The sequence below is a fragment of the Zingiber officinale genome, chromosome 3A (assembly GCF_018446385.1).
Source record: "Zingiber officinale cultivar Zhangliang chromosome 3A, Zo_v1.1, whole genome shotgun sequence".
In the NCBI taxonomy this organism is placed as follows: Eukaryota; Viridiplantae; Streptophyta; class Magnoliopsida; order Zingiberales; family Zingiberaceae; genus Zingiber; species Zingiber officinale.
Window position 1 is genome coordinate 119,624,978 of NC_055990.1, and position 72,089 is coordinate 119,697,066.

The following is a 72,089-nucleotide window of genomic DNA, read 5'->3' on the forward strand; positions in this document are numbered from 1 at the left end:
CTCCTTGTCCCTTTTCTTTAATTTTGGGTAGTCATCCTTGATGTGCCCTTCATCGTTACAGTTGTAGCAACGGACCATCCTTCTGTTGCGTTGATGCTTTCTCGACTGCGATCTAAATTTATTAGTCCTAATGAACCTATTTAACTTTCTTACCAATAGAGCCACTTCAGTTTCGTCGATTGATGCTTCAGAGTCAGGATCGTCCATCTCGACTTGTAGGGAAACATTGAGATTTAACTTCTCTATTTGTTTAGGTTCTGCAATTCGAGATTCATGAAGTTCGAAGATAGAAAAGAAATTTTCTAACGTACTTACCTCAAAGTCCTTAGAGATATAGTATGCATTTATTAAGGATGTCCATTCTAGAGTTCTTGGGAAGGCATTGAGCGCATACCAGATCGAGTCTTGATTTATTACTGATTCTCCGAGGTTGTTCAGTTGAGTTATTAGCTCCTTAATTTTTGCTTGGAGTTGCGCTACCTTCTCACCATTGTTCATCCAAATATTTGTAAGCTGAGTCCGAAGGATGTCACGCCTTGCTAACTTCACTTCTGAGGTGCCTGCGTGGAGTTCTAGGAATTTTTCCCAAAGGTCTTTGGCGGAGTCGTAGCTTCCAATTCGACTTACCTCCTGGGGCGGCAGAACACTGAGCATATAGAACTCTGCCTTTCCGTTGGCCACGAAATCAACTTGTTCCTTTTTCATCAAGTTGTATTCTTCCTTGTCTTTAGCGACTGCAAAACCATATTTCATAATTAAAAGAATATCAAATTCTATTTTAAAGAATACCTCCATTCGACGTTTCCATGTTACGAAGTCTCCATCGAATTTCAAGGGATGAATACTTGCACCGGTCATCGTCTTGATCTTGATGTTTCAGTCGGCGGTCAATCCTTTTGAGGTGGTCTGGCTCTGATACCACTTGTTGGTGATGCGGGGCAGGCAATAGGGGAGGGGTGAATTACCTGTAATACGAAAATACTCTCCTCATTCTTTCAACTCTAAAATAGCAACATTAAAATAGAAAGAAAATAACATAAAGGAAAGAAAGAAGACTCAGGGATTTGACTTGGTTGCAACCTAGGTGGTTGTTAATCCAAGGCAGGTGAACAGCTCCACTAGAAACGTCTCCTTCACTGTAGGTGGAGAAGCCTTTTTACACACTAAGAAAGTTCAGATGTTGCTAGAAATTGAATACAGAGTTAAATAAATAACTCCTAGCTCCAGAGGCTTTTATATAGCTCCTGGAAACTCTATCTCAAGTGTTGAGGACACATTCAAAGGGGTTGAGGGCGCCTCCAAGAGGATAAAGCTTTATCCGCTCGTCAACAACCACTTTGGCCAAGTCGAGGGCACCCTCAATATTGTTGAGGCATTCTCAATGCTGCTGACGGCACCCTCAGCCTGATGAGGGTGGAGGCGCCTCAACAGTTGTTGAGGGTGACTTCATATGCTTTTCCAGCTCTTCTTCGTTTTCTCTTTAGCTTCCGAAGTCCCGATAGCTTGGGTGATTATGGTCAACCGAAATAGGGCTCACCCGAACCCAATTTTCAGCTTTCTCCTTGAGCATGCTTCTGCCCTGGCTTCTCATCCCTCGAACGTCATGCACGTTCTTCTCGTTCACTGGTGTACTCTTCCGCAGCTCTTTCATCCTTCGGACGCACCAAGCCCGTTGACTCCCTTCCAGTGCCATCCTCCTCGCTAGCTGCATCTTCCGCTCGACTTCCTGTGCTCCTAAGCTCCTTCACACTTAGACATAGGGATCAACACCAAATATGACTTAACCTAACTTGGTTGATCACATCAAAACAACCATGGGGACCAACACTACCTTTTGTGTTTACTACTTGGTACAGTTTATTATTAGACAAGTTGAATATCGTAAGAATTAAGATATGGTTGGTTAAACTCCCTCCAATTTTATTGGATGGTGTAGTCATTTCTATACCTGTCTATTAGTTACTCAATTATTCATTTATAGCATAATGACACTTAGTGAGTAAGTCTTATTTATAATCGGGGTCGACCTTGGATGTGACTAGTTGACACTTAGGACCCAAACCTGATATAATGGATGTAGATTCTTCTATAGCACCAACTAAGACCAAGTTGGAAAGTAGGGGTTGGACCCATCAATAACCTTTGGAGATCAAGAAGTACAGACTTAGGAAACACTAATATTGATACCCACCTCTTCCACTACCAATTGGGTATTGGACAAGGCGTGTATACCAATACTAGCCTAATTAATAGAGGATCGATGTTCTCTATTCCATGAGAGCTTCTGACCCATGGATGACTCATACCTAGTTAGATAACCTCGAAGGTACATTTAGATATATGACCTACATTGATGTAGAAAAGATGGAGTATATAGAATTTTTATCATATTTTCATGCTACATTCGACCTACTTTTACATGCATGATTCATGATATTTTGATTTTATATTTCATTTTCATATTTTATTATTCCTAGATACTACTCTCATGCATTTTGGTTGACAGGAACAAATGACAGAGAGAAACGAGGAGTGAAGGTGATCAAGTGGAGAAGCTATGCCAAGCCATAAGCACCCGTGCCTGCATCTGGAACTCTGCCATGAGGGTCCGTGCCTCAGGGCACGGGTCGTTCCCTTCTCAAGAACATCCCCATGACTTGCCCATGCCTAGTGGCATGGGTCGTGCCCAATTTTACCGCCTCACCACTGGTGCCCGTTCCCAGCAGTACAGGTTGTGGCCCTCTAGATACACGCCTCAACGCCCGACATGGGTGCTCATGCCCAGCGACACTGCCCATGTCAGGCGACCGTTTATAGCACCTATATAAGAGGATTCTATCGATTGGATTAGGAATTTTGGACCAGAGGACTTTGTCATCCTCTTTGGGAGAGGGTTTTGTTGGTGCGGTTAACACTAACGGTCTAACTCGAGTTTTGATGAATGACAAAATAGGTTAAGTTAGTTTTGTTGTTATCTAACACTCTGACCGAGTGTGCAGGAGAAGCCCAGACAGGTCGGTGGGCTGACCTGATGTCTGGCACGAAGCCCAGCTAGGTCAACGGGCCGACCAGATAGCTGGCATGAAGTCCAAATGGGTCGACGGGCTGACCGAACGTTTTGCACGAAGTTCAGCTAGGTCGACGGGCTGACCAAATAACTGGCACGAAGTCCAAATGGGTCGAAGGGCTGACCGGACGTATGACAAGTAAGTGAAGGTAAGCCACTGGAGGGGAGTGACTGTGAGCATGCGTTCCCGAGAAGGGAACTTAGGCGCCGATCCGACTTAGAATCATTTCGGAACTCTAAGTCGAGATCTTGACTAGATTCCAATCTCGAGGAGACGGAATCTAATTAATATTTTATTTAATGATAAACTGTGCTAACACTCTATTTTACAGGATATATATTTGCCTCGGACTAACATTTTCTTGCAGGTAGGAAACCGCTGGAAAACAGAATTCGGGCGCCCGGGAGATACCCGGGTGCCCGGAGGAAAAATCTTATCCTCAGCGTCACCTCACCACGTGGAGCACCCTGGTTGGCTCGACTACGTCATGTTCAGGGTGCCCTGAAAGTTCCAGGCACCCCGAACCTCCTTTATAAGGAGGGTCAAGGCTGAAACTCCAACATTAACTCTCAATTCAATCTCTGATGCTCCTGCGACGCTGCTGACAACGCTCTCCTTTTTCATTCTTCATTTTTGTCAGTACTATTTTCTTTATTAGCATTCGTGTACTTTAAGTTGTAAACATTTTTGAATTGCTAGTGAATTGCCTATCGAAAACAACCTCGTGTGCGGGCCTTGGAGTAGGAATCGACACAGGCTCTGAACCAAGTAAAAAAACCTACTTGTGTTATTCCCTTTTGCATTTACTTTTCCGCTATGTACTTTCGACAAGTTTTAAATCGATATTCACCCCCTCTATTGAACGTTACGATCCAACAGGTTTGTCCCTCTAGGGGAAACCCTAGAGCACTCAGCTTCATCCACTCCGGTGATTCATCCACCTTTGACGTAAGGGAACCATTCCAAAGACATCAAGAATCTTCTCCCTAAGCATTTTTATATCTCTATTCTCTATTTTAATCTGTATGAATACTTTTATTAGTGTCTTTTATATGTAATTCCTTTGTCATAGAGTAGTTCTCTTAATTCTAGGATGTAGGGAGTGTTAGTCCTTTGGCTGCCGGCTAGAGGGGGGTGAATAGCCTGAAATAGAAATTGAAACCTTTCTCATCCTTTCAAGCCAAATTAAAAAACACTTGCATAAAAAGAAACTAATTAACAAAAAAGAAGGAAGAGGCAAATCAGTACTTGGTTTGCAATCAGAGAATTGTTAATCTAAGGCATGTAAAGCTTACTATCAAATTTCCTTTAGACGGAGAAGCCTCTTATAGCAGTTAAAGTACTCGAATATAAGGCTAAACAAAAGGTAGAATGTTTACAAGTGCTGTATCTAGCTTTTGGGATCAGGATTATATTTATAGCCCTAATTAGGGCGCCTAGGATAGTTTCAGGTGACTAGACGTGGATAAAATTTTATCAATGTCGCACTAGATCATGATAGTGCACGTTTCGATAAGTTTTCTAGTCTGGGTGCCTAGATCAGGCTGAACCGGTCCTCAATAGCTGGCTCACACCCAGGGCGCCTTGGCTTCCCCGAGTGATCCGAGCACTCAGAGTCTGGGCGCCTGGAATAGCTCCGGGTGCCCGAACTAGGGTCAACTCCAAGTTGACTTCCTATCTAGGTCTTCTTCTCCAGCTCCGTTCTGGGTGATTTTGGCCATCTAGAATAGGGCTCACCCGAACCCATTTTTCGGCCTTCTCGAGCAATAGTCCAGTCTGGCTTCTTGTCCCTCAGAATCACCACACACTTTCTTCTCGTCCACCAGCGTACTCTTCCACAGTGCCTCGTCCTTCAGACATACCGAGCCCGTCGACTCTCTCTCTCTCATGCCATCCTTCTCGTTAGCTACGTCTTTTGCTCGACTTCCTGTGCTCCTAAGCTTTTGCACACTTAGACACAAGGATCAAACCACAACAGAACCTAACTTGACTTGGTTGATCACATCAAAACTACTATGGGGTACTTACAAGCTCCCCTTTTTTGATGTGAGCAACCCAAGTTAAGTTAGGGTTAACAAAAAATAAATAATAGAAAACTAGCAAGTACATATTTTGCATTTAAGAAAAAAATGTGCAAAAATTAATGTACCCTCCCCCTTGACTTAACCTCTAGTTCTTTCCCTTTGATCATATTAAAAATGGGATATCTCATAAAAATAACTTTAAAACAAATTTAAATCAGAGTCTAAGGGAAAAGAAAAAACATTGACTATCATCCAGAAAAGATAAGGAAGATTAAGTTTTGGAAATCTAGATTTTTCTAATTTATATATTTTTTTAAAAAAATAAATGTTAGACTTAGAAAAATTCTAAAAATTTTATAATAGTTGAACAGTCAAATATTAAGCAGATATATTTTTTTTAAAAAAAAAATTGTATTATTTTAAGCATAAATAAATTTATTTCTACATAAAGACATATTTTCCAAAAAAAATATTTAAAAATAGTTATTAATCTCGAAAAATCTTAAAATATTTTATCAGAATGTATAATAGAAATTAACTTTGTAAAAATAAATAAAATTTCAAAAATTGAATTTTCAAGAGTTATTAATATTAAAAAAATTTATTTGGATAAATAATTTATAGAAAATTCACCAACAGTAAAAAAAAATTCTCTTAAATAGAGAAAATGACAAAGTTCCATAGAAAAATAAATTTTACAAAAAAAACTCTGTGAGATATTTTAAATGGACAAATATAATTTTTCTTAAATAATTCATACAAAATAATTTAATGGTCAGAAAAATTTAAAAATTTTCCTATAGATAAGTGATAAAATATTATTTCTCAAAGAAATTAAATTCTAATTAATTTCTAACAAAAATCATGCAAAGTAATTTATTTGTAAGCAAAAAAATTTAAAAAATGAAGCATGCATAAAAATTTAACCTAAGCATGATCTTTGAACCCAAAATAGATTCTTTCCTACTGGATTAATAAAAAATTTTCTTAAAATATATTTTCTTGATAATTTTCTGATTTGACCCTTATGATATCTAAAGTGCCAATTTAGTCTTTGATCATTTTTAAAATTTGAATTCAAACATGTAATATTTAACTTCTCTATTTGTTCTTGTAATTTTTCATTTTCTAATTTTATTTTGTCAAAATCTTCTAATCAACAAGATGTAGTTAGAATTCCTTTTAATTCATTATTTTATTTTAATAATTTATTATTATTATTTTCTAATTGACAAGAATTTTTTGATAAAATTTTAATAAATTTAAATAATTGATCAAAAGGTAATTAAAGATCGTACCTGACTTACCTTGTTGATCTCTGATACTCCCCGTGAAGTGCGGATTCCTTCTAATGTTACTTCCCCTTCATCTATGCTCTCGATACTCATTTCGGATGATTTTGCTTCGTCTTCTTCTTCTTGGTGACTTGCCACTAGCACAAGTCCGGCGAGGGCTTCGATCTCCGACTCGGACAACATTTCGTCCCACATTGCCTTTAGATTTCTATGCTTTGTCTTGATCAACTTCTTGCTCTTCTTCTTGTTCTTCAATTTTAGGCAGTTGTCATTGACGTACCCTTCTTCATCATAGTAGTAGCATCTTACCTTTCTTTTCAAAAAACTTTTTAAATTTCCTTACCATGAACACCATTTTGTTAATGTCAAGGGAAGCTTCGGATTCTGGTTCATCCATTTTTGCCTTTAAGGTAATATTGTGTTGGACTCCTTCAGATTTGCACATCTTGTTTCATCAACTTCAAATGTCGAAAATAACTCTTATAAAGTACTTACCTCTAGATCCTTAGAGATATAATAAGCATATACTAAGTATACTCATTCAGGGGTCCTAGGAAAGGTATTAAGTGCATACCTTAGTGAATTTCAGTTGGTTACCTTTTCTCCAAGATTCATGAGTCCGGTGATAAGTTCTTTGATCTTTGAGTGAAGGTGTGCTACGGTTTCTCCTTATTATAATCGAAGGTTGTTGATCTGGTTCCGGAGTAGATCCCGTCTCGCGAGTTTTGCTTCCGAGGTCCCTTCGTGTAGTTCCAGGAATTTCTCCTAGAGCTCCTTCGCTGACTTGTAGGCTTCGATCCAGTTGACTTCTTGCGGTGGTAAAATGCTAAGCATATGAAACTCTGTTTTGCCCAAAGTCGGTTTGCTCATTTTTCATCCATTGATATTCTTCTTGGCCCTCTAGTGCTACAAAACTAAACTTCATAATTAATAACAAATCAAAATCTATTTTAAAATATACTTCCATCTTTTTCTTCCAGTTCGTGAATTCCTCCTTGAACTTAGGTGGATAGATGCTCGGTCCGACCATTTCTTGTGCTTCGATCAATGATTAGATGCTCGGTCCAACCATTTCTTGTGCTTCGATCAATGATTAGTCCTCTTAAAGCGATGGGGCTATGATACCACTTGTTGGTCCCTTGGCTACCAGCTAAAGGGGGGGTGAATAGCCTGAAATAGAAATTGAACCTTTCTCATCTTTTCAAGCCAAATTAAGAAACACTTGCATAAAAAAAATTAATTAACAAACAAGAAGGAAGAGGTAGATCATTTACTTGGTTTGCAATCAGAGGATTGCAAATCTAAGGCAAATAAAGCTCACTATCAAATTTTCTTCAGGCGGAGAAGCCTCTTACAACAGTTAAAGTACTCGAATATGAAGTTAAACAAAAGGTAGAATGTTTACAAGTGTTGTATCTAGCTTCTAGGATCAGGGCGCTTGGAAGGATTCCAAGTGCCTAGACGTGGATATAATTTTATCTGTACCGCACCGAATCGTGATAGTGCACTTTCCATAAGTTTTCTGGTCTAGGTGCTCGGACCAGGTTCGAGCGTTCAAACCAAGCTGAACCGGCCTGTGACCACAGGCTCACACTCGAGGCGCCTTGGCTACCCTGGGTGATTTGGGTGCCAGACCAAGTCCGAGCGCTTGGACTAGGGTTAACTCCAAGTTGAATTCCTGTCCGGTCTTCTGCTCAAGCTCCGCTCTGGGTGATTTCAGCCATCCAGAATAGGGCTCATCCGAACTCATTTTTCGGCGTTCTCGAGCAACCTTCCGCTCCAGATTCTCGTCTCTTGGAATCGCTGTGCGCTTCCTTCTCGTCTGCCAACATACTCTTCCTCATGTCTCATCCCTCGAACGTACCAAGCCCGTTGACTCTTTCCCATGTCGTCCTTCTCTCTAGCTGCATCTTTTGCTTGACTTTCTGTGCTCCTATGCACTTAAACACAAGGATTAAACCACAACAAGACCTAACTTGACTTGGTAGATCACATCAAAACTACCATGGGGTATTTACAGGGAGTAACCCTTTTGATATGTGAAAATCTTTTCATTTAATCTATATGTTTGCATATTTCTTGTTTAATGAAATGTGTGGTTTTGGTTCGGATCTACCATATTAGCATGATCTCGATGTCAAAAGCATGAGATTCGCATCCTATAAGAGTTTGGGGATGAATTGAAAGGATAAGCCAACCCTCTAATCCATAGACACGGAGAGTCGAATATGAAAGTGCAACCCGATATGCTGCGAGGAACCCTAGGACGTCATAGAGCTTAATGGATCAAACCTAATTCTTTGTCACGTAGTAGGAAATGTGGTTAATTAGAGGTTGAGAGATCTACTGATAGGGTCCCCCTAGGTTTCAATCGCTAGTTACGATCCTTCCGAAAGTATACAATGATTAGGGCTGATATGTCATTGTAGATGCAAAATCTCATATCAGATACCATTGGATGGTCTTCCTACATAAATACCATTAAGGATAGGAAACCAAATTAGATTAGGTGTTTACAATCATTTGGGTGATACCGAAGTCCTAGAATTGTCCTTCACCACTAAACCTTATGTGGTCTCTTTGCCTCTCTACTTTCATCACACTTTGCTTTCCTTCCTTGATCACACTTTGCCTTCCTTCTGTGATCACACTTTGTCTTTTTTACTTTGATCACTCTTCCTTCTTTCTATGATCTTTCTGCATTCTTCTCTACTTCTCTCTCAAACCTCTCTTTCTTGCTCTCTCAACTCCAACTTTCTTTCTTGTTCTAGTGACACAGATAGACCCTTGATTGTCTAGATAACTTATTTTTCCATTCTAACTAGTACTTGATTCACAATCCTCATGGGATCGATATCTTTTATTACTTGACGACATCTCCATGCACTTGCGGATTTACCACACGCATCACCTTACTCCCTAAACATTAAAAACTTTTGAAGATGAGATATATTTTCATATAAAACTATTTTTTCCTGATAGTATATGATATAATTTTAAACCACTTGTATTTTCCATCAAGTAGAAGTTTATCCCCATATTTAAAAATTAACACTTAATCCCCTTTGACCTAAAGATAATAAATGACCAAAATAACTCATTACTTTGCTGGCTTGAATCCTAATTCTGAATGTTGAAATTATTGTGATTGAATCACCCTTACAGTAAAGTAACCTTAAAGTAACCTTAGACTTCTAGATAAAAAATGAAAAGAAAAAAAAAACTCCCACACGACCTTTGAAAGCTTAACCTTAACCTGAACTTTTTAGAAGGTGAAGTTGTTGAAGTCTTGTGCTTCTTCTTATATTTCATCCATCTACCAGAAGAACCCATATCCACCATTTTCTGCATGTAAATAGTAGTTGATATTCATTAAATATTAGTGATTTTAGATTTATGTGGTATATTAAGATACTTGAGTACTAATCTTGTAGTCATAACAGCCTATAAACTTCCTTCCTATATTTTGTAATATCTTTAATGTGCGTATTTGATGCAATTTTATCACATCAATATTTCACTCCTACTTCATTGTATGTCATATTTGATGATAAAGAGGAGATTTTTAATGATTGAACTTTATTCCATCTTTATTTGGTTTAGATTCATCAATAAAAATTTTAGCTCTTTTTTAGTTTAGTGAGGATGTAGAATAAGTTTTTGGATGTTTATACTTTTTAGAGTTGCTATTTTTCTGTTGTTTATGCTAATGCATATATGAATTTTGTGAATATTTTTTGTTTCGGGAACAAGTGAGATTTTAGACTTATATATAGAATAAGCTTTAAGTTTAAATTTTTAATTGTCATGTGAGATTTTTTATTTTTACTTTTCATTTTTTTATCTATAAGTCTCATATTACTTAGTTATAATAATTTCAATGTTTAGAATTAGGATTTAGGTCAGTAAAATAATGGATTATTGTGGCTATTTATTTTTTTTTTCCCTTTTGGACTTTAGGTCAAAAAGGATTAAGAGTTAGCATTAAAAGTGATCTAATGGCAAAAGTAAAAGTAAATGACAAATGAAAGTGAATTAATTAGGAATTTCAACTATTAAATGGAATAAGAAAGTTTGGACAACAAAGAAATTTTCAAAAAGATTTATCCAATGTAATATATAAAAAGGGAGAAATCAAGAATTGACAAGATAAGACTTCTTCCTAAAGGGAAATAAGATGAATAACGAGATTAGCAAACTATTAATAGATTTCAAAATTTTAAAGATATTAACTCATATAACATTAATACCCCACTTATACTTTACTTTTGCCTATGACTATAATACAGCGGGAGGGCACTACACATTAAAAAAAAAAAAATCCAAAAGGGATGGGTAGCCATGGGATACTGGACTTCTGAGCTACTCACCGCTAGCACTTCCTGATTTATCCTAGTAGTCGGTGGAAAATTTTCATGGAATCAAATCTATCATCCTAAGTTTGATGTTACATAGTTCAACATTTTTGACCCCAAGATAGGATGTCATGATTAGACTCTCCAATAATAGATTAGACATCTGAAATTTAAAACTTAGTTATGACATATTATGAAAGATTTTCTCTTTAATGGATAACGGATCTGAGAATGCTAGCTATCACGATGAATTTCTATATATATTTTTCTTATTTATTCATATGATTGGTAGGGAATTTTTATAGAACCGGACTGTAATTCCGAGAATTAGTTAAGTCTAACGCTTAGATACCGGATGCCTTCAAATTTTTTTATTAATAACTTTAAAAATCTTTCCATTTATTTATTATTGAAGCAACAATCAAAAGAGCTGATTAATTAGGCATAAACTGAAGGGAGATGAAGCGGTAATACATCAGTGCAACAACATCATCATCCTACAGGAAACAAAAATTAATGGCTCAGTTTTTTTTTCTTAATGCAATTGCTCGTCCAAGCACAAATTCATCACTTTTGATTTCCATGTGAAGAACTGCCTGAAAATACACACCTTAAAAGATAGAAGGTAATAAGTTTGTAATATTAGTGATGTAATATTACCAACATATTATAGATAGATCTCAATAAAAGGAATTAGTACAAAAACAAAAAATGCTTAAATCCTCAAACCCCCTAACAACCACTACACTTAGACCAGCAAACAGCTCCACTTAACACAGCCATCTAGAATAACAAATTTTGAAGCCGTTAAGAGTTTAACATCTAGCTGACTAGCAATTGTAATATTTAGTCTGAGGGGTTTGCATTTACTGAGTTGTATGCCCGAGGAAGGAAGTGGTAACATATTTCAGTTCATCCGCAATGCTTTTGCTGAACTTCTTGGGAACTAACATTTCAACTGGGTCAGAATGTTTTCTCGGACGCACCAAATCATAACCGGAGCATTTGAAATTTGATGTCCAGATTATTGCATACTAAAATTCAAGCACGAAATTTGGCAGGAGATCATTTGAGTTGGACAATAAATGAGAACAAACAAAACACTGACGTTCTTTCCAATTTTTACATCTAAAAACAAAGTGCCTTCATGATCAAATTGCAAATGCATACACCATCATGAATTGAAATGGTATATGAAAGGCAAAACAAAGTGACTGTGGAAGATGACATGGGAATGGTGAAGCAGTGGTGGAGAAATGATGTCATAGGAATGACTCCACAAGAACAGGTAGAAAAATAGACAAACATAAGACAAGATCTAAAGATTACCAAAAATAGTTTAATTTATATTTGTTTTAATAGAAAACGATAGAGATGAATGGTTGGTGCATCGAATGAATTATACACTATTTTCATAAAATTCTCAACTAATGTTCATACCTGTCAACTGCTTTAGATCTGAAGCTCTGAATACCCTAGTTCTCCTCGGGCCTACTGTTTTTAGAAGTTACATCCGAAATGAGTTTATAAATATGACTGATGGAGAATGAGAGTCAAAGATATCTTGTTTCAGAAAACATCATAAATCTAGTCAATAAATTTTTTCCCCCAAATAATTGTTTATATGATCAGCTTTAGGATAGGCAGAGCTATCATCATCCTAAATTAACTTCCTTGCATCAGATTGTGCCAAGATTTTATTAAATGTGTCTATTGATGTTATTGCAAGTACCAAAACTGGAAGCAAATAAATTGATACTAGAATATCCGATAAAAGTATAATACATACACAATAGAACAATATCAACACTCAAAAGATGCACCTCAAATTTCAGAAAAGAAAATCCTTTTAATATTAAAGTATAGATAACTTAGAACTAAGAAGGTTATCTAGAAGGATCCATCTTGGAACCTGATAACCATCATTTTATTGGGATAATTAAACTGTTTTTTATCACTCGTGTGTTTAAATATGTGATTATACCATATTGCACTAGTTAGATATATCTTTGGGCTTTAATACAAATTATTTTATATTTTATCTAAATATTTGAATTTTAAGATAATCATTGTGGCAAAAGGTAAATACGTTCGTCCCAGCACCTCCGTCAACCAGTCCTAAGACTAATACGGAGGAGGTAAATCATGGGCGGTTACTAGCTTTTGGAATAGTGACTAACACATAAGGAAAGTATTTACTTTGACTTTATCAAAATTCGAACCCCATATCTCATTATGATAACAACTTATGCGTTTATCACTGAACCCATCCGAGAGGACGATTTTTAAGACAATCATGGATCAATGGAGTCGAGTTCAAATTGAACTTAATTAAAAAGATTTAATTTAATTTAATCCGAACTGTTCATTCAAAGTTAAGATGGATCTCAACGATCGATGAAGATCCGAGCTGTCCAAGTTAGTAGGAGAGTAGATAGATTCTCACCATGATCAAATCTGGAATAACCTCAGCCGGCCGTTCAAATCCCATAGATTTAAAAATGAGAGGCTACGGTAAAAGGCACGGATTGCGATTTTTGACGGGGGCGTAAACCAGAGCTTCTTCCGATTCACTTCCTCCATCACCGCCGGCCACCGGAGCTCTTCCACCTTCATCCATCATCGAGTTCAAGGGGAACCCCTTCCTCATCCATCCACATTCATCCATCGACCACTACAGAAGCAAGGGGATTCCCTACTTCATCCGTGCGCCACAATCGAGCTCCGACCACCTACCTTCATCTACATCTCGCGACGCCAAGAGCTTCCTTCCACACCAGCAATCTAAATTCATTCATCAATGACACCGCATCTCCCAGCCGAATTCTCCACGTCGCGACGCACCGCAGCTGAGATCCGCCGAGCTTAAACCGAACGCCACCGAACCTTGTGAAGAAGCAAGGGGATCCCCTTCCTCTTTGGAAGATTCGGTACTATCTTCCTTTATTCCATCCACCAACATTTGCTGTCAATTACCTTTGCCGCCGCTGGTTCTTCTCCAATTTCTGATCAAACCCAGCTTGGGGTTGCCCTAGCTTATCTGTAAGAACCATTTGATGGAATACCTATGTTTTCTTGATGAATTGCGATCTTATTAGTGTAGGCTTCAATTTCCTCTGTTCCAGTCGTCAATTTCAGTTAGACTTGCTGTTTACATTCTTGATTGATTTAATTGAGAAATTAGAGTTGATCATAAATTTTGTTTCTGATTGTTTTCCTTAAATGCAGTAGTTTGGTTAGTTTAACTTTCTTGCTTTTCAATTTGCATTCCTAGCTTAGTTTCTTTAATTTTTTAATCATGCAAGTAGTATAGATTAGGTTAAGTTCCATTAGATGCTTTAGTTTCAATAACTGCTTGTGCTTTTTCAATTCATTACAATCGTAGTTTAGGTTAGATTAGGTTGTCTTTCATTAATCGTCTTTAGCATTAATAGCTTAACAACCAACCCCAACCCCCCATTCCAAATAAATTGAATCCTAAGACTATCTTCGCTACATTCCTTGTGAGAGATGATCCGAGCCATTCCCTATTGTTAGGGTCGATTTGTAGCTAGAGCGGAGGTGAATAGCTCGTTGCGTTCGTTGTCTTGATGCTTCGTGATGATGTGCAGCGGAAAAGAACTCGAAGCAAACACTTACAACACTAACAAGAGGATTTACTTGGTATCTATCTCAAGAAAAGACGACTAATCCAAGGATCCACACATGACGCTCACTCCACTAATAAAACTCTCCTTCTCGATAACTACCGGATGTGGAGAAACCTCATACAACACTCACACATACAACAACTCAACGCAAGAAGAAAAATACAATGAATACAAATAAAAAACTTTCTTCTTGCTCACTTGTTGCTTGTAGTTGCCTCTTGAACCTTGGAAGTGCACCAACATTTGTCCCCAAGAGCTTCCAAGAACTGACGAGAAGTGTCAAAGAAGATCGCGTGAAGATCGGGAAGAAGGTTTTTGCGTTTGAACGCTTTGTCGCCTTTATATCAGTGCTTTTAGAGCTTCCAATCGATTGGGGCTCCTCCCAATCGATTGTCACGTCAGATCCCAGCAATCTCAACCGTCCAAAACCTGCATCCTGTGCAACATTCGTATCCCAATCGATTGACCAATCGATTGGGGAGGCTTGAATCGATCGACTGATTGATTCAGAGCATCTCTGTGCTCTTTGTTGGAAAAGTCTGAATCGATCCACTGATCAATTTAGCTTTCTCACGTCACACGCGATTTCCAGCCCCCAATCAATCGGCTGATCGATTGGGGAGCTTCTGTTTGCGCGATAAACACCTCCAATCGATCGACCGATCGATTGGGCTACTGTTTATCGCAGCATTCTCCTAATTGATCTGCTAATCGATTGGGCTTTGGTCCAATCGATTGGCTGATCGATTGACCACCCTTGACTTGCTTAACTCAAGCTCAAGGGTCCCCAAATCCAACATCCAGTCAACCGTGACTTGTTGGAACTCCTCGTGCTTAGCATCCAGTCAACCTTGACCTGCTGGGACTTTTGACCTGCTGGGACTTTTTCACCAAGTGCCCGATCAATCCTTTGACTTACTTGAACTTTTCTCCTCGTGCCAAGTGTCCTGTCAACCTTGACCCACTTGGACTTACCGTCTCGTGTCGGGTGTCCAGTCCTTCATGACCCACTTGGACTTTCACCAGATGTCCGATCACCCTTGACCCATTTGGATTTTCTCTTGCCTGGCTTCACTCACCAGGGTTTTCACCTAACTTCACTCACTAGGATTTTCCCAATGCCCAGCTTCACTCTCCGGGACTTTCACCTGCCTTGCTTCACTCACTAGGTCTTTTACCTGACTTCACTCACTAGGATTTTCAACTACCTAGCTTCACTCACTAGGTCTTTCACCTGACTTCACTCACTAGGATTTTCAACTACTTAACCTCTAGTAAGGATTTTCTCAGTCAAGTATCCGGTCAACCCTTTGACCTACTTGACTCTTCTTCACATCAGACTGGTCAAACCTTGACCAGAGGGGAATTGCTCCAATAATCTCCCCAATTGGACGATTATGTTAGGACCTTCGGATGGCTAGAGAGGGGGGGGGTGTGAATAGCCTCCTCTAAAACTCAATCAATTTTCTCACAAAACTTTGTTAGCACAGCGGAAATAAACAAAAAGAAAACTGATGCAAAGAAGGAAAACAATCACCACTAACAAAACGATGTACGAGGTTCGGGGATAACTTGCCCCTACTCCTCGGCGTGTCCGTAAGGTGGACGATCCCTTGATCTTTCGGTAGATCACACCCCGGACAAATTCCGACTAAGTATTCCTCCTTCTCGGTGGAGTAACCTCTCCACAAAAGTCACAGAATAGATTTGACAATAAAGCACAATGACTTACAGAGTTCAGTGGCTAAAGGATTGAACAAATGAAACTTACAGCCACGAAGCAAAACGCACGCAAAGACAGAAGGAAGTCTTCAGCCAAGAGCTCAACAACACACAGCCTCTTGCTTGATCGACAGAGAGAGTTTTTCCAGAACCTTAGCAAACCTCTCTTCTTCCTTCTTCTTATTCTGCTTTCTCACTGTCCTGAATCACTGTCACCTGTGTCGAATCGCTGCAACCAACTCAGGCGTCGCCAATCACTCTTCCTTCTCATCTGGTTCTCTGAACTCACACCAATACCATCCATGGTCTTCATTGGTGTCTCTGAGCTCGAACCAATGAGCAAGAGTCCAACTGATCGCGGCCAGTGAACGTTGAAGCCCAAATTGCATCACTTACAGTGAAATACAACATAAAGGGCACTTGTTCTTATTCTTCTGATGGAGCTTCATTTGAAATTAACCAATGGCACGATACCTGCAACCTGTAACTCAAAAATCTCACAGCAGATGATTTGATCAGGTGAATCAGAAATATCAGAGAAGCAGCAGAAACAAACGACAAGTTGTGGATCGGTCAACAGACCGATCCATAGCTCTCTGGACCGATTAGGACTCATCCTGATCGGTCCGGGAAGAGTCTGATCGGTCTGTGGACCAATCAGCCTATGGGTGGATCGGTCCACAGACCGATCCCCCCTCTCGCTTTGAGTCCCAGCGTTTCTGATCGGTCTTTTGACCGATCAGATAGCCCACAGAATGCTTCTGTGTGGTTACTGATCGGTCCCCAGACCAATCAGATAACCCACAGAGAATTTCTGTGTGGTCACTGATCGGTCACGAGACCGATCAGGTGACTCATGTATCACTGGATCGGTCTGTCGACCGATCCAGACAACCAGAGTATCACTGGATCGGTCAACAGACCGATCCAATGTCTTGTGTTAGTTTTAGAGCCTCCCAGCCCTAAACCCTAACGTTTTCCTGGTCCAGAGAACGAGCTACCAAGCCCTCTCTGACCTAGTCCGGAGAACGAGCTGCCGAGCCCTCTCCGACTTCGTCCGGTCCAGAGAACGAGCTGCCGAGCCCTCTCCGACTTCGTCTGGTTCAGAGAACGAGCTGCCGAGCCCTCTCCGACTTCGTCCGGTCCAGAGAACGAACTACAGAGCCCTCTCTGACCTAGTCCGGAGAACGAGCTGCCGAGCCCTCTCCGACTTCGTCCGGTCCAGAGAACGAGCTACCGAGCCCTCTCTGACCTAGTCCGGAGAACGAGCTACCGAGCCCTCTCCGACTTCGTCCGGTCCAGAGAACGAGCTACCGAGCCCTCTCTGACTTTGCGTGCCAAGTATCCGTACTTGGACTTTTCCTCTCCTCATGATCATCCTTGATCATTAATCAGTCTGAGTTTAATTAATATCTGATACAAACTTAAATCAGTGTCAACATCAAAACAACAGCCAGGTCAGATTGTATCAACAATCTCCCCCTTTTTGTTGTTTGACAACACGATTTAAGTTTAGATCAGAAATGTTCATATTTCCATATTTCCCTAATTTTTTAGGGGAATCAAGATCCTCCCCCTAAGACAGATACAACACCATGTAAGGATAGGGGAATCAAGGTCCTCCCCCTAAAGCCAAACTTTCATTTATCTCTAAACTTAGTTATTCTCTCCCCCTTTGTCAAACACCGAAAAGGTGCGAATTAGGTAAGAAAACTTTAAAAAAAACTCCCCCTTAACCCATACTGTCTTTTTCTTAATTCACTTAGACAGTGATAAAGAAATAAGAGACATACAAGACATGACATATGAACAGCATATTAAAAACCAATAAGGAGTAAAACATAAAGAAAGAAAATAAACAGCATAAATAGAAGAAATCAGTAAGTATCCAGGACAGACATACATATCCAACAACCAACATCCAAAACATAGACAGTTAAAATGACATCATAGAATAATGTATATCAATCAGCCTCCTCATCATGAGGAGCATCAGCATCATCAACGGGAGGAATGAGTCCCTGAGGTGGCATGCCGCTGCTCGAGGATGGATAGCCCGGGAAATCCTGCGGAAGTGGGTATCTGGCCATCCAATCCATAATCGCCTGATGTGTCACCAGCTGTTGACTGCGTAAATCATCGTAGCGCTGGTCAATCCGAACGCGCAGCCCGTGAAGCTCAGCAACCAGCAGCTCATCGTGCCGATCAAAGCGACTCTCCAGCTCGGCGATCTTCCAGCGCAGATCAGGATCGACCTCTCCATCGTCAGCAGCAGGATGAGCAGCAACAGGAGCAGCTGCAACCTGTCGTGGAGGTCCCCGTGGTAACTCACCTAGAGCTCTCCCATCCTTCCACCAAACATCCCCATTTTGTCCTATGATACCAGACTTGAAAAATGCCCGCTTCCCAAGTCTGCAATCCTGTCTGACCATCTTAACTATTCTACCCTTAGAGACATCAATCTGAAGGGTCTCGAGCCAATCTGTAATTATATGCCCATAAGACATATAAACAGTGTAGCCGCTCGGCTCACTATAGGAGATGATCGAAGAGTAGATGCTAGATATGATGTCAAAGTCGAGATGCCGACGCAATCCATAAAGCATCAGGCAATGATATGGTCGGATCTCAGACAATGGTTTAGATGTGATAGGCAGAAGACAGTTTGTGACAATTTTAAAAAGAATGTAGTCTTGAGGACATAATCTCAAGGCTGCAAAAGTAGGAAAGTCAACATCTAGCTCATCAAGGCCACCCGGTCTCGGATGTCTGAAGAAGTACTCATAAATATCGTCAGATGAGATATCAAAGGGTGGAGGTAAAGGATTTGGTAAATCAGGAAATATCGAAAAGACATTACCGGAACACCTCCGACAATCGAGATAGTCAAAGAAGGATGAGAAACTGAAATCAAGAGTTCGCTTAGCAACTCTTGTTTTATAACCTACATCATTAGTCTGATGAAGGTTGTTATAAAACTCAGAGACCAAGTCATAGTTGATATCCCGTTCTAAGTAGACAAGTGAGTCAAGTTTGTAGTAGGCAATGATTTCAGACACAGTTGGACAAAATTTGTCCATGAATTTACGATCTACTGACCTACAAGGGAGTAATTTAAAGGTTCTTTGTCTAAAGGCTTCCTCAAAATTGTGGTTCGGGAATCTCCCGGAAACAGATGGTTGAGGTCGGGAAGGAGCCTTAGACTTCGACTTCTCAGGTGACTTAGAGGTCCCCTCACCCACTGGTTTCTTTCTAAGAGTTAACAAAGTGATATAATGGGGCAAACAAAAACCACAGATATGGTAAGAAATGAGACCGAAATGCCAAGTTCTAGAGAGGTAAGGAGTTACCTTGGTGCCATTGAAGCTTTGGCTAGAGCTTTGGCTAGGGTTTCGTCGTGCAAAGAGAAGAGAAGAGGTGAGGTGTAGGGAAGAGTCGGCTAGGGCTTCTGCGTGAAGAGGGAAAAGAAAGGATCGGGAAGTTTTAAGGGTTTTCTGATGGGTGTACAGTTGATGAAATGATCGGACGGCTGTCCGATCAGAGGTATCAGGAGCCTCCTGATCGGTCCATGGACCGATCCAGGAACATCCTGATCGGTCTGTAGATCGATCAGGAGACGATCAGTACTCGCTGATCGGTCCCTGGACCGATCAGGGAACTTCCTGATCGGTCGGTAGACCGATCAGAGAATGATCAGTGGCCTTGCGTGCCGGATTGATCTGATCGGTCTCCGGACCGATCAGGGAACTCCCTGATCGGTCTGTAGACCGATCAGAAAGTGATCAGTAGCGGGCTCTGCGTGCCAGGTTGACCTGATCGGTCCGTAGACCGATCAGTGTCTGATACTTAGATCTCTCCAGTAATTTCAGTAACTGAAATTAGTAATTTCATTAACTTAAATTCATAGAGATGTTCGATAGTTCATGGAAGTTTCTCTAGGAAAACTTCCAAGTTCAGAACCTAGAACCTGGAGGATCTACAAGCATAACGATTACCTAAAAATTATGGTCTGAACTTGTTTATAGCCCTAAAGTTGCAGACATTTAGAAAACACACAACTTAAGGTCTGAAAACTGAAATTTTTTACCTTTGTTATGTTCAGTTTCAAGTTTGTCAAAATATAACCAACTTGCTATCATTCTTTCAAGGACTTGTCCTAGTATCAATCAAAATCATGAAAAGCATCGTTCAAGTGTATCAAACAGTCCATCAACCAAAGTTTCATAATTTCTAGGTAAAGGTCCAACCAAGTTTCCTTGGTTGGAATATATGAGTAAGATCTAGGAACCAAATACACATGAATTATGTAATGGTCTTCCCCATATTCAATTTATGTCTCTTCAACCTAATTATTCAAGGGATGCATGATACATTTTGAATAATTCGGCTGATCCTAGCATCTCACCCCATTTCTAGCAAACAAAAATCATTTGTTAAACCTTATAGTTTGTGTGAGATGTTCCCAAGTTGCCCAAATTAATTTCCCTATTTCTCTTGTTGTTTTAATTGTCCTTATTGATCATGATGAAGTCCTAATGGCCTATTGAGCCAAACACATTCCCAATTCTCTCCTCAAATGACTAAATTCATTTTCCGGAAGAGGTTTAGTGAAAATATCGGCTAGGTTTGACTTTGACTCAACATAGGTGAGTGCAATGTCTCCCCTAGCTACGTGATCTCTAATGAAGTGGTGACGCACTTCAATATGTTTGGTCCTTGAATGATGGACTGGGTTTTTTGTTAGGTTTATTGTGTTGATGTTGTCACACAACACTTGCACTCCCTTATACGAAAGTCCATAATCTTCTAGAGTGTGGATCATCCACAACAATTGTGATACACTCTCTCCCATGGCAATGTATTCAGCCTCGGTCGTGGAGAGAGCAACACAATGTTGCTTCTGACTTGACCAACTAACTAATGATGAACCTAAAAATTGGCAACCCCCACTAGTGCTTTTCCGATCCAATTTGCACCCAGCGTAATCGGAGTCGGTATAACCTATCAAGTCAAAAGACTCCGTGCGAGGGTACCATAGACCTACTCGAATTGTGCCCTTAAGGTATCTCAGAATTCTCTTAACTGCAATTAAATGAGATTCCTTGGCACAGACTTGATATCTAGCGCACATGCCCACAGCAAAAAGTATGTCACGCCTACTAGCCGTGAGATATAGAAGACTACCAATCATGCTTCTATATTGCGTTAGATCAACCGGTTTTCCATTCTCATCATTGTCAAGGCGAGTGTTTGTCGCCATTGGAGTGGATACTTCCTTAGAGTCACTCATTTTGAATTTCTTGAGCATCTCTTGAGTATATTTTGTTTGATGGACATAAATGCCATCTCGAGTTTGTTTGATTTCAAGTCCAAGGAAGAATGTCAATTCTCCCACCAGACTCATCTCAAACTCACTTTCCATGTGAGTGATAAATTCATTCAAATAGCCCTTGTTGTTTGAGCCACAAATTATGTCATCGACATATACCTGGGCTACAAATATGTTTTCACCATCTCTACGCAGAAATAGTGTTGGGTCTATTTGACCTCTCACAAAACCCTTTTCTAATAGGTAAGTTGACAACCTTTCGTACCAAGCTCGAGATGCTTGTTTAAGCCCATAGAGAGCTTTCTTGAGCTTGTACACGTGGTTTGGAACTTCGGTATTCACAAACTCCGGTGGTTGTTCAACATAGACCTCTTCTTTAATGAAACCATTTAAGAAGGCTGATTTGACGTCCATTTGATAGAGCTTGAAGCCTCTATGTTCAACAAAAGCTAGCATTAAACGAATGGACTCTAATCGAGCCACAGGAGCATAAGTCTCATCATAATCGAGGCCTTCGACTTGACTATAGCCCTTGGCTACAAGTCTTGCCTTGTTTCTTACTATTTCTCCCTTTTGGTTTAACTTATTTTTGAAGACCCATTTGGTTCCAATAATGGTGGTCTTCTTAGGTCTAGGAACTAAGTCCCACACTTGGCTCCTTTCAAATTGATCTAACTCATCTTGCATAGCTATGATCCAATCAGGATCGTGCAATGCCTCATCAACTAATTTTGGTTCAATTTCTGAGATCAAAGCGACCTCATTAGACTCATTTATGAAGAATGATCTAGTCCTAACCCCTTGTTGAATGTCTCCCACAATCAGGTTTTGGGGATGACTAGAGGCTATCCTAGATTGCCTTGGTGTTGACGGTGCCTCATGAGTGATCTCACTAGACACAGGCAAGGGCTCAGTATCAGGTAAAGGATTAGACTGAGCTCTCTCTTGCCTTTGCTCATCGTCATCAGAGTCAACTTCGACTCTCTCTATGTTTTGATCATTTAAACTTAGATTTCTATGTTCAAATTGAATTTCTCCTACATCCCTTGATTGATCATTTGATTTAGGGATTTCTTCAAATGCTACATCCGAGGACTCTTCAATCAACTTAGTCCTATTGTTGTAGACTCGATAGGCTTTGCTGGTGAGAGAATACCCAACTAGTATCCCTTCGTCAGCCTTAGCCGTGAACTTTCCAAGATGATCCTTGGTGTTCAAGATAAACACCTTACAACCAAACACCCTAAGATGTTTAATTGTAGGGGGTTTCCCAAACCAAAGTTCATGGGGAGTCTTTACTAAAAACCTATGTATCAAGACTCGGTTTTGCACATAGCAAGCGGTATTTACCGCTTCAGCCCATAAGTAGCTCGGTAATGAGTACTCATTGAGCATGCTTCGTGCAGCCTCTTGCAAGACTCGGTTCTTTCTCTCCACAACCCCATTTTGTTGTGGGGTCCTTGGAGTAGAGAACTCGTGCCTATATCCTTTTTCTTGACAAAATTCTAAAAATCTATGATTTTGAAATTCTCCACCATGATCACTTCTAATTGTTTTAATTGTTGTCGATTTTTCATTTTCAGTTCTTCTACAAAAAGAAACAAAAACATCTATGGTTTGATCCTTATTTTTCAAAAAGAAGGTCCATGTATATCTAGTAAAATCATCAATGATCACTAAACAATATCTACTCCCATTCAATGAAATAACATTACTGCAATCAAACAAATCCATATGCAATAAATCTAAAGCAGTAGATGTACTTACAGCGCTTTTACCTTTATGAGCCGCTTTTGTTTGCTTACCCTTTTGACATGCATCACATAATTTTGTCTTTTGATACTTGATGCTTGGTAAGTCTCGCACTAATCCTTTGTTGGCCAGCTTTCAAATATTCTTCATGTTTACGTGGGCCAATCTTCTATGCCACAACCATGATTCTTCTTCTTTTGACATGAAACACTTAGCAGAGGCATTAGTAGCACTTTTAAAGGATACTTCGTAAATGTTATCTACCCTTGTGCCTACTAGTACCGTGTCAAGTGTGTCAATGTGTTTGACCAGACATTGACTTGAATGAAACTTAATTGTGTAACCCGTATCACACAATTGGCTGACACTTAGGAGATTAAAAGTCATCCCCTTGACTAGAAGTACATTTTTGATTTGGAGACATTCGGATATTTGAATATCTCCAACTCCTATAACCTTAAGGCTACCATTATTACCAAAAGACACATTACCTCTATTTTTGTTTTGAAGGGTGGTAAAGAGTGACTTGTCCCCGGTCATGTGCTTGGAGCATCCACTATCAACAAACCAAGTTGATAGATGCTCCCCCTTGACAAATGCCTCTTCATCATCCGAAGATGATGAAGCCGTGGTTGATGTATCACTTCCGGAGTCCGATTCCTCCCTTGCCATGAGCGTTAATTGACGAGTGCTTTTCTCCTTCTCTTCCTCCGATGAGCTTGAGGAGGATTCATCCCAAGAAGCTTTGAGAGCTTTCTTCTTCTTGGCCCTTTCTTCCTTCTTCTTGAGTTTCGGACACTCGCTCCGATAGTGTCCTTTCTTGCTACACTCATAACAAGTAACGTTAGTCTTATCAATATTTTGATCAATAGACTTACCTTTCCCTTTGTATCTTCGGCTCCTTCTCATGATTCTTCTCACGAAGTTGGCCATCTCGCTTGATGATGATTCACCTTCATCATCGGACTCGGAGGAGGATGAGGATGTAGGAATTTCTTTCTCCTTTTTCTTTTCTTTCTTCCTCCTTCCATCCTTGCTCTTTTCTCCTGCAACTAAAGCAATACCTTTCTCTTTTTGACCCTTGTTAGCAAATTCATGAAGTTCCATTTCACAAAAGAATTCATCTAACTTAATAATTGAAAGATCCTTGGAGACCTTGTAGGCATACCATAGATGACCACAAGGCATTCCTCGGAAAAGCTTTGAGAGCGTACCTTACAAGATCGCGATTTTCTACGCGTTCATCCACGGAATGAAGACCATTGATGATATCCTTGAACCTTCCGTGTAGTTCACTTACCGTTTCGTTCTCCTTCATGATGAGATTTTGTAGTTGGTTTAGGAACAAGTCTCTCTTGGCGATCCGAGAGTCTCGAGTTCCTTCTTGGAGCTCGATGAGCTTGTTCCACAAATCCTTTGCACTCACGAATGGACCTACCTTGACAAGCTGATCTTTGGCTATTCCACATTGTAGTGTGACCACCGCCTTGGCATCGGCTTGTCCTTTGCGAGTTTGCTCGGCGGACCACCTCGACGACTCTAGTTCCTTACCTTCTTCATCCTTCGGAGGTGTGAAACCTTCCTTGACCGAGAACCACATGGAGATGTCAGTCTTGAGATAATACTCCATACGACTCTTCCAATATTGGAAATCCACTCCATCGAAGTAGGGTGGGCGATTGGTACTAAAACCTTCCTTCATAGCCATCTTCTTGCTCTTTAGGGTGTTAATCCGGATAAAGAGCGCCTTGCTCTGATACCACTTGTTAGGACCTTCGGATGGCTAAAGAGGGGGTGTGTGAATAGCCTCCTCTAAAACTCAATCAATTTTCTCACAAAACTTTGTTAGCACAGCGGAAATAAACAAAAAGAAAACTGATGCAAAGAAGGAAAACAATCACCACTAACAAAACGATGTACGAGGTTCGGGGATAACTTGCCCCTACTCTTCGGCGTGTCCGTAAGGTGGACGATCCCTTGATCTTTCGGTAGATCACACCCCGGACAAATTTCGGCTAAGTATTCCTCCTTCTCGGTGGAGTAACCTCTCCACAAAAGTCACAGAATAGATTTGAGAATAAAGCACAATGATTACAGAGTTCAGTGGCTAAAGGATTGAACAAATGAAACTTACAGCCACGAAGCAAAACGCACGCAAAGACAGAAGGAAGTCTTCATCCAAGAGCTCAACAACACACAGCCTCTTGCTTGATCGACAGAGAGAGTTTTTCCAGAACCTTAGCAAACCTCTCTTCTTCCTTCTTCTTATTCTGCTTTCTCACTGTCCCGAATCACTGTCACCTGTGTCGAATCGCTGCAACCAACTCAGGCGTCGCCAATCACTCTTCCTTCTCATCTGGTTCTCTGAACTCACACCAATACCATCCATGATCTTCACTGGTGTCTCTGAGCTCGAACCAATGAGCAAGAGTCCAACTGATCGCGGCCAGTGAACGTTGAAGCCCGAATTGCATCACTTGCAGTGAAATACAGTATAAAGGGCACTTGTTCTTATTCTTCTGATGGAGCTTCATTTGAAATTAACCAATGGCAGGATACCGCAACTCAGTAACCCAAAATCTCACGAGATAATTTGATCGGGTGAATCGAGTGAATCGAAATATCGGAGAAGCGGCGAAACAAGCGACAAGTTGTGGATCGGTCGCAGACCGATCCATAACTCTGATCGATCGGGACTCATCACGATCGGTCAGGAAGAAATCGATCGATGCGTGGACCGATCGGCCTATCGTGGATCGGTCCACGGACCGATCCCCTCTCGCTTTGAGTCGGCGTTGATCGCTTCAGAATGTACGTATTGCTTCCGGTCTCGGACCGATCGGATAACTCGAGACTTTACGTGTCACCGATCGGTCACGAGACCGATCGGTGACTCATGTATCCTATTCGATGAACGCGCATGCACAATGAACTTAACTTGGATCGGTCAGCAGACCGATCCATATGTGTTGTTTAGAGCTCCCAGCCCTAAACCCTAACGCCTTCCTGGTCCAGAGAACGAGCTACCAAGCCCTCTCGACCTGGTCAGGAGAAACGAGCCGAGCCCTCTCGACTTCGTCGGTCACGAGAACAGTGCCGAGCCCTCTCGACTTCGTCCGGTCGAGAACTGAGCCATCTCGACCTAGGTCAGGAACGAGCAGTGCGAGCCCTCTCCGACTTCGGTCGAACGAGCTACGAGCCCTCTCGACCTAGTCCGGAGAACGAGTTGCCGAGCCCTCTCCGAACGAGCTACCGAGCCCTCTCTGACCTAGTCTGGAGAACGAGCTACCGAGCCCTCTCCGACTTCGTCCGGTCCAGAGAACGAGCTACCGAGCCCTCTCTGACATTGTGTGCCAAGTATCCGTACTTGGACTTTTCCTCTCCTCATGATCATCCTTGATCATTAATCAGTCTGAGTTTAATTAATATCTGATACAAACTTAAATCAGTGTCAACATCAAAACAACAAGCAGGTCAGACTGTATCAACAGATTACTCCTGCAATATCTATATATTGTTAAACATTGAAATCCAAACTTCAAGACTTAAGCTTGAGCCAACTCAAGCTCAGTCAACCTGGTCAACCTTGACCCAGGAATATTGCACCATCTCTCCCATTTTGATTTTTGACAATACCTTTAAGTTAGGCTAATCCCATAGTCTCAACTTTTTCTTTATGTCAATGCATGAATGAGGATTTCCTTAATTCTCTCCCTTTCCAAGAGATTATTCTCCCCCAAACTTTCCTAGAGGAGCAATGAAGGCTTAACTTAAATCCTACATTCTCCTCCTATTGGCACACATAAAAAACTCTCCCCTTGAAAAGTTACTCAACGTTGTTCACAACCTCACATATTGTTCACAACACTACAATGAATGTCTCATACCTTTCACTGTATCCAATGCTCACCCTTGAGAATTAAACCACGTCACATTGCTCATCCACGAGCATTCATCATTCCAACAATGAAGGTCCTATACCCTTCATTGTAGCCAATGCTCACCCTTGACCATTTCTCCTTGTTTTCATCATGAAAACTACCCTTAAATGTATATAAATATATTCCAAGGATTTAGGAGTGGTTAAAGGGACTAAAATTGGCTTAAAGTGTTGAATTCAGGCATTCCCAGCCAAAATCAGCCTTTTCAATCGATTGGGTTGAGACTCAATCTAATGGCACCATTTCAATTGATCCACTGATCGATTCCATGAGCTTTTATTCACGGAGAAAACACTTGAATCAATCCACTGATCGATCAAGGCAGAAATTAATCGATTGGTTGATCGATTCAGTGAGCTTATGCTCACAAGAAACTCATCTCAATCAATCGGATGATCAATTGAGCTTGCCCAATCGATCAATTGATCTATTGGGTTTCTGAATTTTTGAAATCCAATTTCAGTCGAAATTCAGAAAATGCCCTAAAAATTCTACAAAATTCTAAAAATCATGAAAATTCTTATAGACATTATTTAGGATATATACTATCATGGAAAAATAGTTTTATAAGAAAATACACCTTATTTTCAAATATTGACACAAGATTAGAAACTTATAAAAACTTCAATGTGTCTTCCAAGTTTGTGTCTAACTTTTCAATGATGATTACTATCAAAAGATAGCTTTCACCAAGGTTTTCCAAAGTATATTTAAAATATTTTTCGAAACCAATTTCTAACCATGTTTGATTCTGTCTGAAAGTCGATGAGATTGATGCTGGGGATGTGGTGCTCCTGTTGACCTCTGATGGACTTCGCTCTGACCTGCAACACAAGCAGCATTAGTTCCGAGCTAGAGAAGGGGTCCTCGGCGATGGCCTTCCGACGCTCAAGTCAATCTTCGGCGAAGCAAGAAGAAGAAGAAGCAACGAGAATTGTAGCGCAACAGTAAATATCGCATGTAACGCATACCTCTGCCGATGCTTGGACCCCCTTATATAGAGCTCCGGAAGTGCGCGTGCATGCTTCCAAAGGTGAGTATACATCTCAAAACTTTCCCTGAAAATATGTGTCAATAAAGTGTCCCTAACACAGTACCTTAACGGGCCGAGCATATCTCTGAAGTGATAGTGGAAACTTCCGTTGTACGATCTTCTGTCTGACCATGTCGCCTGTCAGCGGCACTAGCTCCCAAAAGGATGTGAAAAGATATCCTGCTATGTGTGTTGCTTGGTCGAGCGGAATAGCCGCTTGACCACAATTTTGCTATCCACGTGTTGTCTACTGTCGTGTCGAGCGGGATAGCCACTCGACTGGAAGTCCACTAACCAAGTGTTGTCCATCGTCGGGCCGAGTAGGATAGCCGCTCGGTCATAAATCCATTGTCCCCGTGATCTATTGCTGGGCTAAATCGGATGGCCGCTCAGATGGAAGTCTACTGCCAGTATGCTCGGCTGATGTTGAATCTGCTACTCGATCGAACGGAGGAGTTGCTCGGCTCGACATCTGTGCGTTGTCCCTTGAGCGTCGATTTGATTACTCCTCATGTCGAAGACGGTGGGTCGGTGCTTAATCCCCAGTCGGAGTATGATTTTCCCGACTGGCCAACACCGTCCACACATTGACCGTCTTGACTTTGACCTCCCTTGACCTCCACCGTGGCAGCGGGGTCCTTATCATCATTGCATCATAAGCCTCCCCCTCAAGTCTAGTCGAAGGAGGTTGTAGTCCGACTGACTGGACAATTGCGTGAGTAGATTCCCTCCCAATCGACCTTCGTCATTGTGTGTCCTCCGATCAGGATAAGACCGATCCTCACCGATTGGCTTGTTGAAGCTTGTCGCTCGGGTATAAGTATGCTCCCTCGATCCGATCGGCATGACGAAGGTTTACACTTATAAAAATTCTCCTTGAGATGTCTCGGGCAAGCATAAGCCAGGCTGATGTCACCTAATTTCTTGGAAATTATGCATATCCCCGCTCATTAAGGCTGAGTGCGCTACTACGCCTTCATTAATTGTCGACCCATGGTGGTGCACCACGTGTCACGCTCGCTGCCGTCGCACGCCTGACGTGACAAGCGTGATGTGACATTTGATGGTTTGAATTCAATGGTGAGATCTTAGCTTGGGTTTCCGCGACCTAGATCGGACAACTCCGGTCGGCCAAGCCCGGGCCTTATAAGCCCGTTGCGCCGCTTCCTTCGCACATTTCGCGTTCGAGTTCCCTGGCGTTCGACTTCCTGTTTCCTTCATTCTCCGGCGATCCTCCATGCTTCTTCTCCAATGATACCAGCTTTCCTGGTGACCTTTCTCCCGTAAGCCTTCTCCCCATCGCACTTGCCTTCAATCTTTTTTCGGCATTTCTTTTATGCTCCGGCGGCATTCCAGTGACCTTTTTCTTCCTTTTCGATCGCATTTCTTCCCCTTTTCATTTGTTTTTGCGATGGCAAGCTCTTCTAAGACGCTTGCTCCTATCCCTAGACTCTGGTACACATCCATGGAGTCTAGGTTTGATGGGGGCGACGTTGAGAGCTTACGCGATGCTTTTGAAATTCCCTTTGATCATATCATTCTGCCTTCTTCGTCTGATCGGCCCAATTCCCCGCTGACCGATTGCCTTTGTTTCTTCCTAGACCAATTTATCGCCGATCTGCGATTTTCCCTTCATCCTTTTATTCTAGCAGTTTGTAAATATTTTTGCATTTCCCTTCCTAAACTTGTGCCGAACTCCTTTCGACTGCTGTGTGGAGTCATCATGCTATTCCGTCTGCACGACATTCCTCTTATCCCCGGATCTTTCATTATTTTTATTACCCTAAACTGTCCGATCCGGGGACCTTCCTCTTCCAGTCACAAGTCGGTTTGGTATTCTTCGATAAGATGTCGATCTCTAACATGTACTGGAAAGAGTATTTTTTCTTTATGCGTCTTCCCGAGTGGCCGGACTTCCCGACTAGCTAGCAGCTCGAAGTGGCGCCTCAGCCTCCTCTGAAAAGCTATAAGAGCCGATCGCACTGCCTGAGCGTAGCCTTCATGCTAGTCAGTCAGAAATACAACATCCATAAGTTGCTGTTGGAGGGTGTCTTATATATCTTCGGCCTGAGTTCAATCCTCACCCGACTGCTGACTAGCCTAGGTATAAAGCTTCTTTAATTCCTCCTTTGATGCTAACTGATTTTTCCTTCTCTTTTGCAGCCGAAGTCATGATGCAGGCACGTATGGCTGGCAAGGCGAAGCTCAAGGACGTTGCGATCAATGCAGTAGCTGTTGAAGAACTAGCGAGTCGCAGCCTGCAGCCGGTCGGCCCACATGAAGAGCCCCAGGATGAGAGCGACGCGACTCCCATCTTGGTGAACGGAGGTGAGGCCAGCCGTGCGCTGAGCAGAGAAACGACCTCGGGATCTCAGCCTCCATCCGAGCAAGTCAGCAGATTGGAAGAGCGACGCGACTCCCATCTTGGTGAGCGGCTTCCTGATGAGTGATTGGAAGAAATATCCCTCGGCGAGCCCCTGGGTGAAGGCGTCCATCATGGTGTTGGACGAGACCGAGGGAATGTTCATGGTCACTTGATTGAAGCGTTGAATGTAGGCTCGGAGCACTTCCTTGGGTCCTTGCTTCAAGGCGAAGAGGCCGACGCTTGTCTTTTGGTAGCATCGGCTGCTGGTGAAGTGGTACTGGAACGCGGCTCGAAAATCCTTGAAGCTTCGTATCGAGCCGTCCGGCAGCCTTCTAAACTAGCGCTGCGCCGATCCAGAGAGAGTTTGCACTTCACTCCGCCCGTGTACTGGTGCAGCGTAACTTCATTGTCGAATTGATCCAGGTGATCATCTGGGTCGGTTGACCCAGAGTACATCCTGATCGCCAATAGGGTGTAGTGTCGGGCCAGAGGGTCTTGTAAGATCTCCTCTGAGAACTGCATGTTGATCCCTTCGGGAGACATGACACTTCAGGCACTTTGCCTTTCCGTGCGTCCCAAATAGGAGCATCGTCCGAAGACGATCCCCACTCCTGATGAGCTTGGGCTGTCTCCGATGGGGTTTGGAACAAGGCTCGATGGAAGGGGATAGGCGCGGGCGGCGCTTCCCCCTGGGAGCCGGTCGGTCTTCGGTTTTGCCCCCATACAGAGGGTTGCTCCGTTCGGTCTTCTTGCCTCGCTCGCCTATTAGCCGCCGATGTTGCAGGCTGCAGAGCTATCTGATCGGCTAGCACCTATTGTTGTTGTTGCTCGATCATTTTCGCTGCTCGTGCTTGCATGAGCATCTTCACCTCCTCCTGAGTGAGCATCACGGTGGTTAGTTGTCCAGCGTCTTCCATCTTCTCGACTCAGATTCAGGTGACGTTCCCACATATGGTGCTAAATATGATCCTATCCGAAAGTCGATGAGATGGATGCTTGGGATATGATGCTCCTGTTGACCTCCAATGGACTTCGCTCCGACCTACAACACAAGCAGCATTAGTGCTAAGCCAGGGAAGGGGTTCTCGGCGATGACCCTCCGACACTCAAGTCAATCTTTGGCGAAGTAAGAAGAAGAAGAAGAAGCAACGAGAACTGTAGCACAACAATAAATATCGCTTGTAACCCTTTATATAGAGCTTCGGAAGTGCGCGTTCACGCTTCCAAAGGCGAGCATGCATCTCAAAGCTTTTCCTGAAAAGATGTGTCAGTAAAGTGTCCCTGACACAGTACCTTAACGGGTCGAGCATATCTCTGAAGTGATAGTGGAAACTTCCGTTGTACGATCTTCTGTCTGACCATGTCGCCTGTCAACGGCACTAGCTCCCTAAAGGATGTGAAAAGATATCATGCTGTGTCTGTTGCTTGGTCGAGCGGAATAGCCGCTCGGCCACAATTCTGCTATCCTCGTGTTGTCTACTATCATGTCGAGCGGGATAGCCACTCGACTGGAAGTCCACTAACCAAGTGTTGTCCATCGCCGGGCCGAGTAGGATAGCCGCTCAGCCGGAAATCCACTGTCCCCGTGATCTATTGTTGGGCCGAACGGGATGGTCGCTCACCAGAAGTCTACTATCCGCATGCTCGGCTGATGTTGAGTCTACTGCTCGACCGAGCGGAGGAGCCGCTCGACTCAATATCTGTGTGTCGTCTCTTGGGCGTCGGTTTGATTACTCCTCGTGTCGAAGACGGTGGGTCGGTGCTTAATCCCCGGTCGGTGTATGATTCACCCGACCAGCCAACACCATCCACTCGTTGACCGTCTTGACTTTAACCTCCCTTGACCTCCACCGTGGCAGCGAGGTGGGTCCCTCATCATCACCGCATCAATGTTCTTTGAGCTCACTGCACATGACTTGTACATTAGTTTTCCCAATGATTGGAGTACACATAACTATATGTTTTGATGAAATCAAAACTCAAATAGATATACTAAATCAACATCTTGAGTCTTGATCATCATCCTAGCATCTCACTTGTATTTAATGTATACTAAAACACATAGAAGTCACCTTATAGTTTTTGTGAGATGTAGATTTTGGTTTTGCCTTAAACTAGGGATCATGCATATCTATCTAGGTATTTTAGGAATTATGAACATCTACCTAGGATGTCACTTGTTAGTAAATATCATTCTCCTTAATTACAAGGAAAATAAAACAATGCATGATGACTTATGACATACATTAAAAAGAAATGATTTTCAAAAGAAAATATACTAATGCTATATGATGTATGTATGACATGACATGGTATTTTTGTTTGTTTTTCATTATAAACATGAATGCAAATATGATGTCATGACATATGATGGGCAAACAATCATGGTAAATTAGCATAAATAAAATATACCTAGATAACCTACCTAAGTATCCTTAATCTTTGATAAATCTAAAATTGATCCTAGATTTGCTCTCATTTTCTCAAGAAAATTCCAAAACCCAACTTGTTATTTCTTTTACTCTTGATTTGTTGTGCCAAATAAAATTAAGTCCAATTCTTCAAATTTTGGCACATTTTACTTTTCCAAAGACTAATCAATATATCCTTTTCATTTTTAAAGGTTAACAAAAACCTCGGAAATGCCTCCAAGTGTCAACTTTATCAAGGTTGGATTACCCACCCTTCCCAATTTAGAGTTGACACTCTCTAAACCCATCGAGGGTGTAGAGAATATACTCCTCGAAACCCAAAAACTATTGGTGCTCCTTGGATGTTCTAGGTATTCACTTGGGATAACTTCCTAATGACCTTTATAGGCTTCTTAGGAGCCTTGGTCATTTTCTCTAGGTCAACTCTAGGGATAGCTTCCCTTGTGACCTTCTTGGTGACTTTCTTTGACTTTTTAGAAGTCTTAGCCACATTTGTTGTTGCAAAGATACTCCTAGGGATAACTTCCCTTGTATCCTTGACTTGACTCCTAGACCTTGGATTGGTTCCATAAGTATATGAAACCCTATGATATGAAGCTACATCCTTCTTAGCCTTAGGTTTGTATCCCAAACCTCTATGGCCATTGGATGACTTTTGGTTTTCTAAACCTAGGTTATGCTCTTTTTGCCCCTTAAGGATACTTTCCATCCTTTTTAGGGTCTTTTCAATTTTGTCAAGCCTTGACCTCAAGATTTGATTTTCTTTCCCTAAACCCCTAGATTTTGATTTATCATTAAATCCTTGAGCATTTCTATTTCTAGGCTTATAACTAAGGTCCTTAGTGTTCTTGCCTAGTTTATCTACCTTCTTAATCTTAGATGAGGTAGTCTTGGCATGAAGAGCTACATATTTTTCTTTAATCCTATCATGCCTTATATTTTTATGATAAATAACATTAAAATGATATAAAGTTGAACTAGCATGCTTTTTACCATGACTTAAAGAAATTGGCTCAACAAATGATACCTTGGGTTTGCTCTTACAAGCTCCCCCTTGACTCTTGCTTCCTTCTTTGAGCTTGGTTGGTTTCTTCCCCTTTGAACATTTGCTTCAATAATGTCTATTTTGCTTGCACAAGAAATACACAATGTGTTCCTTGCTCTTCTTTATCACGGGGCCAACCTTCTTAGGCTTTTCCTTAGCCTTGGGTGCCACTTGACCCTTCTTTTTGGTCAATGTGGAGCATTTACTCTTGTAGTGCCCATGTTCCCTACACTCAAAGTAAATAATATGATTTTTATTATTAATTGAACTACTTATACCTTCACGTGTAGGGATGACACTTGATCCTCCATTTGATGTCTCTTGATTTTTGGAGGATGCCTCATCTTTTTCTTCTTCACTTAATCTGGAAGTAGAAGCTTCTCCTTCTTCTTGGTCTGGAGTCACCGAATGTCGCTCCCCCTCAATCCTAGAGGTGGAGACTTCTCATCTTCATCTTCATCTTCATCTTGTACATGGAACAAAGAGTATGCTCCCTCTTTGCCATTTTCATTGCATTCCGTTGAGGATGAAGCCTCTTCTTCTTCCTCCGATGTTGAGAATCTCACAACTTCGGGCTTCTCTCATTCTTGATCCAATGAGTTGCCCTCTTTGGATTTTTCTTGAATTGGTACAGTGGAGGATTCCTCATGAACTTTAGCCAATTTGCTCCATAGCTCCTTGGCATCCTTGTGTTCTCCAATTTGAGTCAAAATATTGCTTGGCAATAAATTAACCAATAGCTTGGTCACTTTATCATTAGCCTCACATCTTTGAATTTGCTCTTGGCTCCACTTGCTCTTCTTGAGAATTTTTCCTTTGCTATTTGTTGGAGCTTGGAAACCTTCCATTAGAGCAAACCATTGCTCTATGTCTATCATAAGAAAATTTTTGATCCTTGAATTTCAAGAATCGAAGCTCATTGATGTGAATGGTGGAGGCACCCTTGTGTTGAAACCGAGTCCATCTCAGAATTTCATCTTGAAGTTGAGCCTTTTGAAGTCTTTGACTTTGATGAACTTGCTTCAACTTCTTCTCCCTCTAGTTTGTTGCCCTTTCCGGCGATGATTTCGGTGAAGAGCGACCTTGCTCTGATACCACTTGGTAGGGTCGATTTGTAGCTAAAGGGGGGGGGGGGTGAATAGCTCGTCGTGTTCGTTGTCTTGATGCTTCGTGATGATGTGCAGTGTAAAAGAACTCGAAGCAAACACTCACAACGCTAACAAGAGGATTTACTTGGTATCCACCTGAAGAAGAGGTGACTAATCCAAGGATCCACACACGACTCTCGCTCCACTAATAAAACTCTCCTTCTTGGTAACTATCGGAGGTGGAGAAACCTCATACAACACTCACACATATAACAACTCAACGCAAGAATAAAAATACAATGAATACTAATAAAAAAACTCTCTTCTTGCTCACTTGTTTCTTGTAGTTGCCTCTTGAACCTTGGAAGTGCATGAGCATTTGTCCCCAAGAGCTTCCAAAAACTAGCGAGAAGTGTCGGAGAAGATCGCGTGAAGATCGGGAAGAAGGATTTTTGCGTTTGAATGCTTCGTCACTTTATATCTGTGCTTCTAGGGCTTCCAATCGATTGGGGATCCTCCCAATCGATTGCCACATCAGATCCTAGCGATCTCGGTTGTCCAAAACCTGCATCCTACGTAACGGTCATATCCCAATTGATTGACCAATCGATTGGGAGGAATCGATCGGTTGATCAATTCAGAATGCCTCTGTGTTCTTTGCTGGAAAAGCCTGAATCGATCGACCGATTGATTCATCTTTCTCGTATTACACGCGATTTCTAGCCCCCAATCGATCAGCTAGTCGATTGGGGAGGCTTCTGTTTGCGCAATAAACACCCCCAATCGATCGATTGATTGGGCTGCTGTTTATCGCAGCATTCTCCTAATCAATCGGTATCGGTTGATCGATTGACCACCCTTGACTTGCTTAACTCGAGCTCAAGGATCCCCAAATCCAACATCTAGTCAACCGTGATTTGTTGGAACTCCTCGTGCCTAGCATTCTGTCAACCTTGACCTGCTGGGACTTCTTCACCAAGTGTCCAGTCAATCCATTGACTCACTTAGACTTTTCTCCTCGTGGCAAGTGTCTGGTCAACCTTTACCCACTTGGACTTAATGTCTCATGCCGAGTGTCTGGTCCTCCACGACCCACTTGGACTTCCACCAGATGTTCGATCACCCTTGACCCATTTGGATTTCCTCGTGCCTGACTTCATTCACCAGGTTTTTCCATCCGCCTAGCTTCACTCACTAGGACTTTCCATTTGCCTAGTTTCACTCACCAGGACTTTCCATCTACCTGCCTTCACTTACAAGAACTTTCACCTAGTTTTACTCACTAGGATTTTCCCACTGCCCGACTTCACTCATCAAGACTTTCACCTGCCTAGCTTCACTCACTAGGTCTTTCACCTAGCTTCACTCACCAGGATTTCCAACTGCCTAACCTCTAATTAGGACTTTCCCAGTCAAGTATTCGGCCAACCCTTTCTCCTACTCGACTCTTCTTCACATCAGACTAGTCAAACCTTGACCAGAGGCGAATTGCTCCAATAATCTCCCCAATTGGATGATTGCTCCTGCAATCTCCCTATATTGTCAAACATCGAAACCCAAACATCAAGACTCAAACTTGAGCCAACTCAAGCTCAGTCAACCTGGTCAATCTTGACCTAGGGATATTGCACCAACACCTATGCTGTATTGGTGTAGAGAGGGTTTTAGTAATATTATATGTAAATGTTTCATGACAACACGCTGGCACTATTGTTGGGGAATTGTTAGCGGTGTGTGATAATTTTAGGATTGGTTTATTTTCTTTTTGTCCATAAAAAAATTGGAAAAAAAATTGTGTCATGTGCTTAAACGTTCATATATCCATGTATTTGATCTTACATGTTTCTTTTAATCTTTTTTGTTAGTGTTTTAGTGTAAGAATAGGAAATTTCCTATACATGCAACCATGGATTCTAATTTTCAGCAATTTGGACGTGTCAATGAGACTTATGGTTATGGTTGGGGAGAACAATCAAGTTATCGGGGACACACAACATGAATTCCTGAGCAGTCTTAGTATTACCCACCTGAACCTAGTACTATCAGCCTAAACCTCAAGACTCCCAACCTTAGCAACAACATAGGTTGATACTCTTATCCAACATATCAGAGCCAATATGGATTTTAGGATGATTCAATGCCTACTTGGCCACAGTCATTTCAATAGAGTGAGACAACTCTCTAGGGGACATTCCAAGATTACAGTGTAGATACTCCTGTTCATAGTCAAACAAAAACATCAAGATAGAAACTGAAGGAGGTTATGCAACAATTTTTATTACAACAGTAGAGAACTGAAGCAACATTATAGAATTTACAAATCTACATAGATCAAATTACAACATCCATCAGACAGCTACAAGCACAAAGTTCCATTGAGGAGATGAATTATAAGAACTTGTGACAATCCTGACCTTGATTTCACTCTTTTATGAGACTCCTCTAGCTTTTGTGTTGTGATGTTGTAATGGTAAATGATCTTGACTCTGATGATATTGTTGTTATAGATATCGTTGATGATGTAGGTGATGTTGATGATAATGGGGAATTAACTGAGTCTGTCTATGCATTTGTTGATGACGGAAGTGTAGAGACTTCTAGTGTAAGACCAAGTCCTAAGAATCATTTCCTTTGGTTGCAAAACCACCTGAGCCAGAGCCCAAGTTCTAGAATCTTCAGATACCTCTCAACATTGCAAGGTTAGTATTTCTTCTGAATTTTTGAAAAATTTCATGCAGATGCCTATAATTGATTTTATTGGATATGATTCATTTTTCAATACATGCTCGGTAAAGATTTATTCTATTTCATCTGTTTCTTATCACATATGTGTGCGGGAGGTGCTTTCTTTCCTTGGCTTGCAGGTCTTGTAAAAATCAAGCTTTCGGAGTACATACTCTAATTGAACTACCTCCAACAGCCAAGAAGAGCTTTCAAGGAGATAACAAAGGAGGGAGTGGTACTTCATAACACTTATTATACGAGGACAGCTCTCTCTTCCATTTGAACCATCCCATTACGGGTGTGACTTCTACTTCTGAATTGCCTACAACTGCTAGGAATAAAGAGGAGTCCGTTCTTTTTTTTTTTTACTTTATACTTTTCTTCACCTTTATATTTTGCTTCCATACTTTGTTTCCATACTTTGCACTTTGTTTAATCTATATTGCATATTTGGTTTCAAATAAACATTTCCTAGCAGTAATACTTTGAGAATCATGAAAGCTCTTTTAATTTGACCGTCAAGTTCTAGGTCATTTGATATGATTGAATGCTTCACTTGCATGATATTGGTTAGTGTGGTAATGAAATCTATTTAATTAATTGAGTTTGATTGCTAAAATTATCTAGAGAGGAATACCTCAAGCCTATACTTTATCCTCTTCTTGTGTGATATGCACTCATGACAATTGAACTCTAGAACTTGCTGCTCTTTTTTTTTTGAAATTACGATATCATATGTATGCATGAATATGATCAAGAATATTCCTTTTCCCATTCTTCCTTTCAAATTCTAGTTGAATAATCGACATGGTTCATTTTGTCTTCTATCATAATTGATTTTCCCTACTCCTTTGAGCGTTTGGTTGATAATTTGACGAGTTAGATTTTTCGAGATGAGAAAATAAAATCTAAGTATGGGGGAGGTGTTATGTGTTTGAATTTCATGGAAGCTCCCTTCACCATATTGATTAAGAATTTTGAGTTTGGTAAATGGTGGTTTGAATGCACTAAGTGCAAGTCAGGAATAAAAAAGGAACAAGTTGGTTGAGTTGTTTGATGCAAACATCCGTAGTTGGTTGGTTTGGATGAGAGTTTTCAAGTGTGGATGACCGAGTGTGGAGTTTAGATCAAATTATGTAATGGAAACTTGATGTATCAGCTATTCAAAGTTTGAATCAGTATCTGAATAAATGTATGAGCCGTAAGTTGAGCTTGTGCGGTTGACTTACTGAATTCTGTTGCTGAATCTGTAAGCTGAAATTAGTTCCCTACTCTTCCTGTTGATGAAGGAGCTAGTCTGATATTCTGAGGGAGCCTAATATCTGTCATGTGATCATAATCTCTCTTCCAATTAAGTATACTTGACTGATACAGGAATCATTCATTATCCAGAACTGAAATGCAGGAAAATGCATTAATGAAAATAGCTTGAAGGAACTATGGTGTATCAATTATTTGCAGGTTTCTAATCAGAAATCAAGTCCAAGTGAATCTTTTGGGTTCTAATTGTTATTTGGTGTGCTACCCCTATCAAGTTGCTGGTGTTTCAAAACTAATTAGACTCAAGAATCTGAATTTTGAGACTAAACCTACAGAAGCTGATTTCTGAAATGTAGAAATCAGGTATTGTTTGAAAAAGAATGCAAGGAATAGTTGTTTCTTTATCTAAACAACTTATTGCAAGTGCATGGAGTTTGATTTGGTACTTCACCAATACAACACTGGCCCTTGCAGTCCTAAAAGATCTTCATTGACTCACAATTCCTGTAACTGATCTGTAGCAGCAGATTACAGAAACCAGCATCCATTTTGAACTTCTGAAAGTGGATTCCAAATGTCCGGAATTCAGAAGATTGTTGAGATTGAATCTGATATCTGATCAGTAATCCCAAGAGCTGTGTGAACAGCTTAGATCAAATTGTTATTTTCAAAGGAAGGAGTTGTTGGATGTTAACAAACTTTTGTTTGTTGGAATTATGTAGAATTTGCATAAATAAAACAGCACATGATGTACAAACATAAATCTATTGTATGCCAAGTTTCTTATGCAGCTTCTTGATAAGTGAAAAACTTAAGTAAAGATTTTGTTTCATTAGTACAAGTGATGCCTTTCTTTCTCAAGTCTTTAATGATACGAGATCTGGTTTCATGGAGCTGAATTTTAAAGAATTGTGCCTTTGTATCAAATTTTTAGGAATTGTAGATGTAGAGACTTATATCATAGGAATTGAAGTAGAATTTCTGGGCTTGAAATTGAATTGTTTAGCATCAGTCGTAGTAGAAGCATGTAATTGAAGTGGTGATATACTGATCATCCAAAACATCTGAAAAACAAAACTGTTTCAACAAAACTTGATAAGACAGAATTTTGTGCCAATTTTCTCACTGTAATTGTCTAGAATACAAACTGAATTTCAGCCATATCAATTCAATGTGAAATGTGTTTCCTTGTTAAGCTTAGCTATTCATGACTCAAGCTGGAACTACCTTGAATTCCAAATTTTGAAAGTTTGGAAAGTTATCAATAAATCTGTTTATGTCAAAGAGTTTAAATTGTGACATAAATTTAAATTGTTTTGTGCGAAGCTATCTTACAAACTTCTTGGACAGTGACTAATCCTAGTTAAGCACCTAACTTGCAATGTTATTTGATGTTATCAACTCAGAAGCTTAGATGAAAGGGGTGCTAGAAATGCAGAGACAGATTGAAATTTTGGATTTTTGAACTGTGTTGTTGTTGGGACATCAAGTTATGGTTACCTTTTCAACCATACAAAGATGACTGTATCTTTCCAACTAATCAAGGGAAAAGTGTCGACTATAACTCAGAAAATACATTTGAAGAAAATGCTCAGAAATGTGGAATTCAGAGAATTTGAAATTCCTAATTTTGTAAAAGCTGAATTGAGGAGTTCACTAACTTCCACTCCAATCCAACTGTGGAACCAATTGAGATACGATCTGATTCTGAAGCTATGGATCCCTTGGAATCTGCAAATCTTTGAGCTCGGAACCTAAGTTCGATTTCCTGAATGGAATTCTGATACTTTGGATCTGAATTTTGGATAAATTCTGGTACAACTAATTGAACAGCAATGTTTGCTCAATTCTTTGAAACAAATCAAAATCTGTATCCATCTGAATCATAACTCCTGCTTACAATTAGTATCAATCTGTGCAGAATCCAGATGTTAGTGATACTGGGCTCCTGTTTCATCATATGCTACAACTGAATCTGATCTGATTTCTGAAACTTCCTTGAATCTGAATTTTTGAACCCAATTTCTTGAATTCCTTAAATCTGATTGTCTTATCTGAATTTCTGAAAATGATACAATGTAACTTGTATATGAGAACTGTCAACAAGGAGCTTCCTGAGTTTGGCAACCTTAGAAATGAAATTGCAACAGAAATAATAATTTCAATATATGCATTGCATGACAGAATAATTCAATTATCCTTGTTGGGTTCCATATTGTCAAACATGCATTTAATTCTTGGATGTTCATGCAACAAAGTTCAGATCTTTTATACGATTCTGCTGCAATGAACTTAAGATTGCTACTCATGGCACTAATGGGCCCGATGTTTCTGACAGTGCTTCATTTTATACATTTGGTATTACATGGGTCAGAGCATTGCCTACAATTCAATTGATGGAAATGCAGTTGATATTAGTGCAACAATATTTTCCATGAAAGACAAGCTTGACATCACAATGGGTGTAGCTGTTGGATAATCTACACAGATATTAATGTTCAATATTCCTCTGCCACAACTCTTTGAAACAAATTCTTTTGAGTAATCCGTTTCCAAATTTTTGGAGAAGCAAATGTCAGAAATTGTTAGACAAAGGGTGAAGTTGATACAATGTAGCAATTAGGAGAGAAAATTGGCACACTACAGTTATAATTTTGATGTGGGAAGATTTTAAGAATTTAGAAATACTCAACACATCAACAAGAGGTATTCTTTTATATACATTAATTGGCCAACTCATCAGGTTATCATTCTAATACTCTCCTCTTTTCATTTGTTTCTTTCCTTCTACCTATTTTGCTTGTTCTCTTATTTCCTTTACAATTCCTAATAAATTCTTTTGATTCATGCATATTATATTTTTATGTTAGCAAACTTATAGTAGTGTAATGTTGTGAGTAACGTTAAGTGAACCTCCATTTTCATATATGGCCATGACACTAGAGTGAATACCTATCTTGTGAGATCACATCTTTCTTATTTTTTCAAATGGATTGAAATGTGTGCTTACTAACTTTTGTAAGGATTGAATTTATAAATATTTTATTCTTTTAGATGTTCTTAGTTAACTACCTTTTACTATTTCAAGGTACTATTAAGAAATTAATTTAGAGATGTGTTTTGTTTTGTTTCTTAGTTTTGTTTGCTTGCCCAGGAAAGACTATTGATTAAGTACTAGCCAAATTTGCAAAGCAAGTTCTCTAGAGGGGATGTTCTAGATCGTATGATTAGAGACCCTTAGTGATAGAGGGTGTCCCTTTAACTTGACCTTCTAGATCATTTTGCCTTGAAATAGAGATCAATTCTCTACAAGGGATTGTCTAATTAGAACTTAATGGGTTTGCCCCTATTCTATGTTAAAAAGTGATCTGTGTAATTTAGACTGTATGACTAGGGGGTGCTCATATGACATGGGGTATCCTTTTAACCGGACTTTCTACGTTACCTCCTCTACTTAATAACATTGAAATCCAACGGGATAAACATTATGATGTAATCATCATGTGGTTATATTGGTATTTAGTTAGGGTTCCTACAAGAATATAAATGTAGAGGATAGAAGATAACAATTCATAGTATATCAACTAACATTATAATGAAATTGAAATATTAAAATCATTTTCCCAACCAACTTTCCAATCTCAAATCCTCCATACCTCTCTTTCTGCACTCTCTCTCTCTCTCTTAATCTTTTATTCTTAAGCTTTCAAACAACATTTCGATAGTCTAGATTATTTGCTTCTTAGACTCATCTCTAACTAATATGAACGAGGATCCTCTTTGTGTTATGACTTTAGTGATATTGGGAGAGACCAAGAGAGATCATGAGAATAAGTGACAAAAAAAACTTGGCTTTGATGAGGTCATCTTGAGCTTCGTTTCTCCTCAACTTCTTCTCTTGGCTTTGGTTTGAGTGCCGAGGAACAATCACTTTGATTAAATGTAAATTTATTTGATTAAGTTGAGAAAATAATTCACATATTTTTTCGTTAGTTTTTAATTCATATATTTTTAAAGACACATGATTGCAATAAGACAGTTATTGAGTAAGGATAATATAATCAAGTTTATAATATAATAAAATTTTAATGTAACGTAATGAAATTATTATATTTGGTGAAAAATTTATATACTATGTATGTAATATTTGATTACAAAGGTGATTATATTATTTTATTTAATGTATATTATTTTTTATAAGGAATGTAATTCATATTATTATAAAATGATAAAAATATCATGTGACCTCTACTGACTGCGGTGGTTGGCAGCATTGACGCCTGTGGCGGCAGGCGGGATGTGGGCGGCCGGCGTTGGCCATCGGTAGGCGATAGCGGTCGATGGGAAAAGAGAAATTAAATCAGGGATAGAAGTAGCGCAGTCTAAAGATGGGATCATCATATCCCAAAGAAAGTATGCAATGGATATTCTGGAAGAAACATGAATGTTAAACTCAAAGACAGTCAACAACCCCATGGATCCTAATGTCAAATTCCTATCAAATCAGGGGGAGCCTCTTTCAGATCTTGAACGGTACAGACGATTAGTAGGGAAACTAAACTACCTTACTGTTATTCGTCCGAATATCTCATTTGCAGTAAGTGTAGTAAGTGTAGTAAGTCAATTCTCAACTCTCCATGCAAGGAACATTGGGATGCTGTGACTCGCATTATTTGATATATTAGAGGCGCATCAGGAAAGGGTCTTTTGTATGAAGACAAAGGACATACTCGAGTCATATGATATTTTGATGCAGATTGGGCAGGATAATATCTATGACTTGAGTATATCCTTTGTCTTCATACAAAAGATTTTTTCCTGGTGCACCTATGATATATCGAATAATGCGAGCCACAACATCCCAATATTCCTTGCATGGAGAGTTGAGAAATTGACTTACTACACCTACTGCAAATGAGATATCCGGACGAGTAACAGTAAGGTAGCTTAGTTTCCTTACTAATCGTCTGTACCATTTAGGATTTGGAAGAGACTTCCCCTGATTTGGCAGGAGCTTGACATTAGGATCCATGGGGTTGTTAACTATCTTTGAGTTTAACATTCCTATTTCTTCCAGAATATCCATTGCATACTTCCTTTGGGATATGATGATCTCATCTTTAGACCGTGCTACTTCTATCCCCAAAAAATATTTGAGTTTACCGAGATGCTTTGTCAAGAAATGTTTCAAAAGATGTTGTTTTACTTGGTAAATCTTGAGATGATTACTACCTGTGATGATGATATCATCAAGATAAACCACTAAGTAGATGCAACTAGTAGATGAGTGGCGATAAAAGACAGAATGGTCAGCCTCGCTCCGAGTCATGCCTATAGGATCAATGTGTGCTAGAAGGGGGGGGGGGGTGAATAGCACTCGTGGCTTTTTCAGAAAAGGTTCGCGTAAGAGTTCATGTAGTTCATGTAGTGGAAATAAAAAGAAGCGAACAACAAGCAAACAAAAACCAAGCTAACACCTTTGTTTTTACTTAGTTCAAAGCTTGTGATGACTCCTACTCCAAGGCCCGTGATCGTTGATCACTTTCATTGGACAATCACTATAAGTTTGAGAAATATTTAAAGAAATGGCAAGTACAAGTATTGAAATTAAAAATATAGTTTATCGATAACAAAAGATTAGAAGTTCGTAAATTGTCGGAGCAATGTTTGGACGTCGTCGAATTATCTCGGAGCAACACACAAGGAAGCAAAAGATGTTCAATTTCAGTGCCTTTTTTAAGTGCTGGTCGAGGCTCTTTTTTATAGCCAACTAGACCTAATCCAGATCCACTGATCTCTGGATCAGGTTTGACTCGACGCTGATTGGTCGATCAATCTAGTGTTCGGTCGACCGAACCTGCTGAACCTGCCTGGCTTTCCATCCAGATATTTCTGCTCAAATAAGAGTCTTCGTTCAGTTGACCGATCCCGCTATTCGATCGACCGATCCATCGATGCTCCTTAGCTTATCTGGTTCGATCAACTCAGCCCAACCACGCTGACACCTATCCATGGTTCGGTTGACTAAACCCACTGTTCGATCGACCGAACCCTTGGTCGAACCCGATCAACTCATCAAAAATATAATCTGTTTGCTTGGAGGTTCGGTCGACCGATAAAGACCAACTCTTCAACATGCAAAAGTGTTAGTTTCCTACAAAACAAAGTTTAGAAAATAGGCAGATAAAATATGAAGTAAAAAATTAGTTTTGACAGTCTTCGGACTTCCCGATTCTGACTTTTGGATTTCTTGAAAATCTTAGGTCAAACCGATATCTACTGTTCCCTCTTTTAGGGAACACGTCCTTACCTACTACTCTCAGGAGAGTTTACCTTTAGCCATACCGGTCTTCCAGACCGTCCGGACTTTTGCTCAGTATCGGAGACTTCAGGTCTTTATGCTGAATGTCCGCTCCATGACCCGTCCAGAATTTAACCTAGTTCGTGACCACCAGGATTTTCACCTAGAGTCTCCGACTCTAGGATTTCGCCCAAAGTGCTTGACCTGGTAAGACTTCACTCAGTCCCCCGGACTAGGTCTTCGTTGCCACCGCAACCAGGACTATCCATCTGCCTAGAATCCACTAGGACTTTTGCCTAAGAACACTTAGGATTTTCCTAGAAACTCATTCACACTTGTTAGATAACAAGACATCTTAACTTTTGAGCCTTTTGATCGTCTGATGCTCCTTGCACCAACAATCTTCCCCTTTTTGATTTTGGTATCCTAATTCAAAAGTTAAGTAAAATACATAGAAAAAAAATGTAACATATGCAACACATAACAAAGGTTAAGAGATAAAAAAATTAATTTGTTAGCTCCCCTTAACTTTTTGTTAGTTCCCCTATAATCCCTTAACTTTTTCTTCTCCTTAACTTTAGAATATTATTTCCCTCTTCGACATATATCAAAATAATTGAGGAAGTATTAAAAAAAACAGATAATTTCAAAATTTAATATTTTAACTTTAGATTTTTTTTTTATTTTGATAAACTTCGAAAAGGAGAGTAAAAAAATATAGTTTTTAAAATTTAGCTTTTCAAAACTTTACAGCTTTTCATTGACAAAAATATTTAGCCTTTTTTAAAGCCTTGAAACAAACAATTAAGGGATACTTAAAGGTTAGCTTTGAAAAAGTTTTTTTAAAAATTTAGTTTTGAAAATATTTTCTAAAAATTTAGTTTTGAAAAGATTTTCTTAAAAACTTAGCTAAATACTTAGTGTAATCTTGATTTTTCAAAAATATTTAAACTTGTCTTTTAAAAATTATTTAAACTTTTTTTCAAAAATAGTTAAACCTTAAAAACTTAGCTTCCAAAAAAATTTAAAAGAATATTTGAGATTTTGGAAAAAGGAATACTTTAACTTTGAGAATGTTGGATCGAGAAGCGGTAGAGGGGGGGGGGTGAATAACGCTTGTGGATTTCATGTGTCGTAATCGGAAAACTATCGAGTAATAAACGCAGCGGAAATGAAAGCAATCACACAGAAGACACCAATGGTTTATTTGGTTTGGAGCCTAGGGCGACTCCTACTCCAAGGCTCACGCTCTTTGAGCGTTTACTTTGGGCAACAACTATATCGCACCAAAGTTTACACAAGTATTTCAACTTAATAGTAATTAAAAACTATACCGACAACAAAAGTAGTAGATTCTGAAGTTCCGGGTCTTCGGGGACTTATAACAACACTTCTGGGCGTCTCTTGGGCAACAAACAATGGCTAGATCACTTGAGAATTGTTGTTCTAAGGCTGCTGTTCGAGACCCCTTATAAACCCTGCTAGAGGAGCCTCAAACCCCTTCTAAGGTGCCTCCATGCTGCCGAGTCAGCCGCGTGGATCAGCGCTGGAAACTTCTTCTCTGATCCACTTGAAGGCGCCTCTATACCAGTCCATGGCGCCTCCAATCTGCGGTCCAAGGTGCCTCTAGCTCAGTCTGAGGTGCCTCCAGCTCTGCCGTGTGCAACCTCTACTCCTTTGCACCCGAGGCACCTCTAAGCTCCGTGGAGGCGCCTCGGACACTGTTTATCTGAGGCTTATGGTTGCTCCTTTGTACCTGCAAGATACGTTAGTCCAAAAAAATATTCTGCAACACAAAGTTAGCACATAATATCATAAATATAAAGTCTGACAGTTATCGGACTGTCCGATTCTGACTTTGGATTTCCTACTAGAAACCCTAGGTCGAACCGACGCCTATTATTCCCTCTTCCGGGGAATGCGCCCTCACCTACTCCACTCAAGAGAGCATACCTGATGCCAGTCCGGTCCTCCAGACCTACTGGACTTTCCGCCTAGGGTTACCACCCCTTAGGACCTAGGGTTACCACCCCCTAGGACCTAGAGTTACCACCCCCTAAGGTTTTTCTCCACCTAGGGTTACCACCCCCTAGGACCTTAGGTTACCCCCCCTTAGGATTTCTCTTCCACCTAAGGTTACCACCCCCTAGGACCTACGGTTACCACCCCCTAGAGTTTTTCTCCACCTAGGGTTACCACCCTCTAGGGTTTTTCTCTTGTCTAACTGCAGTTAGGACTTTCTTGCAAACTTGTTTAGGCTCATTAGATAACAATTAAACTTAACTTTGAATCTCTTTCGCCATTATCAAAACTAAGGTTTGATCGTCGGATGCTTCCCGCACCAACAATCTCCCCCTTTTTGATTATGGCAACTGAAATTCAAAGTTAGGCGAAGGATAATAATGAGAAGATACAAAGTATCTCCAATCATAAGCATAAGCATAAAGATAACACATACAACGATAAGCTCCCCCTTAATTTAATCTTACAAACACTCCCCCTTAATAAAAGCTCCCCTTAAATCTTAAAAATTTGAATTTCTCTATACATTTGAATTTCTCTATACTCTCCCCCTTTGCCATATATCAAAACAATTTAAGGGAGCATAAGAAAAATGATAAATTGCCTTAGTTAGTTTGGAGAGTGATTTTTGTCTTAGTTTTCAAAAATAGGTTGTTTAACTAAACACTTAGCTTTTAAGGAGAGAATTAAAGTTTAAGAAACATAAAAGGTTTTAAGTAGAGGATTAAACATACTTCGCACACTTAATTTTCTTGTAAAACTTTTAGCTAAGTGAAGTTTTTGACTTTGAAAAGTAACTTAGTTAGTTTTTGAAGTACTTTGCCAAATTTAATAAGCATTTGAAAGACACTTAGCACAAAAATTTTGGAGTTGTTTTAAACGCTAAGTTTGAAATATAGAGACTTAGTCAAAATTTTGGAAAAAATTTTGTTTTCCCTTTTTAGAAAAAATCTTAACTTGAAAAACTTGTAAAATTTTAACCAAGGCCATTTTCACTTTAGAGAATCAAACAAAACAAAACCCAAAAAAATATATTCCTAAAGTCCAAGCATGAGTAATTGAAAGGTAAACACTTAAATTCCTTGGACACATGTCTCACCGCAGTTACTAGCTGATTACCTAGAGGGCAACAACTTTCACTTGGTTAGTCAAGTTAAGCTATTGATCCAGTTATATTTGACTAAGTCTGGATAACTTAACTTGATTACTGTAATTTGGTATTTATTGTTCAGACTTACTGTGATGCACAGAAATAAGTATATTGAAGTCTAGATTGTACCCTATGCATCTCACTCCATTCTAAGTTTATCAAACACAAACAAGTTAAGCCTAGTGTGCTTGTGAGATGCTCTGGCTGAAATCTAGGGGAACATGATTTCTGTTGGGACCGAAAAGTAGCTAGAGGGGGGGTGAATAGCTCTTCGCGTGCAAGGTGCTCGTCGTTGCTTGTTTCTTCGAAGATGTGCAGCGGAAATACAAGAAACAAAAACATACAACGCTAACACTTGGGATTTTACTTGGTATCCACCTCACAAGAGGTGACGAGTCCAAGGATCCACGGACGCACACACACCTCCACTAATATACACTCCTTTTCGGTAACTACTGAAGGCGGAGAAGCTCTACAAGTTCACACTACAAGAAGAAAGGGAAAGGATACACAAATACAAGCAAAAGCTTACAATGAGTATAAAAACCCTAACCCTAGCTTTCTTCTTCAGCTGTAGATCCGCCTCTTGACTTGGAAAACCTCCAAAAACCTTCAAGAACTAGCGATCTGATATTTGTGGAGGAGCTGTGGAAGCACTGGTGTGATCTGAGTTGAATCGGTGAAGTTCTGAGCTCTGTCGTGGAAGCAATGCCGAAGGAAATGAACGCCTGCGGCTTAAATCGACGCTAACGGTCGAATCTCGATCGATTGGAATGCTCCCAATCGATCGGGGAGGCTTTGGATCGATCCACGGATCGATCCAGAGTGCCTCTGTGTTCTGGAAAAATGCCTGGATCGATCCACGGATCAATCCAGCGCTTATCGCACGAAGCAGCAGCGTCCCAATCGATCCACTGATCGATTGGGACCTCTGGATCGATCCACCGATTGATCCAGAGGGTTTTTGTTCACGGGGACTCACCGAATCGATCGGCCGATCGATCCAGATCTTCTGGATCGATCCACTGATCGATCCAGATCTGCTGGATCGATCCACGGATCAATCCAAATCTGCTGGATCAATCCAGATCTTGGTTTTTGCCCAAAACCAAGTCCAAAGCCCCCTAAACCAACATCTAGTCAACCATGACTTGTTGGTACATAAGACCTAGCATCCGGTCACCCTTGACCAGCTAGGACTCTCTCACCAAGTGTCTGGTCAATCCCTTTGACCCACTTGGACTTTTCTCTTCTTGCCAAGTATCCGGTCACTCCCTAAGACCTACTTGGACTTTTCTTCCTCGTGCCAAGTATCCGGTCAATCCCTTTGACCTACTTGGACTCTCACTAGATATCTGGTCAACCTTGACCCCTCTGGATTTCTCTTGCCTGGCTTCACTCACCAGGACTTTCCCAATTGCCTAGCTTCACTCACTAGGTCTTTCACCTGGCTTCACTCACCAGGATTTTCCTCCTGCCTAGCTTCACTCACTAGGTCTTTCACCTGGCTTCAGGATTTTCCCTCCTGCCTAGCTTCACTCACCAGGACTTCCTTCTGCCTGGCTTCACTCACCAGGACTTCCTTCTGCCTGGCTTCACTCACCAGGACTGCCTTCTGCCTGGCTTCACTCACCAGGACTTTCAGTCAAGTATCCAGTCAACCTTGACCTACTTGACTTTCCTTCACAATCTTAACTGGTCAACTTTGACCAAACGGAAATTGTATCAACAATCTCCCTAAATGAACAACTGCACCTGCATTGTCCATATCATCTAAACCCAATATATTGTCAAACATCGAAACCCAAACCAAGACTCAGGCTTGGTTAACTAGGTCAACCTTGACCTAGGGAATATTGCACCAACAATCTCCCCCTTTTTGATGTTTGACAATACCTCTTGTTAAGTTAGGAAATTAGGCTACTCCCATAGCCTCAACTCCCTTCATGCCAATATATGAATCCATAAGTTAAGCCCTCCATTCTCCCCCTAAGAGGGCAAACTCCCTCTAGGTAATGAAATCCTAACTTACTCCCTTTCATTCTCCCCCTATTGGCACACATCAAACCATGCCCCATTTTTGGGCACACATCAACAAATTCACTTGTTGAAAACTCTCCCCCTGAAGAGTTGCTCATCGTTGTTCACAACTTCACTCGTTGTGATCAACACGATAATGAAGATCCCATACCCTTCATTTGTTGGTTGCTACTCGGAAAACCTAGAGGTTCCACTGTACAAAAATTTTGTACAAAGGTCTGAACCTTTTCCTAGCTACCATGTGTTCTTTTAAATTAAATTTTGGATCGCCTGTGGAACTTAACACGTTTGATCCAAAACTTAATCTATTTGTTCTTTTAGGTTTTGACTTGGATCTCCTGCGGAACTTAACACGTTCGACCCAAGTCACCTTAAGTTATTAATTCCATTAAATATTAATTTCCATAATCGGTTCCCAGTACTGACGTGGCGAGGCACATGGCCTTCTTGGATATGGGAGCAACCACCACCGACTAGACAAAACCTTTTATAGAAAGCAAATATTTAATTTCCTAAAATAACTTTAGGTTAACCGAAAAGAACAATCAAATCACAAGGAAAAGAAAAACAAAAGAACACTATATCGAAAACGAATTCGAAACTCTAGAATCGTATGTCTCTTGTATTTAGTATTATTTCCATAAATAACTAGCATGATGCGGAAAGGAAAAATTACTAGTTATACCTTCTAAAAGACCTCTTGATCTTCTACCGTATTCCTCTTCTAACCTCGGACGTTGTGTGGGCAACGATCTTCCAAGATGATAACCACCAAGCACCTTCTTCTTCCTTACAAGTTTCGGCCACCACAATTCTCCAAGAGAAGTAGAGGTCCGGCCACCACCACCAAGCTCCAAGGGGTGCAAGAAACAAAACCACCTTTCTCTCCTTCTTCTCCTAGCTAGAACCGGCCACCATCAAGAGCTCCAAGAGAGGTTGCCGCCGGCCATAAGAAGAAGAGAAGAGGAAAAATCTAGGGTCGGCCACCAAGGAGGAAAAGAGAGGAGAAGAATAATAGAGTTGATCACCCATGAAGGCACCTCTACCCCCTCTTTTATAATCCTTGGTCTTGGCAAATAAGGAAATTTAATTAAAAACTTCCTTAATTCTTTTGCCATGAAAAAGAAAAATTTATTTAATTAAAAATAATTTTCCTATTCTCAATTTACATGGCCGGCCACCATCAAGCTATAAACAAGGAGAGTTTTAATTAATTAAAACTTCCTAATTTGTCTCCAGAAATTTATAAAAAATTTCTTCAATAATTTTCCCTTCATGGTGGTTAATAAAAAGGAAATTTTATAAATTAAAATTCTTCTTTTAAACATGTGGATAATTTCCAAAAGGAAAGTTATCTCTTAAAAATTAAAATCTCTTTTCAATCTACAAATAAGGAAAGATATCAAATCTTTTCTTAATCTTTTGTAGAAACTAATAAAAGAGAATATTTAATTTTTAAACTTCTCTTTTAAATTATTATCATGGTTAAAAAGGAAAGTTTTTCTTAAAAATAAAATCTCCTTTCAATCTACAAATAAGGAAAGATTTAAAATCTTTTCTTAATCTTTTGTAGAAAGCTTTTAAAAGGAAAGATTTAATTTTTAAACTCTCTTTTAAAACTATGATATCCACATAAGAAATAATTTTAATAAAAAATCCTTTTTAATATGATGTGGCCGGCCACCTAAGCTTGGGCTCCAAGCTATTGGCCGGCCACCTTAAGGCCAACCTTTAGGCTTGGCCGGCCCTAAGCTTGAGCTTCAAGCTCATGATTATGTTATGACATACATCAAAAGGAAATAATTTTCAAAAGAAAATATCCTATAACTACATGATGTATGAATGTCATGACATGGTATTTTTGAATTTTTCATAATAAAACATGAATGCAAAAATAGACATGATGTCATGGCATATGATGGGCAAACAATCATGGCAAGGTTTAGCATAAATAAAATATACCTAGATTTCCTTTTTAAGTATCCTTAACCACTTAGCTAACTCAAAATATACCACTTGTTTTAACTTAAAACGTTAAACCTAGATTGCCCTAAATGCTTCAAAGAAATGCCAAAACCTAAATTGACATTTCTATTTCTCTTGATTTGTAAAATACCGGAAAAAAAAATGTTGGATAATGCTAAGGGAATTTTCTGGAATTTTTGGAAATTTTTCGGGAATTTTTCGAAACTCGTACGAACGAGTTAACGGGGATGAAAACGGGGTCCGGGGAAAGCCTGTTTAGGCTACCCCGTTTAAGTGAGGAAAAGTTTAGTTTTCTTTTCCTTTTATTTTTGTTTTCTTTATTTTATTTATTCTCTCCCTACCGTGAACCCTAGCCCCAGCGATTTCCTTCTCCGCACAGACAGATGGTGTTTCTTCTCTTCTCGCGCACAAACCGCCGGCGGCTTCCTCCGTGGTGAGCTTTAGCGCCGGTTGCTGGGCAAAGTTTCCTTTCCACTGCCCTAGCGACAACGGCCGGCCGAAACCCTTGTGCGCCGACACTAACTCCTTTCGATCGGCTGACCTCCCTTCTCTTCTTCGGGCGCCGGCCACCGGAATTCCTGAGCCACTGCCAGCCGAGCTCGTCCCTCTGCCTAGCACCGGAGCCCTAGCCGTCTTCACAGCCGCTCTTCTCTCTGCCCGAGCCGAGATTACGGTGACAAGATGAGGCTGAGCGCCGCTGTCTGTGAGCCCTAGCCGACCGACCGAGACTCCCTCCTTTTCCTCCTTCCTCCTCGTGCCTCTGAATTGGAGCGATGGTGTTGTTCCCCTCTGCTGCAACTTGGCAGCACAACCACCACCGGCGAGCCCTTGTTTGCCTATCTCAACAACCTCTTCCGGTGATTTCGGCTTGGGAAAGAAACTATTGGCACATAGTGGCTCCTTGGCAGTGTCGGCAACTGAAATTCCAGTGGGTTGTTGCTGTGGATTTGTCCCTGTTGCCGATCACCACTTCTCCTTCTTGATCCGATGGATTCCAACAGTACCTATTTAGTTGCAGTGTTACATTGAGGTGAGAAGTGTATAGAATTGGATTAGTACTAAATTAAATCCATTATTATGTTGCTGCATTGAATTTGGTTATGGTTCTAAGAATTTAAGGGTTAATTGTGAATAGAGGATTGGTTTATTTTCGGGATTGAGGTTGTTAATCTGTGCAGCTTGAGGCATGGTATAGTAAATTTTGATATATGATGCAGTAGGTCACATGATCAATTAAAGGATTAAAGGGTTATTTGATTAGGGTTTTCCCTAATTAGGTTAAGTTGAGATTTAGCTAGTTGTTTGCATATATAATTAGCTAAATTATAATCATGTGATTGATACAGGAATTAAGTTTGAGACGAGACGTTGGATTTGACTGGATTGGACTTGCGATTTGAGGCGGGTACCTCTTTACTTATCTTTTATGATATTGTCATTGGATATGCATAGTATTTTATAACTACAAGTAATGAATATGTTTGCCTTTGGTAGGTCACTGTTTGATATCCATAGCATGTTAGATTTGTCACCTGTGAAGTATCCGTACTTATATCTCGTGATCTGTTACCATGAGTATCTTGTTGCCATGAGTACCTTATTGCCATGAGTATCTTAGTTTCTAGAGTGACATACCATGCTTTACTGAGGTTAGGGTTAGACTCTGGACTTTTGTTTCTGACATGTATATCCAAATTATCTGATACTTAGGTTTTTATGCCATGCTTGGATTGTGTATTTCTATTGGTATATCATATATGATTCGTGTACCTAGATCTTGTGGCTTTGATCTGTGTATATTGTAGGTACATATGCTATGGAAGGGGGATATGTTTAGGATCTAGGTTGTTATACCATAGAGGACCAGTATACCCTAGATCCGTGGATTTGACATACTGATACTGTGGTACCCATATTATGTATATGTGGATTTTTCTTTATGCTGATCAGGACATTCCATACTTATTATGTTCAGGACATAGGTTTTTGATATTCTATCTGACCTGTGTACTCTAGATCTTGGTATGTGACCATCGATTTTATCGTACTCATTTTATACATATGGATATGGTTATGTTGATCAGTTTATGACCATGCTTAGTGTCATGCATCATGATTGCATGCTGCGCGATTGTCGGCTCTACTATGGTTGAGCACATCGCCAGTTACATGTACTGCACACATCACCACTCATGGATTAGTGGTATATCAGACAGGTGTGTGGCGGTTCTGCTGTTTGGCTCCGTTGGTCTAAGGACTCAGCGTGGTAGCCGGCCGTCAGTTCCGCTCTGTTTGGCTCCGCTGGCATTTAGTGTAGCAGCGTAGTAGCCGGCAGACGGTGGACTCTGTTTGGCTCCGTTGGTCAGGTGACTCAGCGTGGTAGCCGGCAGAGATACCTCCCCGTCATCGTGTACCGGGAGATGAGAGCATTGAGCTCCCCCATTTATGATTTGGGGTCACAGGACAGGAGTACTCCGACAGCATCCCGTCCACTCAGTCACTCATCAGGAGTAGTGACGACAGAGTGCACGGTTGTCACAGCCCTACCCACTCGGTCTCACCATTTGTGTGTGAGATGACTGACTGGCGTCAGGGGTGACCAGGACGCATCATTAGCATCATATGCATTGATGCATTTATATTTTTATGATTGTGTTTGCTGCATTTGGTTGCTGCATTTTGGTTGGATACATACTTTTGACCTGCATACAAGATTATTGACACTTTCGGTTTGACGACCCTTTTATTCTGGTGAGTACAGCTTCCTCAGTTACCTTTCAGTTTTGCGTATTCCCTATATATGATTAGGAAGCTGTATTCCATGTTTGTTGCTGTTAGATATATCTTACTACTCATGTCCATTGGTATTCGCTGAGTTGTTGAACTCACCCCCGTTGATACTATCTTTTTCAGGTACCAGGTTGGTTTTGGTGTCGCTTGGAATATCCTGTCTGCTGGTCCCCACGTCACATCAGAAGACTTATCGGTTTCACGTATGTTTTGTTTGTTTATGTATTAGTTTGTTTAGCTCTGTACTCCGGTTTTGTTTTTGGAGTGTTGATGTTGTTATGTGGTATTTTGTATTTGTTGTTGGTTGTGTAAGCCTAGCCGGCTAGCAGTTTTTGTGCTTTGGTTTGTATTGGGTTTCTGTTATCTGCGTGGTTGTGTGTATATTCCAGCCGCCTGTGGCTGATGTATATTATGCCTGTAGAAATGCTTCAGATTGTCACCTGTACAAGGGAGGTGCTGCCGAAATTTCTTCGGACAGGGACTCCTCCGGGGCGTGACATGATTTGTTTATGCCACTTAAAAATTAAGCATATCCTCAAATGCTTGCATATTCCATTTTTCCTCAAGAGTAATCACATAAATCAAGGTCCGGATTGCCTTAAATTTCTAAAAGAATACCAAAATCCCAACTTGGTATTTCTCTAGGTTTTCCCAATTTATGCCATTTTAAGATAAAATCAAATTTTCCACCTTTAGGCACATTTTACTCTTTCAAGGAGTAAATAATAATTCCATTTCATTTTCAAAGGTTAACAAAAACTTTGAAAATGCTCCTTGAGTGTCAATTTCCTCTAAGTTGGGTTAACTACCCTTCTAATCGGAGTTGACACTCTCTAACCCATCTATGGGGTAGAGAAGATGCTCCTAGGAACCCAACACCTATTTGTGCTCCTTGGATCCTTTAGGTACTCACTAGGGATAACTTCCCTAGATACCTTCCTAGTGACCTTGTTGGGCTTCTTAGAAGCCTTGGTCACATTTTCTAGGTCAACTCTAGGGATAGCCTCCCTTGTGACCTTGTTAGTGACTTTCTTAGACTTCTTAGAAGTCTTAGCCACTTTGGTTGCAAAGATACTTTTAGGGATATCTTCCCTTGTATCCTTGACTTGACCTCTAGACTTAGGGTTTGTTCCATAACTATATGGAACCCTATGATAACTAGGCACATCATTTTTTACTTTGGTTTTGTATCCCAAACCTCTATGGCCATTTGATGGCTTTTGTACCCCTAAACCTAGGTTATGCTCATTTTGCCCTAATAGGATATTTTCCAATCTTTTTAGGGTCTTTTCTAATTTATCAAGTCTTGACCTCAAGACTTGATTTTCCCTCACTAAGCCCTTAGTATTTGATTTTTCATTTGATCCATGAGCATTTTTTTTCTTGGGCTTGTATCTATTATCCTTAGTGTTCTTGCCCAAATGTCTATCTACCTTCCTAACCTTAGGTTGGGTAGTCTTGGCATGTAGGACCACATGCTTTTCCTTAATGCCCTCATGGTTTCTATTCTTATGGTAAATTGCATTAAAATGATAAAAATTAGAACTATCATGCTTTTTACGATAACGTAAAGGGGTAGGCTCAATAAATGTTACCTTCTTCTTTACCTTGGAGGCTCCCCCTTGACTAGTGCCTCCTTGAGCCTTGACCATCTTCTTCCCCTTGGGGCATTGACTTCAGTAATGCCCTTTTTGTTGACACAAGAAGCACACAATGTGCTCCTTGCTCTTCTTTGTCCCGGGGGTGGTCTCCTTGGGCTTCTCCTTGCCCTTTTGTGTCACTTGACCCTTCTTCTTGGCCAAGTTGGGACACTTGCTCTTGTAGTGCCCACTTTCCCTACACTCAAAACATATTATATGATTTTTATTTTTAATTGAAACATTTATACCTTCTTGTGTAGGGATGGCACTTGCTCCTCCATTTGATATTTCTTGAATTTTGGAGGTGGCACCATCTTCTTCTTCTTCACTTGACCCGGATGTGGAGGCCTCTTCTTGCTCCGGGTTCATTGATCTACACTTCCCCTCAATCCTTGAGGTGGAGGCTTCATCATCTTGTACATGGAACAAGGAGTATGCTCCCTCCTTGTTCTCTTCATTGCACTCCCTTGAAGATGAAGCTTCTTCTTGGACTTCTTCTTCGGGGGTTGAGCATCTCTCAACCTCGGAGTCCTCCTCTTGGTCTTGCTCCAAAGAGTCACCCTCTCTGGATTCTTCTTGCTCTTGTACAGTGGAGGGGATCTCTTCATGAAGCTTGGCCAATTTACTCCATAATTCCTTTGCATCTTCAAATTCTCCAATTTTGCAAAGGATGGTGCTTGGCAATAAATTGACCAAAAGCTTGGTCACTTTGTCATTTGCCTCGCACCTTTGGACTTGCTCTTGGCTCCACTTGCTCCTCTTGAGAACTTTGCCCTTTGAGTTTGTCGGAGTCTTGAAGCCTTCCATAAGAGCAAACCATTGCTCTATCTTCATCATAAGAAAATTTTTGATTCTTGATTTCTAAGAATCGAAGCTCGTGGAAGTGTATGGTGGAGCCACCCTCGTGTCGAATCCGAGCCCATCTCAGAATTCCATTTAGAAGTTGAGCTTTTGAATTTCTTTGACTTTGACAATTTTGCTTCAACTTCTTCACCCTCTAGCTCTTCTTGTTATGCTTGACCCTTCCGGCGATGATTCTGGTGAAGAGTGACCTCGCTCTGATACCACTTGTTGGGACCGAAAAGTAGCTAGAGAAGGGGGTGGGTGAATAGCTCTTCGCGTGCAAGGTGCTCGTCGTTGCTTGTTTCTTCGAAGATGTGCAGCGGAAATACAAGAAACAAAAACATACAACGCTAACACTTGGGATTTTACTTGGTATCCACCTCACAAGAGGTGACTAGTCCAAGGATCCACGCACACACACACACCTCCACTAATATACACTCCTTTTCGGTAACTACCGAAGGAGGAAAAGCCCTACAAGTTCACACTACAAGAAGAAAGGGAAAGGATACACAAATACAAGCAAAAGCTTACAATGAGTATAAAAACCCTAACCCTAGCTTTCTTCTTCAGCTGTAGATCCGCCTCTTGACTTGGAAAACCTCCAAGAACCTTCAAGAACTGGCGATCTGATCTTTGTGGAGGAGCTGTGGAAGCACTGGTGTGATCTGAGTTGAATCGGTGAAGTTCTGAGCTCTGTCGTGGAAGCAATACCGAAGGAAATGAACGCCTGCGGCTTAAATGGATGCTAACGGTCGAATCCCGATCGATTGGAATGCTCCCAATCGATTGGGGAGGCTTTGGATCGATCCACGGATCGATCCAGAGCGCCTCTGTGCTCTGGAAAAATGCCTGGATCGATCCACGGATCGATCCAGCGCTTATCGCGCGAAGCAGCAGCGTCCCAATCGATCCACTGATCGATTGGGACCTCTGGATCGATCCACCGATCGATCCAGAGGGGTTCTGTTCGCGGGGACTCACCGGATCGATCGGCCGATCGATCCAGATCTTCTGGATCGATCCACTGATCGATCCAGATCTGTTGGATCGATCTACGGACCAATCCAAATCTGCTGGATCAATCGGCTGATCAATCCAGATCTTGGTTTTTGCCCAAAACCAAGTCCAAAGCCCCCTAAACCAACATCTAGTCAACCATGACTTGTTGGTACATAAGACCTAGCATCCGGTCACCCTTGACCAGCTAGGACTCTCTCACCAAGTGTCTGGTCAATCTCTTTAACCCACTTGGACTTTTTTCTTCTTGCCAAGTATCCAGTCACTCCCTAAGACCTACTTGGACTTTTCTTCCTCGTGCCAAGTATCCGGTCAATCCCTTTGACCTACTTGGACTTTCACTAGATGTCTGGTCAACCTTGACCACTCTAGATTTCTCCTGCCTGGCTTCACTCACCAGGACTTTCCCAATTGCCTAGCTTCACTCACTAGGTCTTTCACCTGGCTTCACTCACCAGGATTTTCCTCCTGCCTAGCTTCACTCACTAGGTCTTTCACCTGGCTTCACCCACCAGGATTTTCCCTTCTGCCTAGCTTCACTCACTAGGACTTTCCTCCTGCCTAGCTTCACTCACCAGGACTTCCTTCTGCCTGGCTTCACTCACCAGGACTTTCAGTCAAGTATCCAGTCAACCTTGACCTACTTGACTTTCTTTCACAATCTTAACTGGTCAACTTTGACCAAACGGAAATTGTATCAACAATCTCCCTAAATGAACAACTGCACCTGCATTGTCCATATCATCTAAACCCAATATATTGTCAAACATCGAAACCCAAACCAAGACTCAGGCTTGGTTAACCAGGTCAACCTTGACCTAGGGAATATTGCACCAACAATTTCTAGGGATAAATTCCTAGGCTAAGTCCAAAATTTGAAAGTCTAAGAAATTGGGATTTTGAAAAAGTATTTTTCCTAAGATTAAAAAGTAAGTTGAAATGAGTTCTATTCTACTAAGCACGCCCCTATTTGTTTTCTAAGTGAACTGAACTCAAGTTCAGGTAAGGGTTTTGTGAATATGTCAGCTAGGTTGATTTTGACTCAACGTATTTAAGTACAATATCACTATTAGTTACGTGATCCCTTACAAAGTGGTGCTTTACTTCTATATGTTTAGTCCTTGAGTGGTGAATTGAGTTTTTGGTTAGATTAATTGAACTTATATTATCAATTGAAATTTTTGTTTTCTGGTATTCTAGTTGATAATCTTTTAGTGTATGCATCATCCATAACAGCTGAGATGCACATTCACCTAGGGTGATATATTCAGCTTCAGTGATAGATAAAGCAACACAGTGTTGCTTTCTACTTGACCAACTGACTAGGCACTGACCTAGAAATTGACAACTACTACTTGTGCTTTTTCTATCTAGCTTGCACCCGGCATAGTCTGAGTCAGAGTAGCCAGCTAGGTTAAGGGTGCAAGATCTAGGGTACCATAATCCTACATTTAGGGTCCCTTCAATATATCTTAGTATTCTTTTAACAAAGGTTAAGTGAAACTCTTTTGCACAAGATTGGTATCTTGCACAAATATCTACTGCGAAAAGAATATCTGGTTGGCTCGTAGTTAGGTACAGTAGACTCCCTATCATGCTTCGATAGTATTTCGAATCTACTGGTTTACCTTCTAAGTCTGAGTTAATTTTAATTTAGTGGCCATAGGTGTATTTATAATTTTTGAGTTTTCCATTCCAAATTTTCTAACTAGTTCCTTAGCATATTTAGTTTGATAAATGTAAATTCCATCTTTGGTTTGTTTAATTTGTAAACCTAAGAAAAAGTTTAGTTCACCTACCAGACTCATTTCAAATTCATCTTCCATTAATTTGGTAAATTCTTTTAAAAACTTGGAGTTAGTTGATCCAAAAATTATATCGTCTACGTAAATTTGGGCTATAAAGATGTCTTTTTCTAAGGTTTTTACAAAGAGGGTTGGATCTATTTGACCTTGGTTGAAGCCTTTTGATATTAGATAATTGGATAAGCGTTCATACCAAGCCTTAGGAGCTTGTTTTAGTCCATATACGGTCTTTTTTAGTCTAAAGACATGATTTGGATATTCTAAGTCCTCAAATCTTGGGGGTTGACCTGCATATACCTCTTCTTTAATAAATTCATTTAAAAATATGGATTTTACGTCCATTTGGTATAGCTTGAACCCTTTGTGTGCTGCATAGGCCAGCATCATCCTAATGGATTCAAGTCTGGCTACAAGGGCATAGGTCTCATCATAATCTAATCCTTCTACTTGATTGAATCCTTTGGCTACTAACCTAGCTTTGTTTCTGACTATATTGCCCTGATCATCTAATTTGTTCCTAAACACCATTTAGTATCAATTATAGTCTTGTTCATGGGTTTAGGTACTAATACCCAGACTTGATTTCTTTCAAATTGGGCTAACTCTTCTTGCATTGCTAAGGTCCAGTCTAGGTCTGGTAGGGCTTCCTAGTTCTGACTCCTTGAGTTGGATCACCCAAAATTTGATCAGATGGGTGATTTGTACTTGTTCTAGTTGGCCTTATATTTGGGTTAGTAATTGGTTCTTGTGAGTCACTAGGTTTAAGTAGGTTTTCTTCATCATCTTCTATATTTCTTGAGTTAGCATTTTCTATATTATTTTCATTTATTATATTTTCTTCATCAAATATTATATTTATAGTTTTTTCAACTTTTATAGTGTTTTTGTTATAAACTCTGTATGCCCTGTTGGTTGTTGAGTACCCTAAAAATATTCCTAGGGTTATTTTTTATGAGAATTTTCCTAAGTAATCTTTGGTGTTTAAGATGAATACTTTACACCCAAATACATTTAAATAGTTTATGTTAGGGATTTTATTATAATATATTTCATATGGTGTTTTAGTTTGACTTTTATTAATTAAAATTCTATTTTATATATAACAGGCTGTATTAATTGCTTCAGTCCAGAATTGATTAGATAGTTTGTTTTCGTTTAACATAGTCCTAGCAGCTTCTTGTAGGGTTCTGTTTTTACGTTCTACTAGACCATTTTGTTGGGGGGTTCTAGGGCAAGAATATTCATGTTTATATCCATTCATTTCACAAAATTGAATGAAGTTATGATTTTCAAATTCTCCCCCACGGTCACTTCTAATTCTTTTTATCTAAGTATTTTTTCATTTTCTATTAATTTGCAAAAGATTTTAAATACTTCAAAAGTTTCATCTTTAGTTTTTAAAAATTTTACCCAAGTAAATCTTGAGTAGTCATCGATTATTACTAATCAATATTGATTATTTCTTAGTGACTTGGCTCCATGTGAATCAAACAAGTCTAGGTGAAGGAGCTCAAGTATTGAAGTTGTTCTATTTAGGTTGGTTAACTTATGGTTTGACTTGGCTTGTTTACCTTGTTGACAAGCATCACAAGTTGAATTTTCAATAAATTTTAATTTGGGCAGACCTCTAACTAGACCATTTTGACTCATTTTTGAAATGAGTCTAGTATGAGTGTGACCCAGTCTCCTGTGCCATAACTCAGTTTCCTCTTGTTGTGTTAATAAACACTCTAGTGAGGAAGTTGGTAGGTCTATAGTATAAATGTTCTTTTTCCTAATACCCTTAAGTTTAATTTCAGGATTATTAATATTCTTAATTATACATTCAGTTTTTTAAAATGTGACTAAATATCCTGAGTTACATAACTGGCTAATACTAAGTAAATTGAAACTGAATTGTTCAACTAATAATACTTTTCGAATGTAAAAATCAGAATTTAGTTGGATGTTACCTATTCCGATTACTTTAAGAGTTCTGTCGTTGCCGAACGCGACAGACCCTAGCTTCTTGAGTTTCAACTTCTTGAATTTCAGTCTGTCTCCAGTCATGTGTCTGGAGCATCCACTATCTAGCATCCATTGATCCAAATCTTTATGTTCCTACATAAAGTATTTGACTTGGGTCAATTTCTGGATTTGGAAGATAGTTTGACTGAAATTATCTTAATGTTCCATCTCACCCAAGCTAGATGATCAATCATGGTATTCCTATGGGTGTTTGTGAGATGGTTTATTAAGTTAATTAACTCACTTGGGTTAAGTTAATTCAATTGAATTATTAAATTTATTAAATTAAATTGTCAATTTGACTAATTAATTTAAATTATTAAATTGATTGATTAAGTATTTTTTTAAAATAGATTAACTAAGTTAAATTGATTAATTAAGTTAAATTGATTAAATAATTAGATTAATTAAGTTAAATTGATTAAATTGATTAAATAATTAGATTAATTAGGTTAAATTGATTAAATAATTAGATTAACTAAGTTAAATTAGATTAATTAAGTTAAATTTATATTTTGTTTTGTTTTGAACTAAATTTAATCTAAATCCACCTCACCCGATTTTAAGTTATCAATCAGGAAACCTTATGTAGTTTTTGTGAGATTGTTATCTTTGATTTAGATTATTTTTAAAGATTAATTTACATTTGAGTTAAACTTAGGTTTTCCAATTAGTCAATTAAGTATGTATTTCAAGGATTGGTTCTCAGGTCCTGGCGAGACACTAGGCTTTCTTAGGTATGAGATCATCCACCACTTCCTAGACAGAACTGCTCAAAGAAATGTCATATTTAATTTTCTTTTTGAAATCCCTAGGTTTAACTGAACAAGTATAAATTATGCCTAGGTCCTTAATCTATCTTAGTCTAACCAAGCATATTAACAGGAAAGTAAATAAACAATCATCAAACAATTCTATTTATTTATTAAGATAGTTTTTCTATTGGCTCCCCCTATATTATAGCCTCAATGTGGTCTATCAAGGTAATGCACTTGATCCTTGGAGACCCAATATTGACCAAGTTGGACTTAGGTATCCATGCTTGGACTATCTTACTATTTGGTCTGTTAATAAGCGATAAATAAGACCGATATTTCTTTTTAGCTTTAAATCCAATTCCGGATCGATTGTATATGATTTTCTGTTTTCCAAGAATCAAGTCAAGATTCTTGGAATCCAGTGTAAACCGTTCCAGTGTAGTTTTCAAATCCTTGACTTGACTTTTCAGGCTGTAATTCTCTTCCTCAAGCTTTTGGACTTGAGTTGAGGTTCCAGTCTGAACTGGGTCAGCCAAGGATTCGGTATTAGTCACTTCTTTAAAGGATGTTACTTCCTTTAGAAGTGACTTGATCCGAACATTAGACTTAGCTAACTTACGCATTAAGTAATTAATTAAATTGTATAACCAACTTGTACTTACAGTGGGGTTTGGCCCTTCAGAAACGGATACGGATCCGTGGCTTCTCTCGAACTCAGCTTCCGACTCGTCCTCGCTTCCTGATTCGTTGATGTAGTCTCGGGCCATCATTGCGAGAAAACTCGTCTGCTCGAGTTCTTCGTCATCGAACTCCTCTAAGGACGACTCACCCCAAGTTGCCTTCAAGGTCTTCTTCCTTCTTGCCTTTTATACATCTTTCTGGTTTGGGCAATTGGCCTTGATGTGCCCCTTTTGGTTACACCCGTAGCACGTCACCTCGAACTTTACCTTTGGTTGGGCTTCCTTGGACTGGATGACCTTTCTGACATCCTTTTTGTTGAAGCCCTTCTTCTTCTTGTAGAGCTTTTTCACCAAGTTGATGAGCTCAGTCGTGAGTTCTTCATCGTCGTCGTCTGAATCTGGTTCTTCTTCTGATTCTGGTTCAGTTTTTTGCCTTGGTTTTGACTCATGTGATCTGCGGGTACTTGCAACCAAAGTTATACCCTTTTCGACTGGGCATGCAATAATCTGCTCATACAACTCGAATTCAGAGAATAACTCATCTAATTTAATAGAAGAAAGGTCATTAGAAACCTTGTAAGCATCTACCATGGATGCCACAAGGTGTTCCTTGAAAAAGCGTTCAGAGAGTACCTGATTATGTCGCAGTTCTCCGCTTTTTGTCCGATCGCATAAAGCCCGTTGAGGAGATCATGGATCCTGGTGTGGAGCTGGCTAGCCGTCTCACCTTCCTGCAATTTTATATTGTACAATTTATTGAGAATTAAATCTCTTTTGCTTACTTTAGTGTCGGACATCATCTTCTCCCACAGCTCCTTGGCGCTTGAGAATGGGCCGATGTGGTTCAGTTCCTCCTTCGTCAATCCGCATTGGAGGGTGCAGGTCACCTTGGCGTTTGCTTCTACCTTTTTTATTAGTGTCGCGTCCGAGTCCTTGTATGGTAGTTGCTTGCTGGTGCCGTCAGTTGGTAGTTGGAGCCCGGTTTTGACGATCATCCAGACTTCAAAATGAGTCTGGAGATACTGACCCTTCCAGTACCCGAAATCGTCTCTGGTGAAGAGCGGTGGTCGAGCGGCGCTATAACCTTCTTGAAGTGCCATTTTAAAACTTGCACACAAAGAAAGGAAAAAATCTGCTCCAAGACTTGGTATTGGATTAGCAGTGCGGGATGTATAATAAAAGAAAAGCAAACTCGAGTGGTGTTGCACAAACTTCGAGCAAAAATTGATTCGAACGAAAAAATAGATTGGAATGTAGCAATTGTGCTAATTCCAATCGACTCTGAAAAATTACTTGATTGGTGGTTGCACTAAATCGAAGCTACCCCACTCTGATACCAATTGTTGGATTGAGAAGCGCTAGAGGAGTGGGGGGGGGGGGTGAATAGCGTTCGTGGCTTTCACGTGTCGTAATCGGAAAACTATCGAGTAATAAACGTAGTGGAAATGAAAGAAATCACACAGAAGACACCAATGGTTTATTTGGTTCAGAGCCTAGGGCGACTCCTACTCCAAGGCCCACGCTCTTTGAGGGTTTACTTTGGGCAACAACTATATTGCGCAAAAGTTTACACAAGTATTTCAACTTAATAGCAATTAAAAACTATACCGACAACAAAAGTAGTAGATTCTGAAGCTCTGGGTCGTCGGGGACTTATAACAGCACTTCTGGGCGTCTCTTGGGCAACAAACAATGGCTAGATTACTTGAGAATTGTTGTTCTAAGGCTGTTGTTCGAGACCCCTTATAAACCCTGCTGGAGGCGCCTCAAACCCCTTCCAAGGCGCCTCCATGCTGCCGAGTCAGCCGCGTGGATCAGCGCTGAAAACTTTTTCTCTGATCCACTTAAAGGTGCCTCCATGCCAGTCCAAGGCACCTCCAATCTGCGGTCCAAGGCGCCTCCATTCCAGTCTGAGGTGCCTCCAGCTCTGCTGCGTGCAAGCTCTACTCCTTTGCACCCGAGGTGCCTCTAAGCTCCATGGAGCCGCCCCGGATACTATTCATCCGAGGCTTAAGGTTGCTCCTTTGTACCTGCAAGATACGTTAGTCCAAAAAAATACCCTGCAATACAAAGTTAGCACATAATATCATAAATATAAAGTCTGACAGTCATCGGACTGTCTGATTCTGACTTCGGATTTCCTACCGGAAACCCTTGGTCGAACCGACGCCTACTGTTCCCTCTTCCGGGGAACGCGTCCTCACCTACTCCACTCAGGAGAGCATACCTGATGTGAGTCCGATCCTCCAGACCGACTGGACTTTCCGTTTAGGGTTACCACCCCCTAGGACCTAGGATTACCACCCCCTAGGACCTAGGGTTACCACCTCCTAGGGTTTTTCTCCACCTTGGGTTACCACCCCCTAGGACCTAAGGTTACCCCTTTAGGATTTCTCCTCCACCTAGGGTTACCACCCCCTAGGACCTAGGGTTACCACCCCTTAGGGTTTTTCTCCACCTAGGGTTACCACACCCTAGGGTTTTTCTCTTGCCTAACCGCAGTTAGGACTTTCTTGCAAACTTGTTTAGGCTCATTAGATAACAATTAAACTTAACTTTGAATCCCTTTTTCCATTATCAAAACTAAGGTTTAATCGTCGGATGCTTATCGCACCAACAGAGAAAATATTTAATTCAAATAAAATTTAGTGTCTTAACTCCTTTCACTCCCACTCGAGTAATGCCTCTCAAAAAATATAATTAAGGGTCTTAAGTTTTAGGGTCCTAGAGTCTAAGTATGAGAGTTCAAAGTAAAATAAAAATTTTTTCAAAACAACCATCTACTTTCCTTAAACAAGTGTCTAACCTTTAGCTACTAGTTGTTTACCATGAGGTAGAGCTTTCACTTGGTTAGTCAAGTTAAGCAAGTATTCTAGTTAGTTTGACTAAAATGGATAACTTAAATTGATTAATTTAACTTGGTATTTATTGTTCAGACTTATGTTGATGTACAAACATAAGTATTCTGAAATCTAGGTAGTACCCTATGCATCTCACTTCATTTTAAGTATTTTTGATACACAAGCAAGGTATTCCTAGTGTGCTTGTGAGATGCTTTGGCTGAAACCTATGGGTACATGCTTTCTAGGGGTAGATACCTAGGATAAGTCCAATCTTTTGAAAATACTAGTAAAATTAGGAATTTTGATTAAAATAATTTTTCCTAGAATTTTAAAACCAAGCTGATTTTGAAAAAAAAACTTTTGAAAAAGCAATACTATAAAATGAATGATTTTAAAAGTTTTAGATTTTATTCTTCTAAGCATATACTTAATTATCTTCTAAGTATACTGAACTCAAGTTCAGGTATGAGTTTTGTGAAAATGTCAGGTAGGTTTGATTTGGACTCAACATAGTCAAGTACAATGTCACCCTTAGTTACATGATCCTTATAAAGTGATGTTTAATTTCTATGTGTTTAGTCCTTGAGTGGTGTATTGGATTTTTAGTTACATTTATTAAACTTATATTATCAATTGAAATTTTTATATTTTTATATTTTTATATTTTAATTGATAATTTTTTAAAGTGTGCATCATCCATAATAATTGAGATGCACATTCTCACATGACTATGATTCTGCTTCAATAGTGGATAAAGCAATACAGTGTTACTTTTTACTTGACCAACTTACCAGGCAATGACATAGAAGTTGACAACTTCCACTTGTACTTTTTCTATCAAGTTTGCACCCAGCATATTCTGAGTCAGAGTACCCAACTAAGTCAAACGTGCTAGTCCTAGTGTACCAAAGTGCTACACTTAGGGTTCCCTTAATGTGTCTAAGTATTCTTTTTACATTAGTTAAATGTGATTCTTTTGCACAAGATTGGTACCTAGTACACATACCTATTACAAATAAAATATCAAATCGATTTGCAGTTAGGTATAGTAAACTTCATATTGCACTTCTATAATATTTTAAGTCTATTAGTTTTCCTTTTAAATCAGAGTCAATTTTAACATTAGTTACCATTAGGTGTTTATATTTTTAGAATTTTTCATTCTAAATTTTTTAATTAATTTCTTAGCATATTTGATTTGAAAAATATAAATTCCTTCTTTTAGTTGTTTAATTTGTAAGCCTAAGAAAAAAAAATTAAGTTCTCTTGGTAGACTCATTTCAAATTTATTTTCCATTAATTTAGTAAATTCTTTTAAAAATTTAGTATTTGTTGAGCCAAAAATTATATCATTTACATAAATTTTAGCTATAAAAATATCTTTTTCTAAGGTTTTAACAAATAAAGTTTGATCTATTTGACCTTGGTTAAACCCCTTAGATATTAGGTATGTTGATAGTCGTTCATACCATGCCCTAGGTGCTTGTTTTAGTCCATATAAGACTTTCTTTAACTTAAGGACATGGTTTGAGTGGTCTAAATTCTTAAATTCTGGGTGTTGATTTACATAAACTTCTTTGATGAACCTAGGAATGTGAATTTTACATCCATTTGGTATAACTTGAATCCTTTATGTGCTGAATAGGCTAGCAGCATCCTGATGGATTCAAGTCTAGTCACAGGTGCATAGGTTTCATCATAATCAAACTCTTCTACTTGGCTGAACCCCTTTGCTACTAGTTTAGCCTTATTTTTTACTATTTCACCTTTATCATCTAGTCTATTTCTAAATACTCACTTAGTGCCAATTATTGATTTACTTGTGGGTTTAGGTACAAGTTCTCAGACTTGGTTTCTTTCAAATTGAGCTAGTTTCTCTTGCATTGCAATTATCCAGTCTGGGTCATGTAAGACTTCTTCTATAGTCTTGGGTTCAATTTTGGAAAATAGAGCTATTTGACTTAGGTTTCTATATGATGATCGAGTTCAAACTCCTAGGGTTGGATCACCTAAAATTTGGTCAGATGAGTGATTGAAACTTATTCTAGAAGGTCTTATGTTAGAGTCAACAATTAGTTCTTGTGATTTACTTGATTTAAGTCTAATTTCATCATCTTCTGTGTTTCTTATAATTTGATTATTTTCTTCATCAAAAATTATATTTGTTATTTGTTCAAAGTTTAGGGTATTTTTGTTGTAGACTCTATAGACCTTATTGGTTGTTGAATACCTTAAGAAGATCCCAGTTGAAGATTTAGATGTAAATTTACTTAAATAGTCTTTAGTGTTTAGTATGTGGACTTTACACCAAAAAAACTTTTAGGTAATTTAGATTGAGTATTTTATTATAGTATATTTCATAGGGAGTTTTATTTTTAAAATTTTTTATTAATATTCTATTTTGAATATAACATGTCATATTTATTGCTTCGGCCTAGAATTAGTTACTTAAGTTGTATTCGTTTAACATAGTTCTAGTGGCCTCTTGTAATGTTCTATTTTTTCGTTCTACTAGACCGTTTTATTGGGGGTTCTAGGACATGAAAATTCATGATTATATCCATTAGTTTGATAAAATTCGTTAAACTTATGATTTTCAAATTCCCCTCTATGGTCACTTCTAATTCTTTTGATTTTGGTATCTTTTTCATTTTCTATTAACTTGCAAAAAGTCTTAAAGATCTCAAGAGTTTCATCTTTGGTTTTTAGAAATTTTACCCAAGTAAATCTTGAGTAGTTATCAATTATGAGTAAGCAGTATTGGTTTCTGCTTAGTGACTTGACTCCATATGAATCAAATAGGTCTAAGTGTATGAGCTCAAGTATTGAGTTAGTTCTATTTAGGTTTGTTGGTTTGTAGGTTGACTTAGTTTGTTATCTTGTTGGCAAACGTTACAAATTATATTTTCTAAATTTTTTAATTTACGTAGACCTCTAACTGAGTCATTTTGACTCATTTTTTAAATGAGTCTGATATGAGTGTGACCCAATCTTCTGTGTGATAATTTAGTTTTCTTTTGTTATGTCAAAAGACACTTGAGTGAGGAGGTTGGTAGGTTAATTGTGTAAATATTATTTTTCCTAATTCCCTTAAGGGCTATTTTAGGATTTTTGACATTTTTAATTAAGCACTTAGAGTTAGAAAACATTACTAAGTATCCAGAGTCACAGAGTTGACTTATGCTAAGTAAGTTAAAAATTAAATTTATCAACTAATAGAACTTTTCGAATAACAAAATCAAAACCCAGTTTGATATTACTTATTCTGATTACCTTAAGTTTTTCGTCGTTGTCGAACGTAACTTACCATAGATTTTTGAATTTGAGCTTGGTGAACTTCAATCGGTCTCCAATCATGTGTTGAGAGTATCTACTATCCAACATCCATTGGTCTAAATCATTATGTTCTTACACATAAAATATTTGATTTGGATCCAATTTAAAAGGATTATAAAATAGATTGATTGAGTTCAACCCTTTATTCTCCATCTCACCCAATGTAGGTTGTCAATCATGTTATACCTATGGGTGATAGTGAGATTATTGATTGAGTTTCATTTAAGTTTGATTTAAGTTTAATTTTAATTAATTTTAAGTTTGATTAATTGATTAATTTTAGTTTGAGTTAAATTATTAAGTTTAGTTTAAATTAATTGATTAAGTTTAGTTTAAGTTAATTGATTAATTTTAATTTAATTGATTTGAGTTTAACTAATTTTTACCTAAGTCTATCTCACGCTTTTCTAAATTGTCAATCAGGGAGCCTTATAAGTTTTTGTGAGATGATTAATTTTATCTTAGATTAAAATCTAAGGATTGATTTACATTTGATTTGAGCTAGACTAAGGTTTAACAGTTAGTCAATTAAATATTTATTTCAATAATTGACTTCCAAGCTGTGGCAAGACACTAGGCATTCTTAGGTATTGGATCATCAACCACTTCTAGACAAAATCTTTTAAACAAATTGAATATTTAATTTCCTTTCTGAAAATCCTAGGCCTAACTAGTCAAGTGTGAATCAAGTCTAAGTCCTTATCTACCCTAGTCTAAGCATGTATAATAAAAGTAGTAAAGCAAATATTAAACAAGTCTATTTAATAAAAATTATCTTTCTATTGGCTCCCCCTGGATTATTTTTCTATTTGTTCCCAAGTCTAAGGTAGTGGATTTGATTCTTGGGGATCCAATATTGATCAAGTCCAACTTGATTAATTAAGTTAAACTTGGAGACCCATACTTAGACTATTATTCTATTTGTTCGATTAACAAGAGATAGATAAGATTTAAATTTGTGTTTAGCCTTATATCCAAATTCGGATTGATTGTATACTGCTCTTTGTTTTCCAAAAATCATATCAAGATTCTTGGAACCCAAGGTGAATCGTTCCAATGTGTCCTTCAGTTCCTTGACTTGACTTTTTAGGCTGAAATTTTTTTCCTCAAGTTGTTGGACTTGAATTGATGTTCCAGTGTGAATGGATTCAGTCAAGGAGCTTGGGTTAGTCATTTCTTTAAGGGCTATTGTAACACCCCACCCTCCTCACTACTGGACTGTGAGGGCGGAGCGCTACTGGACAACTAACTTTACTTAACTATCCTTGTTCACATGTTAATAGTAAGTCCTAAAACTCTCGGAGAACTCAAAACTTACAATTAACTAACAGCGGAAGACTGAATGACTCATCTAATACATTCTACTCAACTCTTGGTTAATAAATTCTTATGATAAATCCCAAGGCTTCTATAGTCCAGGCATCACACATCCATCCGCACCTCCTTGTCGCCTTCCTTTGCTATAACTTTTCCTTTCCTTTATCTGCAGTAAGAGAAAATGCAACTATAAGCAAAATTGCTTAGTAAGCGCTATCTAACTCACAAAACTCGAATATGCATGTGAATAAAATATATCTAAAACTGATTTGTGAAGTTTTGAAAACTATTTTCATAATAGATAAAAATAATAATCAAACTTCTGATGGGCCCGACAACTATACTTGCTATGCGCGCATCCCTAACTAGACCCGAGATAGCTGGTCCCGAATCTAGTAGGGTTTACTAGGTTATCTAAACCTAGGGACGACTATGGGAGCCCAACCCAAGGACAACTAAGAGTCCAGA

General features: G+C 39.6%; 1 long non-coding RNA gene across 2 annotated transcripts; it reads left to right on the plus strand.

The window, feature by feature from the left end:
- The first annotated feature begins 13,230 nt into the window (after nt 1–13,230).
- On the plus strand, nt 13,231–55,556 carry LOC122052366. 2 transcript variants are annotated; one of them, XR_006131973.1, is made up of 3 exons: nt 13,231–13,784; nt 37,625–38,121; nt 55,496–55,556. It is a non-coding gene; the product is annotated as an uncharacterized LOC122052366 (long non-coding RNA). The 2 variants fall into 2 exon arrangements; XR_006131972.1 differs by lacking the exon at nt 55,496–55,556 and having other exon boundaries at nt 37,625–38,284.
- Nucleotides 55,557–72,089: the final 16,533 nt, after the last annotated feature.